Source organism: Oryx dammah, unplaced genomic scaffold (assembly GCF_014754425.2).
Source record: "Oryx dammah isolate SB20612 unplaced genomic scaffold, SCBI_Odam_1.1 HiC_scaffold_2, whole genome shotgun sequence".
Classification (NCBI taxonomy): Eukaryota; Metazoa; Chordata; class Mammalia; order Artiodactyla; family Bovidae; genus Oryx; species Oryx dammah.
Genome location: NW_024070186.1, coordinates 114,439,035 through 114,509,771, shown reverse-complemented (window position 1 = coordinate 114,509,771; position 70,737 = coordinate 114,439,035). Strand labels below are relative to the sequence as shown.

Sequence of the window (70,737 nt, the reverse complement as noted above, 5' to 3'; positions counted from 1 at the left end):
TCCCTCTCAGCATCAGAGTCTTTTCTAATGAGTCAACTCTTCGCATGAGGTGGCCAAAGTATTGGAGTTTCAGCCTCAGCATCAGTCCTTCCAATGAACACTCAGGACTGGTCTCCTTTAGGATGGACTGGTTGGATCTCCTTGCAGTCCAAGGGCCTCTCAAGAATCTTCTCCAACAACACAGTTCAAAAGCATCAATTCTTCGGCACTCAGCTTTCTTCACAGTCCAACTCTCACATCCATACATGACCACTGGGAAAACCATAGCCTTGACTAGATGGACCTTTGTTGTCCACTTAGGAGATTGTAAATTCAAATACTATTTCTATATCAGGAATACAATAGTTAAACTACCTTTCTTGACACTAGTATGGCATTTCCACATCTTTCCTCACCATTTCTGATAATCATTCTAGTGAAAGTTGGGCATTACACTTTTAACTATTTTCCTTTGAAAGAATATATTTAATTCAAATAATTATTTAAAGATTTTAAATGCTATCTAAAATGCATATTATCCTTGTTCACATCATAGACTTTGCATCAATATAGCTTTACCTCAGCAAATTATTTACAATTCATATACACTAAATCAATTACTATTACTTTCATCAAATATTATAATTGTAATAATATATTATGTTTTCTCAGAGTTTTGTCTCTATATTACAATGGTCTGGCATTTTTCCACTTTCTCAAAGACTATCGTTTCCTGAGTGCAGTGAAAATACTCAACATATGTTTAAAAGACAGATAACTAAGACTAGTAGGTTGACCATGTGAAATTGCCATTGTTTTAAAATATTAATAGTAATAGCAATTTCATACTGTTCAACATAATACAATGGCATTTTTTCAGATTATTGAAAGACCAAGACCATGGCAATTCAAATGGAGTTCACATTATATTTTTTATCCTGCATGCTGACTATTTTGCTAATATTGTTAAAAATTTATATAATTACATAAAACCCCTGGGCTTATGAAATGTCTGAACATGACGTCGGTACCTGAATTCTTTGTACTTTTAAACTTGAGGTTGACTTGACACAGTCTCTGGCACCAGTGTAAAGAATAAAGTAACAAATTCCTATTGTCCATTTATATCTCTGCTTCAACACTCATTTTACCAGATATGAAATTTGTGGCAAATATGACATGTGTTTGTTTCCCTTATCTAAATGTGTCTTTCCTCTCTGCCGTACTTACCAGATCTAAATGTTCATATTCTCTCTGTCTCTCAATCTCTCACAGTGATATTAGAAGAATTGGAGTCATACTCATTGGACACCAGAGACGAATAGTCAGCAGTATACAGACTTTACGTTTACACATGCTGCACGTACAGGAGAAGGGATTTCATGTATAAAAGTACTACAAGCACCTGTGTTTTGTGCCTCAGTATTTCTAAAATGAAAGATATCCTCTCTACTACCCTCTCTTCTGATTCTCCAAACATCACCTCACAAACTGCAGTCTCCTCTTCAGGCTACAGGCACACATACCTTTTGTTTATACTTCCAACCTGGATTTAAAAATCACTCTTCATAGCTCCTCTCTGAATAACCTGCAAATAAAACCCTGGCGCACTGCAGATTATCACTACACGTGGTAAATAACTCAGCATGGATGTGTAACTTTGTATAACTGTATCTCAGAAGTGTTCAAGGACTTAATCCAAAGGAATTTGGGGTTAATGACGTATTTAGAGTTTGATGGTAGATGAAAAAGAAATAGTTAACCTTTCTTTCATGTTTTGTGATCAAGTATTTTCCAAACTAACATGAATAATTATTTTTTAGATAATTATATTCAACTCTGTGGGTCATATTGTTACTTTATTCTACAATTCTTTACCTGTCAGTGCCTGATAGTGTTAGAATTGTTTGTAGAAAAGATAATGATTTCATGTAGTGAATTCTTTTCGCGTGCGACTATGGTGAGAAGGGAGTCATCAAGGGAGAGAGAGGGAGAAACATACTGTGCTTCTAAAACTTGGAAGTCTTGGTTTGTCTTTTTTTTATTATTATTATTATTAACTTGATAGTGTCTTTCATATGTCATAGTATGTGGTAGTTTACAGGCTTTTCCATGTAATTTTTTTTTTTTTTTACTATCAATATGTTTCTCAACATTATAAAGATCATGCCTGGAAAGACCAAGAGTGAGTCCATTGCTCTAGAGGCTTTAAATAGAGGGAAGCATGGAATAAATCCATGACTGTTCCCTTGGTTTATCTTCATAAATTTGCAAGAGTAATAAAGCATTGAGAAAATTAATAATTCTCAGCAGAATTGCTTTGAATAGAATATCTAAGAGTATAGCCTTAGATAAAATGTAGAAAGATTTAATTTAAACAGAATTTTATGATAGTTATATGGTGGCCTAAGAAAATAAACACATAGAGCTAGTCTAATACTGGTACATTTTGCAAGTTTAAGAATTTTTGTTTTGTTCCTGAAAATAAGTTACATGAACATGCTGAGATGTTTTCCAAACCTTCCAAGGTACAAGTAGGCCATTGTATACACCAAAGAAGGTATAAAAAGATCATAAATGAATTGTGTGCAACCTGAATCCTTGCTACAGTAACATAAAAATATAAACACAGCTAAGATGCGTTGTTGCCATAATCTTCTGGAGGCTGCAAAAACAGGCAAATATAATTTTCATTGAACTAAGTTGAGTCAGCTTACCAAAACAGTACTGTATTATGAATAAATTCAACTATAAAATCAGCTGTTCCCTGTGAAACTAAAAAAAAAAAAAAATGACTACTGTGCTAGGTGGAAGAGTAGCAAGAATGTATTAAGAAGGGGGAAAAAAAAAAGAGCAGGTTGTCTAAAGATACTGGTTTAATATAAAAATTAGGTTTTATTTGATCTTGGAGCTGAAGGTGCCCTACCCACATTCTCAAATTCCTACCTAAATTACATTTTTTGGTCATAGTAGTTTTCTTGCCATAAAGGAGTCCCTGTTTTTCCTTATTTTAAGATTTGTGGATTGTCCCATTAGACTAGGCCCTTCCATATACTTCTTTTGCTCTGATTTTTGTCAACCACAGCTAAATTTTTCTCATTTAAAAAAAAAAAAGAGAGAGAGAGAGATAGAAGGAAGAGTCTTTAAAATATCCATTATAGTACACTGAAAAAGAAAAAAAATGGGCAATCCATCCCTTTTTAAGTGTGTCAGAAATAGCTAGCAACATTTTCTAACCGCCACCCACACAGTCATGCATCACTTGCAGGCTGTCTGTGGGTTGCTGATACATTTACACAGATCTGGATACTTTTAGAGAAAATGCAAAATTTCCATATTTACCTATCTTCAAATATATATTGAATAAGAACAGATGTAAAACAGATAAAATTTATTAATCATATATATTTATTTTTATAATGCAACAAAAACATATTTAGAAAGATAAGGAATAGAATAATTATGGTCTTCCATAGGACTCTGTCAGCAACATCTGTATACTTTGATTAAATAAATTCTATAAAGTATTGAAATGTCTATGGGGTGGGCATTCAGTGCTTGCAAGATTAAAGATCTCTGTTAAGAATTGCTTTTCTTTAAAACTCCAACGATCCTATTCTATATCTGGTTAACTTGTGCTTTTTTTCCCTTCCTAAACATCTTTCTGTGATATTAGAAAAATGCCTTTTCACTTTCTCTCTAACCCCAAATCCTCTTTAAAATTTACATTTATGTTATATTTATATTTTTTAGAACTGTAAGCATGGTGATCTTTAGTATAAATTTGAACTTCATCATGGTCAGAGCAAGATGTTCAAAATTAAACAGAAACATTAAAAAATAAATATATCTATTTCTTTATTGCATACCAATCACAGATTTGAAAATTTTACCTGAAATATTTTGATATTTACTAGTGCATATATTCATTAATTAAAGCTGTTTAATATTCATAAGCATATAATTTAATTATATGAGTAACTCCCATAAGTCACAGCCTTCAGAAATAATCTTTAATAACTAAAATATGCATATATACTCATATACCTGCTTTATATTAAATTTCCTAGTCTTTGTTACTGAGGGGCTTTTTAGATTTTGAAAATTAGTTGAAGGAACCATTATTATTTTATTTTCTATGCAGTTAGTTTCCAGTCTGTAGTTCATTATCTCATAGGATAAGACATAATTGAGAAAAAAATGTAAAAACAATGAAGAGATTTAGTATATAAATCATTACACTAAAAAAGCCATCAGAAGTTGCAAAGCTCTTGGCTTAACATGAATCAAGAATTATAGCACATTTTCACTGAATTATGACTGTTGATAAATATTATGAATGTCATAATAAAAAAAAGATTTCTCTTCCTTCACCCTGAATTACTCTTAAAATCTATCCAACTAACACCTGAACAGCTTTAAGGCCCATCTCAGCCCATGAATGGAAAACAAATCCAAATTCAGTCCTTGAAAAGCAGTCTTTACAGAAAGTCTTCTGTAATAGGTCTTCTGACGTGATAAAGAATGAATTGCATTACCTATCTCCCAACCACAGTTTTCTTAAAAATCCATTTTTATATTTTCTTACCAAATTTCTACTCTGTAAAGAAAGTTAAATCTTTAAGTTAAATCTTTTACTTCAAAATGTTCACCAATACTAGGTCTTATTTTTCTATTCCTTTTTTAAACATTCTTCCCCACCCCCTTGGTTCTTTTCTCTTTATTCTTCCATCCCATCTTTTTTCTTTTCTCAGCTTCTGCCACTCCACCCCATATCCCTATCAACAAAAGAAAAGGAATGCAGGAAATCCAAAAATATCTTACAGACCTCCCTAGAAGAGGCTGAAGGTGGAGGAAAAACAGGAATGTTGCAAAAGTCATACTTTAATATTTTGGGTCCTACTGCATAAATGGGAGCATTTGCACATACAGAGTGTATGAGTTCTGGCTTTTCAATAACTGAAAATTAAGTGCTTTGGAAAGTTATTTCAAAACAGATGAAGATGATCCTTTTCTACTGTTTTAGCTAAGGAAATGTATTACATTTTAAAGAAAATATTTTAAGAATTAGAAACTGTTATCAACTCACAGTTGGTATATATCTTTATATAATAAAGATATTAGAAGCAGATGTAATCACTTCTCTTAGTATCATCACTTCAACTTTTCCAAGCTCAAATTCCGTTAAGTAGAAAAGACTCATATTCACATTCAATCTGAAAATATTTTAATTCTTTTTGTATGAAGACTCCAAAAGGTAGATTGATGGTGTTCTTCCATTAGAATACAGGGCACTGAAGTCATCCAACTTTTTGTTTTCATGATCAGCATTTTCAAAAGATTTTCACTTTTGATAATAATGTTCAATAAAGGCAGTGTAGGCTGCAGTCCATGGGATCGCTAAAGTCGGACACGACTGAGCAACTTCACTTTCACTTTTCACTTTCATGCATTGGAGAAGGAAATGGCAACCCACTCCAGTGTTCTTGTCTGAAGAATCCCAGGGACGGGGGAGCCTGGTGGGCTGCTATCTATGGGGTCGCACAGAGTCGGACACGACTGAAGCAACTTAGCAGCAGCAGCAGCAGCAAACTGTAGTTCAGTTTAACAAATATCTACAAGGTGTCCCTTACATGCATAAAATTTTATGGCAAAGATGAGTTTGACTGTACTGTCCTTACCTCTAAGTATCTCTTAAGCTTAAAACTTAGAGCCTATCTGCCGTGTTTGCTGTAATTTCCATGTCACTTAGTTCTTTCTATAGAACAAAAATGCATTAAATAAATAAAACCTTGTTTATTTGCAATTGGATTTGCAGTCCCTATGAAAGGAGATATTTTGGACCTCAAATTTTTTCATAAACGCCTCCACACTTCTTCTGACAGAAGGGAACACACTTGTTTGATTCTCTAAGACAATCTCGTTACCTACCATTTTGACTCTCCTCAGGAGTCACATACTGCCACTGTCCTGTGGCAGACTGTTCAGTTCATGTGTAGACTCACTACCTCAAAGGTGCCTTCAGTTAGAAAACATCAACCATTTCTCAAAACAATGCTGGGGTACTCTCCTGCGCAAGCCAACTCACTGGCCCTAGGAAATGTAACGATGAGTATATGACTGCAATGGTTGCATAAAATTCTTTCCAACATGATATGTTTAACAAAGGGCTTCCCTAGTGGCTCAGCTGGTAAAGAATCTGCCTGCAATGCGGGAAACCTGGGTTTGATCCCTGGGTTGGGAAGACCCCGTGGAGAAGGGAATGGCAACCCACTCCAGTATTTTTGCCTGGGAAATCCCATGGACAGAGGAACCTGGCAGGCTGCAGTCCATGGGGTCTCAAAGATTCGGACATGACTGAGCAACCTAGCACAGCCCAGCACATATTTAACAAAGGAAAGAAATGATTACTCACAACCAGAGCTGACATATTACTAGATGAAATAAAGGAAAAGAAAAGTCTTACATTTCAGAAGAGTAAATGCCCCATCTTTCTCTTACTATTCCCTTAAAAAGGCAAGTATTAGGCAAGTGTTTCAAAGATTTCTTAGGATAAAATATACTTTTTGTATGTTATAAGAGGATGTGACATGATATACCTGTATTCTGAGAGAAAAGACAAAATATCCAGAGGAAGATGCGGGTCATCAGAATGTAGTTTTAACGAAGCCTCTTTCTTCTGATTAATAATTAGAATTTCAAATTAATGATGGATTTATAAAAGGATATTTATATTGGAAGACTTAGGTTATTTGCTCTTAATTCAAAAGAGGCAACAAAATCCTGTTGACATTGGCAACTTAGAAGCCAGAATTAATTATATTACTTCACTTTTCATATAAAGTATAATTGTTGCTCTCTTTAAAATTATTACCTCAGTAATATTTTTTAAGTTGTAATGAAGTTTTTATTTAACAGTACATGAATAGATTTGAAGGTTAATCTTAGCCTATCAATGTTGATTCAAAATTACTTTAAAAGTGAAACAAAAAATGAAAAGTAAGGTACAATTACTACAGGCAGCAAAGCACTACTAAAAACTAAATTTCATCTTTTAGAAAAGAAAAATAAATTTCATCTTTTAAAAACACAGTGTTGGGTTTATCTTAATAGTACCAAGGCACCTCCATTTTGTTATATTTTTGCACTTGTGCATTGAAAGCAAAGTTTCTTTCTAAACAAAATAAAGAAGGTTTTTGCTTGAATTTCCACACTGGTTTATTAGAATTACCAAGTCTCTGTATTCTTAAAAGAAATTTTGATTTGTTTCTTTTAAAGAGGAACGTCTCAAAGAAGAATTCAACTATCTTTTAGAGCTAATTAATCCTTAAGAATACAAAAGCATTAAAGGAAAATTACCTAACAGATGAGAATGAAAGATCGCTTTTAAATGTATTATATATAAAGATGTAGTATCTACTTTCAATTAGAAAATAAAATACAGATTAACACAATTTCCTGGGAGTTGTAAATTAGAAAAGTATCAGAATTATTGAAATTTTTCTCTCAAGTAAAGCTTTGTTTTCATCCATATTTCTTCACTATTTGTAACGTCAGTCTTATCTTTAATTTTTCATGATAAACTTACTTTTGGTTAAGATAATAACTCAAACTGTAAATCAGAACAACTGAGATATGACTTTAAGGTGTTCAACAAAATAATAAAAGGAGGACAACACTACTTCTGGATTCTCATTTAGTTAGCATCAGAATCTCCATGTCATTAGCCCTCACTGAAGAGAGAAATGTCCATATTCCAAAATAATACCTTATTATAAAGAAAACTCCAAGGACATGAGAATCTTCATTTTTCATATATCTAAATCAAATTTTATGTTTAGGCATTATTAACTTTGTAGATAGATGTCATTGTTTTCATGAGTTAAATATGACAAGCAGTATCCATGTAAACATTTCTAAACTAGTTTTTCTACATTTATAGATTATTGTCCTTGGAACAGTCTTAATTTACCTTTGTTCTAAAAAGACCAAATATCATTTAATTTTTTGAAATCATGATAGATGGAGTGAAGAGTGCTAAATCATAAAAATAAATAAACAATACACTTTTAAGGTTTTTACCCAACTTAGAATGTCATCTTCTGTTGTCTTGATAATAATTTAGGTCTCTCTTCCACATTTAGTAATTTGTAGAATGAAATATATGCATTTAAATAGAAATCGCTTTTGTTAAATTTTCCCTTAAACACATTTTCATTCAGTCAGAGAGAAGCCAGAATTAATTACCATCACTTCATTTGTCATATAAAGTATAACTGTTATGCTCTTTAGAATTATTTACTCAGTATTATTATTAAAGTTGTAATGAAGTTTTTATTTAACAGTACATGTTTTATTTATTGCCACATTATACTACTCAAATAAATCTGCTTAAATGTGTGGTCTTTAGAAGCTCTATGACAAAATCAATGACCACTCTTTTGCTAACAGACTTGTAACTTAACAAGCTATTTTTTGTCAGTGTGACTAATGTGAGCATTGTTAAAACCAATTTGTTTGAAAATCCATTGGTATTTTATCTAGAGTTACTATTACAGTATATTCAAAAGTATCTTTAAAACAGCACTGAATTTTCATGGACAATATAAAAATAAAGACTGAGGCGTTTTAAGACGTACTGCTTGGAAAATAAGGTTTAACATGCATAAATGTTCATTATTGAAATGTTTAATTTGCTTTAATTTGATGTTGTTCTTCCTATGCCATATATATGTATTTAAAGAAATTGTATTAATATATTTATACAATGCAAAAATCTCATTTTCTTCTTACAGAAATGGAGTTTTGACATAATTTTAAGTGTTTTAGGTCTCCAAGGGAACAAAAATCTAAATATGAAATGGGAGCATTTGTTTCTTGGAAAGGCACAATACCTGAGCATTCCTAACATGAATATGAGTGAGAGTAGATTTTAAAGATAACTATATGTGCTTTATTTATGATATATTATTAATCATTTTGTTAATCATACTTTTTCTTTAGAGTGTATTATTGGAAATTTAAATAGCTTTGCACATTTTTCACAAACTATACTTAGGTTTAATTTTATATGCAGTATAAGCTTTGACAGCTTAATTTTGACTTTTGATGGAATAATTGTTAATTAACAGTCCATGTTTCCTAAAATGTTAGTTATACCTTCTATAATAACCTTAATTTTTTAAAAATCAGAGACAGAGCATGAATTCTGAATATGAAAATGGACCAAATTCCAAAACTGAGGAAAAGACAAAAAGACAATACAAAGAGGAGTTTCTGATATAACTATTAATTATCCCATTTAAAAGGCAAACAAAAAATTAATACAAAACAGTGAATGAAAAGTATTGTCATGTTACTCTTACTGGTAATTTTGAAATTAAAATACATTTTGAGGATGAGACTCTAATATAAATATATTCACTGATAATTGTTAAAATATGTAATGCTATATACAGTTAGAAATCTTTCCCAAATATCAAAAATTTAAATTTATGTTTAAGTTTATTAATAGACCAAATGATCACAATTATTAGCATTTCCATATTAATAGTCCTTTTGATTTCTAAAGAACTATTTCATATATAATTAAAGAATTTACCCTGCAAAATTGAATATCAGACTGTCAAATACTTTATAGTTATTAATGTTTCACTCCTATTAATAATGAGATTTTTCTTGTGCTTTATTAAATGTAAAACAGCATATATAAGATGCAGGTAAAAACTGATTGAAAGGGTAGCCTTTTAGAATCAATTTATACCTTTATACAGATACATATAAATGTATAAGATTATGTGTAAAATGTAAATAAGTACTTTTTACACTAGTCTTAAATGTTTAAAAAATATGATACCTATGTATTAGTTGTACATTAAATCTTATGACCTCTAAATGCTTATATTCTTTCAAGGAGATTGCCTTCTCTTTTCAGTTATTTTAAGTATTAAAAAAAAAGAATTGCTTTGTATATTTCCACTCAATCTCTCTAATATTGATTTTAATTTCCCAATTCTCAGAGAAGTTGAAGTCAAAAACATAACATAGTGGCTGCTACGGCTAAGTCACTTCAGTCGTGTCCGACTCTGTGCGACCCCATAGACAGCAGCCCACCAGGCTCCCCCATCCCTGAGATTCTCCAGGCAAGAACATGGGAGTGAGTTGCCATTTCCTTCTCCAATGCATGAAAGTGAAAGTGAAAGTGAAGTTGCTCAGGCGTGTCCGACTCTTAGCGACCCCATGGACTGCAGCCCACCAGGCTCCTCTATCCATGGGATTTTTCAGGCAAGAGTACTGGAGTGGGGTGCCATTGCCTTCTCCAAGATAGTGGCTAGAAGTTATTATTTTTTAAGTTCTACTCTTCTTTTTTATAAATTTGGTCATATATTCCATAAAGTCTGCTGAAGAAAGCAAACACTTTTATTTTCTCATAAATGGAAATACAAAAAGAAAATCTTCCATTAGAGTTTATATATTCAAAATAGTTAGCATATATTTTGTAGTTATTTCCCACTGTTTACTTTTATTCAGTTTTTAAAATTTCACTAAATGGAATACTACAAAAAAAAAAAAAGAGGTAAAACCCTTCCAATTTTGCATCAGTTGCTTATTTTCTTCAGAGCCTCCAAAAATTCCTTTGAGAAAGCAAAACATTTCATTCCTCATCTTACAATCTTGATCAATCTACCATTAAATGAAATAGATATCTGTAGTGTAATATAAGGAGAAGGCAATGGCAACCCACTCCAGTACTCTTGCCTGGAAAATCCCATGGATAGAGGAGCCTGGTGGGCTGCAGTCAAAGAGGTCACTAAGAGCCAGACACAACTGAGTGACTTCACTTTCACTTTTCACTGTCATGCATTGGAGAAGGAAATGGCAACCCACTCCAGTATTCTTGCCTGGGGAATCCCAGGGACAGGGGAGCCTGGTGGGCTGCTGTCTATGGGGTCGCACAGAGTCGGACATGACTGAAGTGACTTAGCGGCAGCATCAGTGTAATATAAAGAATAGCAAAAAATAATGATTTGTCCAATTAAAGCTATTTATACCATGGAGAACAGATATAACAAACAAATGAACAAAATTAAAGTAAATCATGTCTGTTTGCTAGTCCAAAACTGTATAATTCTTCATTTAAAAATATACTGATGTACTTTAAATATATATTTATCCATAAGTCCATTCCTTCATTAACTAACATTTATTAAACACTATCTTGTACCAATGTCCTATTCTAAACATGGAGGACACAAAGTGACCAAGACAAGCAAAAGCCCCTGTCTCATGCGATTGACCTAGTGGTAAAGATATACAGTGAAGAAGTACTGATAAGTGCTGTGCTGAAAATTAAATTAATATTGTTACATAGCATGACTGTGGCTTCTTCTATTAAGAGGTAAGGGAAATCTTCTCTGAATGTGAATGTGATATTTAAACCAATATCTGAAAATCATGAAGAAACAAGTCGTGAAAAAATCTGGGGAAATTCCAAGCAGAAGGAACAATTTAATATGTGAGTTTGGAATGTTTGAGGGTAGAGAGAACAGTGTGCTTGGTATACAGTTTATGAGCCAAAGAGAGGCAAAAACAAGACGGAGGTCAAAGAACATTTATGAGGCTACTGAAATAGTTTAAGCAAAAAAGGAAAAAACGGTAACTTTTGTTAGAGTTGAAGTAGTGAATATGGGGTCGCACAGAGTCGGACATGATTGAAGCGACTTAGCAGCAGCAGCAGCAGCAGCAGTGAATATGGAGAGAGGCAGATGGATATTGGTATTTTAAAGACAGAGCATGCTAATAGACTGGGCCGAGAGATGAAGAGAGAAAAATCAAAGATAAACTCTACGTTTGGAAAATAAGAAACATAGTGGTGGTGCAAGAGAAGCAGGTTTGGAGGGAAAAAATCAGGAGTTTAGTTTTAGCCATGTAATGCCTGAGATGTCTGTTAAGTAATCAAATGGAGATATCAAACAGACAGTTGTACATAAGAGTTCTAAGGAGCAATCAGGGCTCGACATCAAGATTTAATAGTCATCAGTATATACATGGGCTTCCCTGTGGCTTAGACGGTAAAGCGTCTGCCTGCAGTGCGGGAGACCCAGGTTCGATCCCTGGGTTGGGAAGATCCCCTGGAGAAGGAAATGGCAACCCACTCCAGTACTCTTGCCTGGAAGATTCCATGGACTGAGGAGCCTGGTCAGTCCATGGGGTCGCAAAGAGTCGGACACCACGGAGCAACTTCACTTTCACTTTCAGTATATACATAGTATTTAAGATTTTCAAATCACCTTAGAAAAGCCTTAAGATAGACAAGTAGGCCTTGATTGAGATCCAGGTAGTATCAATGTAAAAGTTAAGTGGAGAATTAGAAACCAGCAGAGGACCCTGAGGAGTGTGAGGTAAGGTAGAGAACAAAAAATGCAATGGCCATATGGATTAAATGCTTTAAGAAGTCAAGTTTACAATAAAGAAATGGCCATGGGGCTTAGGAACATGGAAGTTACTAATGATTTTGACGAGGACAGTCTCTTTGAAGTAGTGAAATTAAAGCCTGATTGAAGTGGATTAGAAGATACTTTAGGAAAGAAGGTGGAGTCAATATCTATAAACAACTCTTTCAAGGAATTTTACCCTAAGAAAGCAACAGAAATAGGCAGTAGCTGAGTAACTGCAAGTAGATGTAGGGTCAAGAGTAGTGTGTGTGTGTGTGTGTGTGTGTGTGTGTGTGTTTAGAGAAAGAATACATATTTATACACTAATGAGAGTGATCTGGTAGAAAGGGGGAAACTGATTATGCAAGAGAGAATTTAATTAGAACTGGCTTTGAGAGGTGGATTCGGATTCGTGGCATAAGTAGGAAGGTTAGTTTTTGATATGAGGAGCCACAAAGAACTAAAATGAGAGGGAAGGAAGACTGCGTGATATGCAGATAGATTGGTAGATTTGTGATAGAAAGGTAAGTATGTTACTATGTGAGTAGCTGCATTTTACCAAGAGGAGATAAAATTCAATATGGGGAGTGGGAAAGGAGTAAAGGCTGAAGGAGAGATGTGTTAGGAGTTCTAAAGGGGAAATGCACACACCCATCTATATACCTATATCCATGCATATATAAACATAGGCGATGGGTATTTGTACATAATACACCACAGGAAAAAGACCTATTGAATAAAATATTTTAAAGCCATTTTTACTAAATATTTTTGAGACATATTACTTGGAAGACTTGAAACTGAATTCTGAGTTTTCCAAAGAAGCTGGTAACAGAGTCCTTTTTCCATAATGTAGAAATTGAGGACTTGTCAATGTCATAGACACTTTTCATGATTTATTTTTGTTTATTACAGTAAAAGACAGATCATGTAGCTATTCTAATTTAAAGTCTATAAAAATTAGTTTAATCCTAAACGATGCGTATTGTACATTCACACAGTCAATTTTCTCAAAACACTATTTTGAGAGGGTTTGACACACCATCTGAATTTTTTTTAAGAAAGGTAGTTAGGCTGTAATCTTTTGGTGAAACAATACTTTTATTTTGCTGTTTTCACATAAAAACATCTATCATTTAGGAGAAACACATGGGCTATATGGTTATTTTTTCATTGCGCCCTCTCTCTGATCCTACAGCAGGGGTGTGATTTTTTTCATTATGCTTGCAGCTTTATTTCTGGATAGACGTTATGTGTTTTATACGTGCATAATAATTCTTTGGATTTTATGTAAAATTAGATTGTGAATAATGGAATAAGATTATCTATTTTTTCTCTTTCAGCATAGCCAAAAATATATATGTGTACTTACAAATATGTATTTGCTTAAACATGTAATATTTAAATGGTCATGTCTAATATAAAATGGTAGATTTGACAGTTTCAGTGTATTCAAAATTTTAAAAGTTATAAAAATCTTTGTAACAAAAATCCTAAAAAGTTTATTAAATACTAAATAGTACATTTATATTAAATGCCTAGATAACATCTGTCTAGGTTGAGACATTTAATCCCTCATAGAGTAATATTTGACTAATGAAAAACTGGAGCTGAAAACATTTTTCTTTCCTGTAAGCATGAATGATTTTTAAAATGTATTTCTTTGTAACTTGTCATAAAGTTATCTAGCATTAATTGTGGATTTAGGACTGTACCCATCTACTCTTGCAAAAAGGGAGAAAAGATCTATTTGTGGGAATAAGGAAGTGCAGCCCCACTGCATCATTTTTCTCCTTGGTATTATATGACTGTTTAGAGCTTCAGTATATGCCTTCCACTCAGGTTCTCTTTACTGGTTGCATCACAACATGGTAGAAAGATTAAACACAGTAAGAGGGAGTTAACTACAGAACTTCGATCCTACCTATTATCTACTTCACTATGACAGTGAAGAAATCCAAACTTACTTGAAGGTGGTATTGTTTTCATCTTATAAAAATCTACTGTAATATGATGTTTCATGTAAATTTTTCATGTGCTGGCATGCTTACAAGTTATAGTGTTTTAGAATGCTCAGCTCTCAATGAGGGATGTTTGTGGTGAGCTGCATTACATATGTCATCTATCAATTTGCTGAAAGAATATGGTGTTTAGCAAACCTATCTGCTGAGCAACATAATAAGATTTTTGTACAAAGTACAAGTTACTAATTACTGTATTTTATTTTTCTATGATTTCCTAAGAGGTATTATCAGGGTCTTACAGATGGAGTAAGCCTGTATATTAAAATATCTATTAGCAAATAAAAGTTACAGTTCTGGTGGTTGACTTTGTGGCTTTTGTATTATTGTATCGATCATTATTTAATATAACTTATCTTTTAGTCTATTAAATCTAGATGCTCTTTAGATATATTAGTAATTTTGAAGACAAAATCACAGCTGTAATCTTTCAAAATAATATTAAGATCAAGACATAAATTCACGTGTGTGTGTTAGTTGCTCAATTGTGTCTACCCTTTGCGACCCCATGGACTGTATAGCCTGCCAGGCTCCTCTGTCTTAGGATTTCCCAGGCAAGAATACTGGAGTGGGTTGCCATTTCCCTTCTCCAGGTTATCTTCCCAACCCAGGGATTGAACCTGGGTCTCATGCATTGCAGGTGGATTCTTTACCATCTGAGCCACCAGGGAAGAAAATCATATAAATCACTATAAATAATTAGTACATATTTTTGTAGTGATTTTATATCAGCAAAATATTTTGTGAGATTCAAATAAATGCTCATTGCATAGGTAATATTGTACACAAATTGCAGATGACCAAAAGATACAAATAATGTACAACTGTTCCAACAGCTTTAGACCACCAACATTTCATTCCAAAAACTTCCAGTGTATTACAAATCATGGATTTTCTGTAGTTTTTTAAAATTCTTCGTAAGAAAAGACATTAAAACTATCATGAATTAGTCAGAATAGAGCTGTATTCATCATATCTCACTCTTCTCTCACTTAGAATTCTTCTGTACAGTTCCAAAAGCCAGTATGAAATTTATCTGGTAATAGAGTACTTGAAATTTTATTTCCTTAAACAGGTATCTTAAGTAGCCCTCATAAAATTAAATATGACTGTTAAAGCTTCTCATTCTCATAATGAGGAGAGCCAAACTAACTTCTTAAATCAAGTGAAACCAATTTGTATACTGAACTATGAGTGCATTGTTGAGATCTGTTTGGGTTGGCAAAGCACCAAAACAGCAGATTCTACCATATGGAATATTTACTTTTTTTAAGGTTGTTATTTTCAAAACTGGCATTTTCCAGATTAGTGACTAGGCTGTGGGTTTCATACCACTATTTCAACTCTAATAATAAGAAGCCAACACAGCAACTACAAATATCTAAGATAACTATTTACCTAGCTAAATTTTTGTGAGAGAATTATGTACCCTAAAAATTCACTTAGCTAATTTTTCAGATGAATTATATCATCTGCTTAAATTGACTGAAAAGTTGGATATCCCATCTCTCCATTTTGTTTCCAGTTTTCAGGAAATGTTTTGTACTAATCAAAAACAGAACTCAATCCAGAGGCAGAAAATATCGATTCCAAAAAGAAAATTAAGTCTGTCCACTATAGTTTCCTGAAACATAAGATTTCTGCTTAGCTCTAAGAAAAAAAAAAAGGTAAGCACTTCACTTCAACTTTTTTCAAAGTGAGTTGCAAAATCCAGATACACATAAAAATAATCAACACCTTGCTGTAAATTTTATTTAGTCAGAAGTTAAAGGACCACATTTAAAAATCTTATCCATATAATAAAAATTTCAGGACAAAGGTGGACAGGAAATTATTTATTGAACACCTACTATGTGTCAAACATACATACTTCTATTACCTGTTTATTCCTCAAAACCACCCAATGAGCTATATAATGTTTTTGAAGGTGAGGAAGCTGAACAATAGAGCAGGGTTATTTGGCCTAAGGCCACACAATAAGGAAGAATTTATTTCCATATTCCATTTTTTCCAAAGACTTGGTCAATAAGTTCTTTTGGATATGCAGCTATAGGTTTTTGGGGGTTTGTGTTTTACTAGTTTTTGTCTTTTAACAGAGTCGCTAGCCCAGAACCACGTTTTTTTTCCATTGTAAAAAATAAGAGAGTCACATTTGAAATTTGGGAAAAAAAAGCACCTCATGATCATGCAAATACAACCTTTCTCCCATTATTACTTTTATTAACATATAATTCCTTCTAGTCTCTTTTTCATTCTCAATCCACTTAATTGGAGAAGGAAATGGCAACCCACTCGAGTATTCCTGCCTGGAGAATCCCATGGACAGAGGAGCCTGGCAGGTTATGGTCCATAGGGTCTCACAGTGGGACACGACTGAAGCGACTTAGCACGTCCGCACGCACGCAATCCATTTAATAGGCCAAAATACTGAAAAGCCAAAGAACAGGTCAGGTAGTAAACATAACACCAGGTAGTTGGAGGGGGTAAATAATCTCATATTCATGGCTAACAAAGGAGATGAATCCCTTTGCTAAAGTGAAAGTGAAAGTCGTGTCCGACTCTTTGCGACCCCCATGGATCTATGGAATTCTTCAGGCCAGAATACTGGAGTGGGTAGCCTTTCCCTTCTCCAGGGATCTTCCCAACCCAGGGATCAAACCAGGTCTCTCGCATTGCAGGTAGATTCTTTACCAGTTGAGCCACAAGGGAAGTCCATTACTATAAAACCCCAGAGCATTTTACTGCTGCTGCTGCTGAAGTCACTTCAGTCGTGTCCGACTCTGTGTGACCCCATAGACGCCAGCCCACCAGGCTCCCCCGTCCCTGGGATTCTCCAGGCAAGAACACTGGAGTGGGTTGCCATTTCCTTCTCCAATGCATGAAAGTGAAAAGTGAAAGGGAAGTCGCTCAGTCGTGTCCGGCTCTTCGCGACCCCATGGACCGCAGCCTACCAGGCTCCTCCATCCATGGGATTTTCCAGGCAAGAGTACTGGAGTGGGGTGCCATCGCCTTCTCAGAGCATCTTAAGAAGGTAGCTAACTTGAAGCATTCAAACTACTGATTTCCCTTCCAGACCAGCTGCCGATTTCCTTCTGGGGACTGTAATCTAATCATAAGAGATTATGCCTCATGGAAATCTCTAGAGATCAGACAGCTCAGTAGCCCGGTTACAGGCAGACTTCCTTTGCCGAAAAATGCCTGTGAGTTTATCTCCTCTCCCTGCTCACATGAACAGTTTTGCTTCCCTAGGACTCTTGGACCTCAGGCCTCGCAGAGCCTGGAAGAGGGTGGATGCGATAGGCAACAAGGCAATTCCCCCGCACTCCTCGCCCTAGAGCGCACAGTCGGGTCCTGCAGTTGTCGTCACCACACTGCGCCCGTGCTCGACGGAAATCCACACTCCTCTGTGCCCCCGACGCCGCAGGGAGCGCTGATCCCTGAGACTGACATTCCCGAAAGGGTAGGGAGAGCGCACCGAGAGAAGAGCCCTTGGCCCACGCGGACACCAAGCACCTCCCAGCAGGCTATGCGCGCGCCTACAACTCCCATCATGCTCCACAGCGGGGCTGCGCGGTTCCTGGCTAGGAGGCGGCAGTTCAACCGGTCTCCCTTGCTCACACTTCTTTAATACTCCTCACTGTTCCTCAGGCATTTTGGGAAGCTCTTCAATCTCTTTAACAGGAGCAAGGCGGCAGACGCGCTAAGACCTCTGAGGAGGCGTGGCCCCGGACCGGAAGAACCTCCGGTTGCCGGGGGAACGCCACGCATCGAGGCGCCTGCCCAGCCGCTGATACTTGGGCTGACGAAGAGACTACCCCTATACCGAACTTGTGGAGGCGGCTTTGCTCTGGTCCAGGCATCCTTTCTGTGGAGGCCTAGAGAGAAAGGTACCCAGAACGCCCGCCCCACATTCCCATCCCCGAGACGGAGACGAGCGAGTGCGTTCATTCCTGTTCTTCAGCAGCTCCCGGGCCCACAAGACTAACCGCAAAGAGCAGGTATCTCCTCAACCCCAATGTTTGTATCCAGAGCCGCCCGCAGCCCCCGCCGCCACCAGTTTTAGAATTGCTCTTCCTCATGTTTTTCACTCCGTGTAGTTGTTTCTAATGTGTGAGGACAAAAAAAAGTGGGCTGGTGGCTCAGAAAACTCATTGAACTGCTTTGGGTGAATTTTTGTTTTATTGGATGGTTTTAACACTGCCCAATTGGGGCCTTTTCGTTTGCTGTGTAGAAAGTGTAATTGAAATTTCACCATCAAAAACTGAAAGCTGAATAAAAATGTTTATCGGGGGTAGGAAGAGTGTTCTGTAATTCTCCCTGAAAACATTTTTATAGAGTTACAAAGTACCTCTCATGGTGTTTCCTCTGCTCGACTCCTCTCTCCCTTTAGCCTACCTTCCAATCTCTTAACTGTGGATAACATCCAAATTCTTCAGGATTTTCTGAAAACAAGTTTAAAAGGCCCTTTAGAAAGCAGTTTCTGTGACTTGCCTGGCGGTTCAGTAGTTGAGCCTCCGGCGCTTCCACTGCAGGGGGTACAGCTTCCATCCCTGGTTGGGGAGCTAATATCGTCACATGCCCCGCGCGCGACCAAAAAAAAAAAAAAAAGAAAGCGGTTTCTCAGATAACAGCTAAGGGAATTTGATTGTCTGGTGTGCAGAGAGAGGAAACAGTTAAGAAGAAACTGGAAAGGTAGATTGGCGCCAAGTTGTGTACAAGTTTAAAAGTTATGCATGAAATTTTAGACTTTATTCTAAAAGTCTCAAATTCTCAATAGTGACTCTACGTGAGAAACAGTGTGGTACTTTAAAATACAGATGCCCTGATTCCATCTTCAGAAATACTAATCCAATTACCTGACTCCAGTGTGCAACCAGGATTGAGAATCGTGGCTATAGGATTTTAATTGCATCTCCTCCTGTGCACCCAGGACATGGCTAATGAATACTGAGTGACTTAAACTGTTATCTTTTATTTCCTTATTTCATACATGCAAAAAGTAAATTTATAAAAATGTATAATTACTAAAAAATAGAAGCATATATAAGGTGATGTGATACTTGTTTACAAAGCAACTTCAATAAATGTAATGATATCTTTTAGAACAGCTGACTTCTCTTTTCAATTGTGTGTCCCAAAGCATTTCAGTGACAAGCATCAGGTGTTTGATAATCCAGGAAAAGGGAACGGAAAATCAAAATCCAAGGTTCTGTGAAAAAACAAATATTCAGATACCAGGCTTTTAACAATCAATGCCCTGCTCAGAGGGGGATGATACAAGAAGTGGTCATATTTTTAAAATAGTCAAAATCCTATCAGAAATAAAAAACAAGATACAAGACTGTATCAGTATGCTTAGTATAATTAATAGCAAAGTGAGTAATGGCAAATTTAAATTAAAATGATTTGTATGAATTGTTTCATGATATCAAAAGGCTAACTTAAAGTAGATTCTACAAATGCCTGTCCGTAAGCTGAGATTTAAAGGAATGGATTGAGTGAGATTTGAATCCCTACCACAAGGAGAAAAGTCGATTCAAGCAGCACAAGCAGAGTATCTCAAATGAAACCCATCCCTTGGGTAAGACAACCACGGCCCTGTGTTTGGTTAGGGCACTGCACCTTCCCTTCTGCGCATCATTTTCCAATTTCAGTTTTGAAATTTCTGTTCATAATGATCCCTGAAGGGGCCTAACCGAAACTGATGATGCAGCCTCCTTTCAGATGTAGCTGTCTTGGAAACTTCTTATTTCAAGTTGCTGCATCCTCACATCCTTCAAGGTATGGTCTTGCCTTTTTGGTATGGAATAAACAATACTGAAGGAGCTGTAAGATGGCAAGTTTCTAGATAGAGAGGAGACTAGTATTTAGAGAACTTTGAAAATGGTGGTTTGAAGAGTAATAGGAAATGTTTGGAATACAGGTATATGGTGGTTACTGCTGTAGCAGTCCCTGTCACAGTTGAGGGCTGCCAAAAGGGGTATGTATCTCTCTTTTCCCACCACATTTTAATGTTTTGAGGGACTGGGATGGTGGTTTCCCCAAAGGAAGTACCTTTGGGAATTTTCATTTGGAGATTTGAAGTCTACATCTAACAGTACCTTGGAAGGGTATGAATAGCCATAAAGTTATCACATAGCCAGCCATATGTCATCAGTAATTTTACTTGACATCAAAATACTTACACATTTGCATTGCTGATGGAGTTTTTCTGAAAGTTTGCATTTGAATGATTTTTTTCAAAGAATTAATAAACAAATGAATAGGGACTTCAGGAACAGATTAACAAGGAAATTTTTATAGTATTTGAGAAAAGGAGATTAAAAGGTAAGATGGGTATTTACGCTCATATTCTTCACTAGTACACTAGTTAAAATTCTTTTAAAAAATACTTAACAGAATATTTCATATAAGTTATAATTTCAAAGAAACAAAAATGTATTAAGGTTCAGTTTGTGTGTATGTGTTTTATACATAACCTTCCCAAATGGATTTGTGTTGACTTACAAAAATACCAAGATATGTGAGGACAAAGGAAAAGTTAAGATGAAGATAGATCAGTTAGGATTTTTTGTTTCTGTCTGAATTGAATATAATCAGCAAACAAAAATGGTGAATTTAATATTTATTACTTCATATTATTGCAAAATGCAACAATGGGGTTAGCTTTAGAAAAAGATTTAACCAGTGAACTCAAATGAGGCAGCCTAAAATTTCAGTTTTTTTGTTATTCTGGTCTGCTTTCTACTTTCTAATTTAGCAGCAGGCTCCATATGAACATCACTACCCATACATTTCCAGATATCCAGAAAAGGCTGCAGATATTCTCAAGTATCACAAATGGTAGACTCCATAGGATACTAAGTAAACCACATTTTGTTTTTAAGTATTATAAGTTACAAGAAGAAATGTACAGTTATTTCAAGGGCATTATTCTGTGTTGCTGGGGGTTATTAGCTGCCAATCTGCATTTCAGTTAAGACTCCTTTCTGGTAATCAGCTTAAACTCTGTTTACTAAATGCAAAGCTACACTGACATGGTTTTCACAATATCACTGACTTTAAATTCTGAAAATTTGGGGTACATATGCATGTATTCTCCATATTTAAGATGCCTGTGTTAATTTTTTTTCCCCCTGACTTGCAGCTGATTTGTGAATCCTTGCCTCACATTATGGGATTGCTAGACAGACTTTCAGGCTTGCTTGGCCTCAAAAAGAAGGAGGTTCATGTTTTGTGCCTTGGGCTGGATAATAGTGGCAAAACAACAATCATTAATAAACTTAAACCTACAAATGTAAGTATATTTATTGGATACATTATATATTTTCTGCTAAAGAAAGCTAATGGAGGATTATTTTGTCTGCCATTGTAACTTCATTGTCACATTATGAAATCTTATTAAATTTGTGATACCTTTAGTAAAGTAATAAGTATCAGCCAGCCATAACATGAAGCGTATTTTATGCTGATATGTAGGTAAATCTAGACTATTTAAACTGGAATATTTTCCAAATGCCTTTTCTTCTCAAAAGCTCTTCAAAAATTTGTGGAGTTTACTTTCAGGTAGCATTGCCTTCGTTTTGACTTTCTCTTTACAAGAGGAGCAAAACAAAGGGAAAGGTGGATCATTTTTACAGATTCTGTGGATAATTAGCCAGTTTCCCAAGAGTGTTACATGCATATCGGTAGTAGCAAGCAAGATGACTTTAAGTCATGTAAGTCATAAGTACATGAATGTATTATTTAAATAAGTGAAATATATATAGAAGCTAGCACATTCACCACATAATGTATGAGTTATGTTGTGCTGTGTGCCCAGTTGTGCTGTGTGCCCAGTCTTGTCCAACTCTTTGCAACCCCATGGAGTATAGCCTGACAGACTCCTCTGTCCATGGAATTTTCCAAGCAAGAATACTGGAGTTGGTTGCCATTTCCTACTCCAGGGGATCTTCCCCACCCAGGGATCAAACGTCTTGTACCTCCTGCATTGGAAGGCCAATTCTTTACTACTGTGCCATCTGGGAAGTATAAGCTACAATTAGGTTCTGCTGTATATAAAGAAAACCCACATAATAGTGGACTGAAGATGGAGGCTTCTTTTTCTGTCATCTCAGTGAGTCCAGAAGAAATATTCCAGGGCTGGTGTGGCAGCTGCATGGTCCAGGCACCTTCCATCTTTTCTCTCTGCTATCCTTAGTGCCTGATTTTCTTCAGGGTCTTCAGAATCGCCACATGGCCATCTTAGTTAACTATCCTCAGTTCAGTTCAGTTGCTCAGTCGTGTCTGACTCTTTGCGACCCCATGTACTGCAGCACACCAGGCCTCCCTGTCCATCACCAACTCCTGGAGCCTACCCAAAGTCATGTCCATTGAGTTGGTGATGCCATCCAACCATCTCATCCTCTGTCATCCCCTTTTCCTCCTGCCTTCAATCTTTCCCAGCATCAGGGTCTTTTCTAGTGAGTCAGTTCTTTGCATCAAGTGGCCAAAGTATTGGAATTTCAGCTTTAGCATTAGACCTTCCAATGAACACCCAGGACTGATCTCCTTTAGGATGGACTGGTTGGATCTCCTTGCAGTCCAAGGGACTCTTGAGAGTCTTCTCCAACACCACAGTTCAAAAGCATCAATTCCTCAGCACTCAGCTTTCTTCACAGTCCAACTCTCACATCCATACGTGACTACTGGAAAAACCATAGCCTTGACTAGATAGACCTTTGTTGGCAAAATAATGTCTCTGCTTTTTAATATGCTATCTATATCCTAAGTTGCAGAGATGGGAAAAGAACAAGCAAAAGAATAAGTCTTCCTGCCAAATAAGTCCTCTTTAAAGAGCTTACTCAGAAGCCTCAACTAATGACTCTTTCACTTCACTGGCTACCTTATCTGTAAATGAGACTGGTTTGTTTTTTTTTTTTAAAGCAGGACATATTGCTGCTTCCATTAGTAATAGGGGTCCTGTAAGTACGAAAGAGGGGCTTCCCTGGTGGCTCAGTGGTAAAGAACCCACTTGCCAGTGCAGGAGAAGTGAATTTGATCCCTGGGTTGTAAAGGTCCTATGGAGAAGGAAATGGCAACCCCCTCCAGTATTTTTGCCTGGGAAATCCCATGGACAGAGGAGCCTGGCAGACTATAGTTCATAGGGTTGCAAAGAGTCGGATATGACTTAGTGACTAAACAACAATAAAGTATGAAAGAATAGGAGAGTAGATAGAGGTAAAAAGTTAACATTGACAGTTGTAAATACTTTTATCTAGATAAAAACCATTAGTCAATCAATGGAAAATGTTGATGAAAAAATATATAGCCTGCATATAAACTGAGCTGCTACTGCTGCTAAGTCACTTCAGTCGTGTCCACCTCTGTGCGACCCCATAAACAGCAGCCCACCATAAATCGAGCAGATGGTTCAAAATTAGGAAACTAGTGCTGTTAGTGACTGAGGCTGGATAGTAGGAAGCATTGCTCCTAAATATGGTAATTGAAAGTGGACTTCATTGCCTCCAAATAGTGCTTCAGGTTGGGCAGAATAAGAACTCCTACTGTCCCCCACCACCTTTTACCCAACAGCTTCATTTTTACTTCTGTTTAGTTTGAGATTGCTCTCAAATTACAAAAATGCCTTCATTTCTTTTCTTGCGGTCATCATTCCCTTCTTCCACATGGGAGAGTTTGCCATGTGAAACAACTAACTACTGGTGTATTTTCAGATGGCAGTTAGTTTGAGGCAGCTGGGATAAGAAGTTGAAAATGGAGTTAGAAGGTAATTTAGGTTTTTTAAGGGGCCCTCCAATCAAGTTGGAAATTAGCTGAAATAGATGTGCTAAAATCAGAGATTAAAAAAAAATTCCAGTTTTATTGAAATACTAATTTTGGAGGGCAAGGTTTAGGTCTGGCCAGAGGACTTCCTAACACTCTCTTGAGTTATGATTCATGTCCCAGAATTCAAGCTTTCCTCCTCAGGGAGAGATCCTGCTTGTCTAGGTTTGCTGCTGCTGCTAAGTAGCTTCAGTCGTGTCCAACTCTGTGCGACCCCATAGACAGAAGCCCACCAGGCTCCCCCATCCATGAGATTCTCCAGGCAAGAACACTGGAGTGGGTTGCCATTTCCTTCTCCAGTGCATGAAAGTGAAAAGTGAAAGGGAAGTCGCTCAGTCGTGTCCAACTCTTAGCAACCCCATGGACTGCAGCCCACCAGGCTCCTCCAGCCATGGGATTTTCCAGGCAAGAGTACTGGAGTGGGGTGCCATTGCCTTCTCTGTGTCTAGGTTTACTGCATGGTTAAGAACAGCTGAGAATGCATGGTTTCAAGAAGCATGTGGTTCTCAATGAGAGAGAGGCAGAACCAAGAATGTTGTTTCCATTTCACAAACTGAGACATCAAAGAAGTCCTCCCCACCCATGAAGAGGAATAAATTTAGAGAGGAGAGATAGAGTAGCTAGAAGTGTCTTTTAATGGAGTCTTCTCTATATGAAAGCAGGAAAAAGAGATTTCACCGATAAGGAAAGGAACAGGTTAAAAAGTCTGTCTCCTAACCGAGGTGATTGTAATAAATTTCTTTAACAGTCTTTAAGAAGAAGATATAGCAACCTACCCACTTGCTGCTGTAGCTGCTGCTAAGTCACTTCAGTCATGTCTGACTCTGTGCGACCCCATAGATGGCAGCCCCATAGATGGATTCTCCAGGCAAGAACACTGGAGTGGGTTGCCATTTCCTTCTCCAGTGCATGAAAGTGAAAAGTGAAAGTGAAGTCGCTCAGTTGTGTCCAACTCTTAGTGACCCCATGGACTGCAGCCTACCAGGCTTCTCCGTCCATGAGATTTTCCAGGCAAGAGTACTGGAGTGGGGTGCCATTGCCTTCTCCCCTACCCACTTGAATGGGGTCCAAATTGAATTTAGAGAACCATACCCAGCTGTGGTTGGGTCCATAATTAGTTCCACGGATGGTTTGGCTGTCAGTAGATCAACCTGGGCTAATAAGAAATTTAGTGGTTGGTGATGTGCAGCACTTCTGCAGGTAAGCCTAGTAGCATAATGGAGCAAGATTATAAGGAAGTTCTTCAGGTAAGGTCCTATTCTATAGGAGATATTTCCATTTTTTTCTACATCAAGGAATATTTTCAAAAGAAATTTTTTGTAAAAGTTGTGTCAAATAAGTACAAAATTATTGAAACCAGAGCCACAGTTAATAGTACCAAAGTGTGTCAGCCCCCTGGTGCCTACTGTACTCAGATTGGCAGAAATGACATCAAAGAACAAAATGGAAATTACGTTATCTCTTTCCATCTTCCCCAACAGTATAGTGATCTTCTGTCCCAAGACATGGTTATTACTGTAGGAATAATCTTTGACATGGATGGGAACAGCTTTCTTCTCTAAACATTATTGATCATTTGGGGCAGCAGGGGAAGGAGGCATCTTGAGCTCAGTCTACCATCTTAAAATATCTAATATCCCAATTTCAGACTAGTCCTGTGCAAGACCTGCCGACCTTGCCTAACACATTATACTAGTCAGGGAGAGTCCTCAGGAACATCTGGGCATGCAGCCAATTACTGAGGCTTGTTAATTAATCTTTTGTTTTCCAGCATATGCATCTCTCTGCTACCACTGGTGAATTATGGAACTAGCCTAGACTAACTCCAGGGCTATTTTTAAGGGTATCATCTAATTTCTGACACCACTTTCTGAGCGTTAATCTTTAGGCAACTATCCTGTCTCCTCAGAGTAATTGACCTCTACCATCTGAGAGCAGAGTAAGTTGTTTTACTTAAAAAAAAAATTAAAAAACAACTTCATGATCATAGCCAAGAGGACACTTGAAATGGGACTTCTTAAAAGCCCTATAACCTGTCACCCAGACACAGATAAAATACTTGCTTCCTCCCTACCTTTGAACCCAAGAACAGTCTCTTGTGAGCTTATATCCACTATGAGAAATATTATTTTTAATGAATTAAGGTGAGTAATAGAAATCAAAAAGCAGAGACATTACTTTGCCAACAAAGGTCCATCTAGTCAAGGCTATGGTTTTTCCAGTAGTCACGTATGGATGTGAGAGTTGGACTATAAAAAAAGTATAGCGCCAAAGAATTGATGCTTTTGAATTGTGGTGTTGGAGAAGACTCTCAAGAGTCCCTTGGACTGCAAGGAGATCCAACTAGTCCATCCTAAAGATCAGTCCTGAGTGTTCATTGGAAGGACTGATGCTGAAGCTGAAATTCCAATACTTTGGCCACATCATGCAAAGAACTGACTCATTGGAAAAAAACCCTGATGCTGGGAAAGATTGAAGGCAGGAGGAGAAGGGGACAACAGAGGATGAGATGACTGGATGGCATCACCGACTCAATGGACATGAGTTTGGGTAAACGCTGGGAGTTGGTGATGGACAGGGAGACCTGGTGTGCTGCAGTCCATGGGGTCGCAAAGAGTCAGATGCCAGTGAGCGACTAAACTGAACTGAATAGAAATATATGAACCTCTATTAGGAAATGTCTTGAAAGAAATTACAAGTCTCATTTTATAGTAAAATAGTCTCATATGTTTTTGCAGAGGGATAAAGTCAGTTTCTAGATAACTAGATACTTCCTGAGCCCAGACTGGTTTTTGATATTAAGCTCTCGTAATGTTCATTTGTTGTTAATATGTTAAGGTTGCTGATCTTTTCTAAACTGATAAGGAGAGAAAAGAGGTAATTTTAACCTGATAACTTTTCAAGAATCTAGTCTTAGTGTCATACTAAGAGATGTGCTCTATTAACACCTTTCTTCTAAAATTCTAACTTTTGCCCCATTCCCTAACATAAACGCTCTCATTCTATTGTGTCATCCAGTTTTATATTCTTAACATTTAAAACAATCTGAAATTGCTTCATATATTCAGTTGATCAGTTGTTTATTACATTTTCTTCATCATAAAATTAAATTCATAAGAGCATAGATCTTACATTGTTCAATAATGTTGTTTTAGTCACTAAGGCAAGTCTGACTCTTAGCAGCCCTATGGACTGTAGACTTCCAGGCTCCTCTCCGTGGGATTTCCCAAATACCTAGAATATTTCTTAGTAGTTAAACGTAATTTTGTACAAATGGACTGATGGGTGATTTTTTAATTTTCATTTTTGGGCAGGGAATGATTATTGATCATACCAAGGATATCATTTTCAACAGATTTAGTAAAACTTACCAAATAGGGTCTCTCTTGGAAACCTTGTTCTAGTCTTACTGATATTGGTCTATTACTGGGTTGTCTCAGATGGCCTAATCCACTTAGGTAATAATTCCTGCGTTCTTTCCTTGGTTTGTAAACATCCCCTGTCCAACTTAGAGAATCATCAAATGTATTTGTTCCTGAATAGAGAAGGGGGAAATTAATCAGTGAAGACTATTTCAGAATTCTTTAGAGGAAAATGAATCACACTTGAATCTGAAAGTACCAGCTCACATATCTTGTCCTGTCCTAATTAATTAGTGGAGTTTCTTCTTTCTAATTATCTTCCACTAGAACTTTAGAAGTGAAGAAAAGAAAAGAAAGTTGATTAATTTTATCCCTGTTAAAACAGAAAATTAAAGGGTAGCTTCTCTGGAAACAAAAAGAGTTTGTAAAGAAACTGGGTGGTTATGGACAGGCTAGCCAATTTCTAATTACAGTTCAGTGATTAGAATTATAGTTCAAGGCTACTCATTTGAGCTATATGTTCTGTGATTTCTTTAAACGTTCAACTAACTATTTATTATTATTGTTGCTGCTGCTGCTAAGTCGCTTCAGTCGTGTCTGACTCTGTGCAACCCCATAGACGGCAGCCTACCAGGCTCCCCCGTCCGTGGGATTCTCCAGGCAAGACACTGGAGTGGGTTTTATTATTGTTATTTTTTCTAATAATAATAGCTAATGGTTTTATCACTTTGGCACATGAAAATTCATAAAATCAAAACAGTATTGTATTTTAGGACAACAAAAATTAGGAAACTCTTTATTTCAAAGTTTGTTGTACAATGAAGGACCCCTAAGATATGAAGTAAGAATCTGAGTAACAGGAAATAAATTCTGTCTAACATAAAGAGATAGATTTTTGGAAGAATACTAGGCAGCTCACAGAATAGAAGGGAAAGCTGAGTAAACAAATTTCAGAAAGCCAAAGTCAGGGCAGCTCTGGGAAGTCTTTTCACTAGCACATTACTATTAAGGTGACCAAGCTCCAGGGACCTTTCACCTTATGTCTTTCCATTTGAATTTTAAATTTTCAGGAGTAAACTACCAAAGTGAACATACTGATGTGAGGCAGCGATTTTCCCTCTACTCTTCCTCTTTTTACATAAAGGCAACGTGATGAACTCAAAGGGGAATTTTTTTTTAGGTTACACTTTTGGCAGTATGAAGAGGACTGGGGTATGAAACTGAAATCAGTAAGAGAGTAATTCTTAATGATAACAACCATTTGTTGAGTGTTTACTATGGACCAGACACTGGTATTTTGCATCGATTGGCTTACTTAATTCTCATGAGAACATTAAGAGTTAAGGGTAGTAATGATATATTTTACATTTAAGAAAACTCAGGCTTAGAGAAATAACTTGTTTAGATGTTGTATTAGCAGTTAGGAGTAATCAGGAGGCTGTTGTAATTATTTGAAGCAAGAAATGATGAGGACCTAAGCTAAGTTAGTGAGGCAGAATCAATACAGCTTAGAGAATTGTTGTATAGGGGATGTAAAATAAGGAAGGAGTCAAGAATAACTCTTAGGCATCTGGGTCAGAAAGTGAATGGACTTCTATTCAAAAGGAGAAAGTTTTGATGGTACAATTAAGTTAACTTAATTGACAAGTTAACTTGTCAATTTAAGGTCTTTTACTTGCCTGTGGATCATGTCAGCAGGTCTCCCATTATACTCTTGCCCTCTTGCAGTCTCTTTTCCTCTCAAATCTCCACCATGGCCCCACCTCTCTCACTTGGTTACATACAGTCTTTCCCTTAATAAATATATTTTAGACATACAGGCCTTCAGTTTTTCCTGAGTGGTGAGTTCCTCCCTTCCTTTCAGTTATTGCCCTGGCTATTTCCTTTGACTGGATTGTTCTTTGCCCAGATCTTGTCATAGCTTTTTTCCTTCTTAACATTTACTGGGTGAGATGTCATCTCTCTCAGACAGGCTTATTGCTAAACTAACCCTCCTCCACCCCATTGCCTCCCACCCTCAATCACCTTTCATTGCACTTAGCAATGTTCAAAATTGGTATCTTAGTTGTTTATTGCTGTTTACCTTCTCTAGATTATAAATTCCATGAAAGCAGAGACCACGTATATTCACCATCTAGACATGAAGACAATCCTCTGTAGCATGCGTCCTGCTTGCTAAGTCATTTCAGTCGTGTCTGACTCTCTGCAACCCCATGGACAGTATCCTGCCAGGCTCCTCTATCCATGGGATTCTCCAGGCAAGAATACTGGAGTGGATTGCCATGCCCGCCTCCAGGAGATCTTCCCGACCCAGGGTTCAAACCCACCTCTCTTATGTCTCCTACATTGGCAGACAGGTTCTTTACCAGTAGTGCCACCTGGGAAGCCCCTCTGTAGCATTTGCAAACTCAATAAGTATGGAAGATTAGGAAGTCCTATATGTGAGCTAAAAGAGACTTGTGAAACTATTTTAAGTTGGTGGTAACTTTCAGCAAGCCTCAAAATGTGAATTAAGACACACATTATGCAGATTTATAATTAGTAAACCTTAAACTTCTATAAAGAATTCACACACAATGATCTCCTTGCAAAAATTATGACTTTGTTTAATCCTTTCATCTTCTTAGTGGCAGATTTTAGAATTGGAAAAACTGGGTGCTTTTCTTTTAACCTGAGGAAAAATGCATCTTCGGTAATTGCAAATTTCTAAACTTTGTCTCTTTTCTTAAAGGCTCAGTCTCAAGATATAGTTCCAACAATAGGATTCAGCATACAGAAATTCAAATCGTCTAGGTAATTCATTTTATTAAACTTGTGATTAAGAAGTTGTGGGTGAAAAATGGTATTAGATCTATCTAGTTATTCCTGCTACTCTTAGAAAAAGGAATCTGTTGTTTCAGAAGCCCACTGACATTAAAATATTTATACTACTATCTCTGGATTATTCTTCAGAATTTAGAGTTTAGATAAACTTTTTTAAAAATTGTTTTTAATAAAAATTTATTTTAATCGGAGGCTAATTACTTTACAATATTGTATTGGTTTTGCCATACATTGACATGAATCCGCCACGAGTGTACATGTGTTCCCCATCCTGAACACCCCTCCCACATCCCTCCCCATCCTATCCCTCTGGGTCATCCCAGTGTACCAGCCCCGAACCCCCTGTCTCATGCATCAAAGCTGGACTGGCGATTCATTTCACATATGATAATATACATGTTTCAGTGCCATTCTCCCAAATCATCCCACCCTCGCCCTCTCCCACAGAGTCCAAAAGACTGTTCTATACATCTGTGTCTCTTTTGCTGTCTCGTATATAGGGTTATTGTTCAGTTCAGTTCAGTCGCTCAGTCATGTCCGACTCTTTGCAAACCCATGAACTGCAGCATGCCAGGCCGCCCTGTCCATCACCAACTCCCAGAGTTTACTCAAACTCATGTTCATTGAGTCAGTGATGCCATCCAGCCATCTCATGCTCTGTCGTCCCCTTCTCCTCCTGCCCCCAATCCCTCCCAGCATCAGAGTCTTTTCCAATGAGTCAACTCTTCGCATGAGGTAGCCAAAGTATTGGAGTTTCATCTTTCTAAATTCCATATATATGCGTTATTATACTGTATTGGTGTTTTTTCTTTCTGGCTTACTTCACTCTGTATAATAGGTTCCAGTTTCATCCACCTCATTAGAACTGATTCAAATGTATTCTTTTTAATGGCTGAGTAATACTCCATTGTGTATATGTACCACAGCTTTCCTAGCCATTCATCTGCTGATGGACATCTAGGTTGCTTCCATGTTCTGACTATTATAATTTCACTAGCAAAGAAAAATATATTTTTATATGTTACTATTATAAAATCATATTTATATTAAAAAAATTTATTCTGTGGCACTTGTACTTGGAAGCTGGCACAAGTTGAACACTATATTCAAGGGTGGTTTCTTTGATTGATAATAATTTAAAGTTTTAGTAGCTTATAATGTAATAATTTTTTGTTGTTGTTTGTTTTGTTTTATAGTTTGTCTTTTACAGTGTTTGACATGTCAGGTCAAGGAAGATACAGAAATCTCTGGGAACACTATTATAAGTAAGTATGTTTGCAAATGTTGGTTAACTAGATGGTTATAGTTTAACAACAAGTAGTGATTAGAAATCCAAGTGATTACATGGGCTAGATTGCAATGTTTATTTTTATGTAATTTAAGTATACATTCTAAGTTTTTAAAAAATATATCATCATACTTGACATTATTTGTCAAATGCTTCAGATTCTTCTTAACCTTGGGCCTTGCATGTTCTGTTGTCTCTGTTTTTAATGTCTGTTCTACTCTACTTCTCTGCAGCTTAAGGTTGATATATTCATTCTTTAAGGACTAGCTCAAAAGTCACCTCCTCTGTGGAGATTCCATTTATTGTGGAGATGCCCAATTATTCTGGCCCCAGTGTTGACACAGCACTTAACCATTCATATTTCTCTAATCTTGTACCCATATAATCAAGGGGGTTGGATTTTTTCCTATTCAGATTATTTCTTCAAGATCAAGTATGATTCTGGGCACACAGATCAGTAAATAATTACTGAATAAATTTAGTTAAAATAGCAGCACCAACAGTTGATCCACTCTTTCAACAAGCAGTTATAAACAAGATGTTTTGCTGCGTGTGCAAATCAGGTGCTCACCAGTTACTTCAGATTAACAGCTATCAAGTTGCTAGGATCCAAATATGCTATGTTTATGGTATCCTGCATTAAATTCTCTGGGGGAAATGTGAGGCATTTTTGTTTTTAAGGCAACTTGAGTTTTCAGTATAGGGTTTTTAAAATTCCTCTTCCAATTATTTGGTAAACAACTTAAAAAAATGTATTTAATACTTTAAAAAAATTTTATTATAGAAAATGTAATACTACATAAAAAGTAGTACTTAAAGGAAATTTTTTTTCTGATTTTAACATTCTTTTTCTTTAAAATCTTTTTGGAAGAAGTTAGTGAATTCAGGAATATTTTAGATACACTGTAGGTGGAATGCTGAATATGGTTACTGTTCAGAAATCTACAATAATAGTAAATTTCCTGTAGGTATATTTTTCTGATTGTGAAAGAACAAGTGCATTTTAATCTATTAGACTGAAAAAAAGGTTTAAAATATTAAGTCTACTGTTAGCAAAACAAGCTACTCTTACAGATAATGTAATATCTTTTTTAGGGTAATTTTTCAATATCTGTTAAAATGAAAAATGTTCATACCCTCCAGCCATAATTTTTGCTTTCAGAAAAGTACAGATGACTGGGACTGCTGGGCAAACATATACATAAAGAATGTGTGTTGAGAATTATTTATGATGATGTTTTTGTCATATCTCAGTTATATAAAGAAAATCATTCTTAATGAGAATGTATGTCTAATATACACTGAGAGAGAAGACTCTTAGTGTAATATGTCCTGCATCGTTCATAGCATTTGTTTGGGTGCTACTGAGATTATAAAGGAAGTTTCCTTTGCCATTTATTTGACTGTGTAATGTTAATTATTGTATAGTTCTTGCATATTTCTCTTTGAATATAAAAAGGTAATAAAGCCTAAGATATAAAAATACTGGGAAAGGAGTTAATGTTTAGAAAATATGTCTTTTGAGTATGTTTCTTCTGTTTTGAAATAGCATTTAACATAACCGAGAAAGGAGCCTTGGTAACATTCTCTAATAAGTTAGGAAAACATAAAAAGAATGTAACCTAATATTCATGGCAACCTAATATTTTCTTATATTCCTTCCTATGCCAAAATTTGCTTAATCATTTCTCTGTTTTTGGACATAAAGATTACTCTCAGTTTTGAAAGATTATAAACAATTCTTCAGTTAACATATTACTGTATAAATCTTTGTCATACTTCAACTTTCCTTAGTATAAATTTCAGAAATGAAATTACTGGCTCAAAGTGACTGAGTGTTTTTAAAGCTCTTGATATATATTTTCAATTGTATCCGTTTCTATATCCACTGATAATGTATGACTGTAATAAAATGCATTCATCTTTTTAAATGATAACAAACAACAGTATTAAAAAGTTGTTTTATTTTTTATATGCTTGTGAGTACTAATGACATTGAACTTTAAAAATCTTGATTTATGACTGGAATAAGTGAGTCACAAAAAATACATAAATATCTAATAAATATATGAAAATATATTGAACTTAACAGGAAATTAATAAAATGCAAAGTAAAATAATATGCTGTTGCTGCTGCTGCTAAGTCGCTTCAGTCATGTCCAACTCTGTGCAACCCCATAGACGGCAGCCCACCAGGCTCCCCTGTCCCTGGGATTCTCCAGGCAAGAACACTGGAGTGGGTTGCCATTGCCTTCTCCAATGCATGAAAGTGAAAAGTGAAAGTGAAGTTGCTTGGTCGTGTCTGACTCTTAGCCATCCAATGAACTGCTGCCTACCAGGCTCCTCTGCCCATGGGAGTTTCCAAGCAAGAGTACTGGAGTGGGTTGCCATTGCCTTCTCCGAATATGCTGTTAGGATGGTAAAAAATTGAAAAGAATAAGAGCCATGCTGGCCAGGCAGTGGGAAAAGTGCTGATAGTATTATAAAACTGATACAGCATTTCTAATTTGTCATTGTTTATCTAAAACTTTATGTATGTATTCCTAGGCATTCTGTTTCTAAGAAGAGGCCTTAAAGTATCAAGAAATTTTTAAAATGTATTTGGGAGGATGTTTATCCCAAAGTTTTCCATAGTAATGAAAATTGGAAGAATTCTGTGAAGCCCAACAATAGAAGTTTGATACAATATTTAATGACATACTCATTATACTTTACAGTATAATGAAAGATGTTATTGAAAGACATCTTTCAACAAAAACTTTATTGAAAGCTTCTTTATGCTTTAATGCTTCATATAAAAGTAGTTCAAACTACAAAAAAGATCAAGGAAGTGTACATATATATCAGAAAGGCAGAATAAAACGCAAGATTCCATTTAAATACAAATGTAGATATTTGTGTATGAATATTCTTGCTTGGAAATTACATGTACAGAGGAGCCTGGCAGGCTGCTGTCTATGGGGTTGCAAAGAGTTGGACAGGACTGAGTGCACATGCATACACACATGTACAAAGAAAATGCTGAAAACGATTTATTTGCAAATATTAACGATTGTGCCTGTGTAATAGGATTATGTTTTTACCTTTTTTTAAAAAATTTAATTTGTGACCATGCTGAGTTTGTTGCTGCACACGGGCTTTCTCTAGTTGCGGTGATCGGGGGCTACTTTCCAGTTGCAGGATGCAGGCTTCTCATTGTGGTGGCTTCTCTTATTGCAGAGCATGGGCTCTAGGTTTCAGAAGTTGAGTCGCTTTGGCTCAGTAGTTGTGATTCACAGGCTCTAGAGTGTGGGTTCAGTAATTGTAGTGCATGGGCTTAGTTACTCTGCATAATGTGGGATCTTCCTGGATCAGGGAATCGAACCCGTATCCCCTGCATTGGCAGGTGGATTCTTAACCACCAGGAAAGCCCAACTTGTTATTTTTTAAAATTATGAGTCATTAAATTTACCACATTATGATCCAAATGAATAAAAATTACTTTACATGAAATGTGACTAATTTGGTTAATATATTAACTGAAATATGGCAGTATTAATTACTCATATAAACTAATAAGGAACAGCAACAATGCCTGTAATGATAAATCATCATAGGACATGAAGACATAATAAATGGTTTAAGATATGCAAATGAATAGTTAATGTAGAAAACTGTTTGTTTATCATTAATTTTTCTCATTCTTTGTATTACACAGAGAAGGACAAGCCATTATTTTTGTCATTGATAGTAGTGATAAATTAAGAATGGTTGTGGCCAAAGAAGAACTTCGTACTCTTCTGAATCATCCAGGTAGATGTGTGTGTCTTTCAGTCTGTGATGTCTATGCTTTGGGGTCATGTATGATGTTTTGTTCTTTGATTCAGCAAAACATGTTGTTTACACTGTATAAACTTATTTAAAATTTTTTTATTTTAAAGCATATTAATTATGTGGAATTTGTAATACCATATATATTTTTTTAAATTTCAAAGCCATTTGCAGTGTTTTCCAGGTGTTTGATCTTTATTTCCTGAAATTAAAAGTGCCGTTTTTTCCTGATCATGTAAATAATGTATCAGTAGCAAAGTGGATGAACAGAAAAAGAATAACAGTGAAAGTAAAAATTGATGTTTCAACACATTAAAAATTTTTTGGTTGCCATCTTTACGTAGGTGTGAATGTGTAATCACAGTATTTCTGAGATATTTATTGTGAGAATTCTTTTAAAACAGATCTTTTCTATTTTTAAATTACTGCCAGCCCTCCAGTTCCCTTTTAAGATAACAGAATTAACAATTTGGTACTTTTTCTTTCGTACCTTTGCTTATAATTTCATATCACATATATATATGCACAGATACACCAACACATATACACACACACCAGCATATACAGGTACCAAAGATATATACAGTTATCCCTTGGTGTCTATGGGGGATTTGTTCTAGGATCCCTAAGGATACCAAAAGCTGTAGTTGCTCAAGTCCCTTATATAAAATAGTAGTATTGCATAGAAGCTATGCACATCCTCCCATGTATTTTAAACCATCTCTAGATTGCTTATAATACTTAACAAAATGTAAATACTGTGGCTCAGATGGTAAAGAATCTGCCTGCAACGTAGATCAGACTCGGGTTTGATTCCTGAGTTTGGAAGATCCCCTGGAGAAGGGGTCTACAGTCCATGGGCTCACAAAAAGTCAGACTTGGCTGAGCAACTAATACAATGCCAACGCACGGTAAATTCAAGTTTTGTTTTCAGGAACTTTCTGTAATTTTTTTCCCTGAGTGTTTTCCATCCATGGTTGGTTGAATCTGTGGGTGTGGAGTCCACAGATACAGAAAGCCAACCATATAGGGTTGGGGGCTATGAGGACTGTCATCATTACTTACTAGAACAGGATCATATTCTGTATACTCTTCTGCATCTTCCTATTCTCAAATATCACTGCATGGTGGAAATCCTTTCAAGTCAAATTGCGTGTATACAATTATTCTTTTAATGATTCCTAGTCCATGGGGTCGCTAAGAGTCGGATACTACTGAGCAACTTCACTTTCACTTTTCATTTTCATGCATTGGAGAAGGTAATGGCAACCCACTCCAGTATTCTTGCCTGGAGAATCCCAGGGACGGGGGAGCCTGGTGGGCTGCTGTCTGTGGGGTTGCACAGAGTCGGACACAACTGAAGCGACTTAGCAGCAGCAACATGCATACCAGACCACCTGACCTGCCTCTTGAGAAATCTGTATGCAGGTCAGGAAACAACAGTTCGAACTGGACATGGAACAACAGACTGGTTCCAAATAGGAAAAGGAGTACGTCAAGGCTGTATATTGTCACCCTGCTTATTTAACTTATATGCAGCATACATCATGAGAAACGTTGGGCTAGGAAAAGGAGTACGTCAAGGCTGTATATTGTCACCCTGCTTATTTAACTTATATGCAGCATACATCATGAGAAACGTTGGGCTGGAAAAAGCACAAGCTGGAATCAAGATTGCTGGGAGAAATATCAATAACCTCAGATATGCAGATGACACCACCCTTATAGCAGAAAGTGAAGAGGAGCTAAAGAGACTTTTGATGAAAGTGAAAGAAGAGAGTGAAAAGGTTGGCTTAAAGCTCAACATTCAGAAAACGAAGATCATGTCATCTGGTCCCATCACTTTGTGGGAAGTAGATGGGGAAACAGTGGAAACAGTGTCAGACTTTATTTTTCTGGGCCCCAGAATCACTGCAGATGGTGACTGCAGCCATGAAATTGAAAGACGCTTACTCCTTGGAAGAAAAGTTATGACCAACCTAGATAGCATGTTGAAAAGCAGAGACATTACTTTGCCGACTAATGTCCGTCTAGTCAAGGCTATGATTTTTCCTGTGGTCATGTATGAATGTGAGAGTTGGACTGTGAAGAAAGCTGAGTGCCGAAGATTTGATGCTTTTGAACAGTGGTGTTAGAGAAGACTCTTGAGAGTCCCTTGGACTGCAAGGAGATCTAACCAGTCCATCCTAAATGAGACCAGTCCTGGGTGTTCATTGGAAGGACTGATGCTGAAGCTGAAACTCCAGTACTTTGGCCACCTCATGCGAAGAATTAACTCATTGGAGAAGACTCTGATGCTGGGAGGGATGGGGGCAGGAGGAGAAGGGGACAACAGAGGATGAGATGGCTGGATGGCATCACCCACTCGATGGACATGAGTTTGAGTAGACTTTGGGAGTTGGTGATGGACAAGGAGGCCTGGCGTGCTGCGGTTAATGGGGTCGCAAAGAGTTGGACACGACTGAGCGGCTGAACTGACTGACTAACTAACATGCCATACTATGAATGTATCGTGGTTTATTCAGTCATTCACTTGTTGCTAGATATTCCTTCCCTCCCACCCACCAGGAATTCTCAGTACTGTTGTGGAATTCTGCATTTCTATCCTTGCTCATGCAGAAAGATTTAAGTGAGCTTTGTACCAGTACTTTTAGAAGAGTACTTTTAGAAAATGGTTTAAAAGAAACGCGGATTTGTTAGAATAAAAACAGAAATAGTATGTGGCCTTCTAAGAATTCTTTCTGTTTAACCACAATATCTTTGGTATGTTTATTGGACAACCTCAAGTTTATTCAGATATGTGGAGGGAAAACTATCCAACTTGTGCTTTTTCTGTGACTTTTTCACTTTTAAAAACTTATCTTTTTTCTGCGTTGAGAAGGCATTTTTGATTCTACATCCCCTTTTTGTTAATCTTTCCCCTTTCTCCCCCAAAAAAGTCATGACATTGACCAAAACATGAAATATGTCTTACAACATCTGCTTTAAATAAATACAATGGGAACCTTAATTTCCTCAACTAAAGCCTTGTCCATGTATCTATATATACTTATGCATTTATTTTATAGGTTAAATTCCCAAAAAAGGGATTTCTGAGCTGAAATATATATTGAACTTTTAAAAAATTTGTATATAATATGTATTACAGAGAAATGCTCCAATCTTAAGTATACAGTTCTGTAATTTTGACAAATGCATATATTCATGTAACTGTTCTTGTCTATATGCTCCCAGACAAGAAACAGAACATTTTCATCACCCTGTAAGTTCTTTCATGCCCCTTTCCAATCAGCACCCCTACAAGGGGCCAGAAGAGCTACTAATCTGATTTCAATCTCCAAAATGTTGCCTTTTTTACAATTTCATATAAATGGTGGGAAGAGGTACATACATTTTTGTGCCTAGGTTTTTACATTCAGTGTAATGTTTTGGGGAGTCGCCCATGTTTTGTATGTATCACATGTTTACTCCTTTTATTTGCTTTGTAATATTTTATTATATGACTGTAACACAGTTTGTTTATCCAGTGTTTATTAATTGATACCTGAACTGTTCGTAGTTTAGGGCAATTATGAATAAAGTTGGTGTGAACATTTTTTGAAATATAATTGACATATAATTTTATATCAGCTTCAGGTATTCAGCATAGTGATTTGATATTTGTATATACAGTTAGCCTTTGAACAACTGGGATTTGAACTGCACGGGTCTACTTACATGTGGATTTTTTTCAAATAATGCAACAGTAGTATTATATGATCCAAAGTTGACTGAATCTACAAATGTGAAACTGCAGATGCAGAGGGCCAGCCATGAAGTTATTCACAGATTTTTGAATGTGCAGAGGTCAGAACTCCAACCCCCACATTGTGCAAAGGTCAACTGTACTGTGAAATGATCACCACAAGTCTAGTTAACATCCATCAGGACACATAGTTAGAATTTTTTTTTTCATGTGATGAGAACTTTTAAGATACACTCTTAGCAACTTTCAAATACCCAATACAGTATTCCTATCTGTAGTCACCATGGTGTACATTACATCTCATAAATTATTTCATGACTCGAAGTTTGTACTTTTTGACCCCTTTCATCCATTTCAGGCTCTCTCCACTCCAACCACCTCTGGCAACAACCAGTTTCTTCTCTGCGTCCATCAGTTTGTTTTCTTTCGATATTTTTTGTCTTCTTTAGCTTTCACATGTGAGATCATATGGTATTTGTCTTTTTCTGACTTATTTCACTTAGCATAATGGATTTCATTTTGTCATTTTCTATCTTGTAATGGCCCCTTCTGATTTTGTATTAGGGCTATAGAGACCTCGTAAAATGACTTGAAGAGCAGTTACTCCTCCTCTTTTTATTTTTTTTAATGTTTTGGATTTGTTTAGAATTGGTATTATTTCTTAAGCATTAAATAAAATCTACTAATGAAGCCATCTGGTTCAGGATTTTGTGTGTATGTTGGGGGCATGAACTGTAAATTCAATTTCTTTAAATGAGGTAGGGCTATTAAAGTTCTGTATTTCTTCTTGGGTCACTTCTAGTAATATATAACCAAATCTGTTAATTTGTTAATTTATATAAGTTGTGAAATTTATTGGCATAAAATTGTATCATCCTCTCATTATCCTTTTAATGTCTTTAAGACCTGTATGATATTGCACTCATCTCACATGCTAGTAAAGTAATGCTCAAAATTCTCCAAGCCAGGCTTCAGCAATACGTGAACCATGAACTTCCTGATGTTCAAGCTGGTTTTAGAAAAGGCAGAAGAACCAGAGATCAAATTGCCAACATCCACTGGATCATGGAAAAAGCAAGAGAGTTCCAGAAAAACATCTATTTCTACTTTATTGACTATGCCAAAGCCTTTGACTCTGTGGATCACAGTAAACTGTGGAAAATTCTGAAAGAGATGGGAATACCAGACCACCTGACCTGCCTCTTGAGAAATCTGTATGCAGGTCAGGAAGCAACAGTTAGAACTGGACATGGAACGACAGACTGGTTTCAAATAGGAAAAGGAGTATGTCAAGGCTGCATTTTGTCACCCTGCTTATTTAACTTCTATGCAGAGTACATCATGAGAACCGCTGGACTGGAAGAAACACAAGCTGGAATCAAGATTGCTGGGAGAAATATCAATAACCTCAGATATGCAGATGACACCACCCTTATGGCAGAAAGTGAAGAGGAACTAAAAAGCCTCTTGATGAAATTGAAAGAAGAGAGTGAAAAGGTTGGCTTAAAGCTCAACATTCAGAAAACGAAGATCATGGCATCCAGTCCCATCACTTCATGGGAAATAGATGGGAAACAGTGGAAACAGTGTCAGACTTTATTTTTTTGGGCTCCAAAATCACTGCAGATGGTGATTGCAGCCATGAAATTAAAAGACACTTACTCCTTGGAGGAAAAGTTATGACCAACCTAGATAACATGTTGAAAAGCAGAGACATTACTTTGCCGACTAATGTCCGTCTAGTCAAGGCTATGGTTTTTCCTGTGGTCATGTATGGATGTGAGAGTTGGACTGTGAAGAAAGCTGAGCACCAAAGAATTGATGCTTTTGAACAGTGGTGTTAGAGAAGACTCTTGAGAGTCCCTTGGACTGCAAGGAGATCTAACCAGTCCATCCTAAAGGAGATCAGTCCTTGGTGTTCATTGGAAGGACTGATGCTGAAGCTGAAACTCCAATACTTTGGCTACCTCATGCAAAGAGTTGACTCATTGGAAAAGACCCTGATGCTGGGAGGGATGGGGGCAGGAGGAGTAGGGGACAACAGAGGATGAGATGGCTGGATGGCATCACCGACTCGATGGATATGAGTTTGGATGAACTCCGGGAGTTGGTGATGGACAGGGAGGCCTGGCGTGCTGTTCATGGGGTCTCAGAGAGTCAGACTGACTGAGCAGCTGAACTGAACTGAATGTGTCTTTTAAGGCTACTGTTTCCTTATTGACTTTCTATGTGAATGATCTGTCCATTGATGGAAGGGGGTAGTTAAAGACCCCTTACTATTCTTGTGTTGCTGTCAATTTCTACATCTGTTAATATTTGCCTTATATATTTAACCTCTCCTATGTTGGGTACATACATATTTACAACTGTCTTTGTCTGCTTGAATTGATCCCGTGAGCACTTTCCTTTAATGTCCTTCTTTGCCTCTTTTTATAATTTTGTTTTAAAGTCTGTTTTGTCTGATACATGCATTGCTGCCCCACCATCTTTTTCGTTTCCGTTTGCATGAAATATCTTTTTCCATCCTTTCACTTTCAGTTTGTTTCTTTGTATTTGAAGTGAATCTCTTATAGGCAACTTATGTATGGGTCTTTTAAAAAAAATCCATTCAGCCACCCTATGTCTTTTGACTAGTCCATTTACATTCTTATTCTCCTTCTATAATATTTCTGTTTGAAGTTTTCTTCCTTTGTGTTGACAGTAAAAATGAAACAAAATATTGACTCTTTGCTAGGTGCTGTTCAGTAACTGTTTAATGAGCCCTCCACTCCCACCCTCATCCATCTTTGGTTTACAGTTCCAACAAGAGGGCAGATAATCTTACTTCACCTGTAGCTCATCTGGTAAATACTCCACCTGCAATGAGGGAAACTTGGGTTCAATCCCTGGGTTGGGAAGATCCCATGGAAAACGGAAAGGCTATCCACTCCAGTATTCTGGCCTGTAGAATTCCATGAACTTTGCAGATAACCTTAGGAAGAAGTGTATTTTAAATTCTATTGTCACTTAAATATATGCTTGACAGTATATGCCTTTAAATGTTTATGTATGTATGATATGGGAAGAAGTGATTCGAAGACAATTTTAGTGGATTTCAGTTTTAAGGATTTTGGAGAAGATAACTCAGAAAGCTAGAAGTGTGATGATAGTCTTATTTTCTCTTTTAGATATTAAGCACCGTCGAATACCAATCTTATTCTTTGCAAACAAAATGGATCTTAGAGATGCATTGACATCTGTAAAAGTATCTCAGTTGCTGTGTTTAGAGGACATCAAAGATAAACCATGGCATATTTGGTAAAGTCTTTTATTGACATTTCATTTTGTCATTCTGAAAAAATTTCTACCTTCAGGGTTTTTTTACAAGCTCACTATATAAGTGACTTAACATGGTAGGGTGAAAGGTAAAGATTATGTTTTATAAAATTGTAGTGTTGTAGGTATTCAGTAATATATTATTGTTAAAACCTTTTCAAATCTTTTCAGGGATGGAAAAACTAAAACAACTCTCTAAAAGAATTAACTTAACCAATCTGCTTACTTAACCAGCTTCAACCACATTAACTTCTTTCTGCACATTGAATCAACCAACCACAGTTCCATCTCAAGGCATTTGCACTTTCCCTTTGTCTGAATCATTCTTTAAAATAATTTTCCTGCTTACTATTGCACTTTCTTTAAGAAAGAGACCTCTCTTGATAATTCTCTGAAATATCACATACATTACCCCCATCTCTTGTGTTTTTTTTCCTTACTTTGCTTTATTCGTCTATTGCCATATGACCTCTTCTTTCTTTTTCTTTTCTCTTGTATAGTCTGTCTTCCTATACTAGTCCATTAGTACCATGAGACCTGGGATTTCATTGATTTTTTTCACTCTGTAACCCCCAGAATAATAACAATGCCTGTTTACTAGGTACCTAGTCATAGGTACTTAGGAGATACACAATAAATACTTGTTGATATGAATACACAGAAATATAAAAATCTATCTTATTTGGACAATGTACCCTTAAATAATTAGAGTCTGATATTATTATACATTTTTATTTGGAAAGCAGTTTCTTACTATATATTTATTTCTGGTGTGTTTTTCTGCCAAAATATTCTGATGAGGATAACCAGAAGTTATATATTAGATAGTATTTTAATGCCTACTGCTACCTTATGTTACCCTATGAGAGCTTCCCTCATAGCTCAGTTGGTAAAGAATCTGCCTGCAGTGCAGGAGACCCAGGTTCGATTCCTGGGTCAGAAAGATCCCCTGGAGAAGGAAATGGCAACCCACTCCAGTATTCTTGCCTGGAGAATCCCATGGGCAGGGGAGCCTGGCAGGCTACACTCCATGGGGTCACAAGAGTCAGACACAACTTAGCAACTACACCACCACCTTATGTTACATTAAGCTTCCCTCTGTTCACCTCCGCCCCCACCTCTCCCTGGCCCCCACCTTCTCCTCTATAGAGAAAGGCTGAACACAGAGGCAAAGACAGCAAGGAAAGAAGGAAGTGGTAGAACTCAGAGGAAAACTTTAAGAGCTAACCATGGTGCTGAAAGAGTAATACTATAGCACTTGAGAAATCCCTTGAAATAACCCCACTCCAGTACTCTTGCCTGGAAAATCCCATGGATGGAGGAGCTTGGTAGGCTGCAGTCCATGGGGTCGCTCAGAGTCAGACATGACTGAGCGACTTCACTTTCACTTTTCACTTTCATGCATTGGAGAAGGAAATGGCAACCCACTCCAGTGTTCTTGCCTGGAGAATCCCAGGGACGGGGGATCCTGGTGGGCTGCCATCTATGGGGTCACACAGAGTCAGACACGACTGAAGTGACTTAGCAGTAGCAGTAGCAAGGCCACATATCATGAGTAAAACCCTCCTTACTTTGGAAATCAGAGGAAAAATTAGTGTTTACTAAATTATTCTTTAGTTGGAATTTGAGGTTCTGTGGTATTTTGTTGGTAAAGCAAGGAGGGATTTGGTGTAGAGAACTATCTTAAGATAGAACCTTTCTATTTTTGTAAATCATACTTAAAATGATAATATCTAAAGTAGAATAATTTAATATTTGCCCTAAGTGTGCTGACTACATTAATGGAAAGTACAACATTCAAAATACGGGTCAGTTCTAATTAGTAAAAGAAGTAGTTTTCCTCTTAATTTTGAAGTAGAAATTAATTTTGCAAATGGAAAATGTCTTTCTCCTTAATAATTAGCTATTGAATTCTATTAGTTTTATTTATTTAATTGTGACACCTTAACTTTTTTAATAAGAGAAAAAATAATATCTGATGCTATAAGTATATGGACTTAGAGCATATTGCCAGTTTCTTTATTTTCTGTACAACTTGTAGAATAATGCTAAGTTTTTCTTTTAAGTTTGTCTAAAATTTTGACTTCTTAATTCAAACTGGACATTGTTTTACTTGTTAAGGTTTTTATTTGAACTAAAAATAAATTTCTCCTTTAATTTTGGAGAAAAAATGTAATGCTGAGTGGTGCAGAGATAAAATATTGCATCTCTCTTGCCTTAGGTACAAATAAATTTGGATAGTAAAGGAGAGATTATAGAGACATATAGTCTGGAAATTTTTTTTTGGTTTATTTTTGACCATTTTACTAAATATATAGTCAACTCTGATTTTCAAGTCTGATCCTGTTTTAATTCTTCCCATGTGTTCTTTGACTAAGTCCCTGGAGTGATACATGTTTGCCTTTGCATTTTTACTATCTTGAGAGGGGGACAGATAATAAAAACATCAGTTGGGAGGGTGAAAAAAAAAACTAGAATAGTAAGAGAAAGAATAATGAATGTGCTCTTCCTCTGAGTATAATTGAAGTGAAGAAGCAATTCACACAAAGGTTTGGAGGAATAACTTTTCCAGATAGGCCAGCAAATGAAAAGGCTCTTGGATGAGAATGTGCCTGATGTTGTCTGGAAACAGCAAGAAGTCCTTGCTGGCTGGAACAGAGAGGCAGGGGGAAATTGTAGATGAGGCCCCTGAGAAATAACCAGGGGCTATGTCACATAGTGCCTTGCAGAAAATGGTGAAGACTCTGTCTTTTATTCCAGTTATGAGTCTTATGATTTATTTGAAATGAAAGATAAAATTTAAATATTTGGAAATTATTAGGAAAGATGCAAGGTTTTTAGAAATGTAGTGACACGTCCACCAAAGGAGAAGGGTTTCTTCATGGCACTGTGCTCTTATATGGGACTAGAAGTTTGTGATAAAAGTCAGTACGTTGATCATTCTTGATAGAAGTATTTCAGTTAGTGATGTTTTGCTATTAATAAAGGTAATCCATAGTTTGCTTTAACTAATTGCATCTCTCATGCTATTTATTTCTGTCTTCCTATTTTAAAATAATTCTATGATGAGTCATGTTCTTGGTCCAATAAATAATTCCTTGAAAGTAATTTCTCTTTTGATTAGAATCAAATTAACTGTTTTAAGATAATTTAGTACATTTTAAAATCATGCTTTAGCACACTAAAAGCAATGTTAATCATACAGAAAATCTAATTATGTATACTAATTGTTATTAGTAATTATATCAGTAACATGTTATGAGAAACTGTCAGTCTGAGTCTTAGAAAAAGATTATTTCATACTCAAAAAATCCTCTACATTTTATTGTTTTAGTTTATATAATTTAATTTTTATTATTTATAAAATAATGTCACAATAAGGATTTAGGCTTACTTACTTTCAAGAATGGAACGACAGTGAAAAGACTCTGTATTCAATGTTTTATATGCATATCTCAAATATTTAATTCTTATAATAATCACATGAGGCCAGTGGTAATATTTCCCCATTTTCCAGAAGCAAAAACTGAAGGCCAAAGAGTTAAACAACCTATCGAGGTTTGTAAAACCAATAAATATAAAACTATGGTTGAAGTCTACTGGGATTTTTTTATTTTGCCAGTTTACCAGAGTTACAGTTACAGATTTATACCTTTTAGATATCAATTTTCATTTCAAATACAGTCACTCCATCCTGTGGTTAAATTACAACCCAAGTAAAGCATTTCTAATAAATAAATGTTATTGAATCATTGAGGCTGATAGGGGAAAGTAGGATGGTGTGCCCTATAATCCCATTACTGAGAGAATAGCTCAAAGTATATGTTTTGTTAATGCCAGTCCAAGTCATATTCCTAGAATAGTAAGATTTTAATGATATATTTTTATAAATGTCCATATAAATTAATGACGTTTTCTCATATCTTGATCCTAAACACTCAGACTTTTATATCCTATGTATATTCAGTTTCAGTACTTAACCAGTTTTGCTCAGATATGTTGTTAAATATATTAATTTGCCATATGGCACAATTGTAATTATTTATTCTTACAGTTTTTTGATGAAATGGATATTTTTCTGTTGGTTTTATTTCAGTGCTAGTGATGCCATAAAAGGAGAAGGATTGCAAGAAGGTGTAGACTGGCTTCAAGGTACATCATAAAAAACTGCATCTTCAGCCTTTATTTTCTTTCCAGTCGCATTTCTGTCCTTTTTTACATTTTATTTTTATTATATCACTGCCTTTTTCCCTCTTGTTTCCATCTATTTCTGCTATCAGAAAATACAATACAGTAAGTATCCAATACCTTGCTCCATTTACTTCAATTACATTTTTATAAAGGATTTATTTAAATAAAAAGTACTTATATCAATATACATGACAACTCTAGAATATAATTTTAATTTATAGCAATAAGTTTCTGTCAGATCTAGTAATAGAAGCACATTTGAATTTTGGGATAAATTTTAGACCTACTGTCAATAAATTCTTTGTGGCATGTGTCTTTCAAGAGTCATGCTGTACTCCACATGTAGCTTCATTTATACATGGCATGTTTCTACAAATTTTAGTACTCATATTAGTACTGTATATACTGGTATTCTGTTAGTGTTTCTGTATATCACAGTGCTATATGTTATTCATCAAAATAGCTATCACAGTTGGTACAGGCTTACTATACCAGATCTATCATTTTCCCTAAGGTTACATTGTCTATAAGACACAGGAATGGCCTGAAGCACTGTGACCCACACAGAGAAATAAAACGTGAATGTGCATGAAACCAAGTTCTATAAGTCCTTCTTATTATAGGACCCTGAAGGTCAAGCAAAAAAATTTCCATTTTTGAGCAGGACAGGGGATGATTTCTTTTAGGAACCTCCCTGCCCTGAATAAGGGTGAATAATGAGATTAACTTGTTAATCCATGAGCTGTGGTCTTGTGGCTATAAATTTAATTTCTTCTAGACATCCTTTTTATTCCAGGTATATGTGATTTTTTTTTTCTCTACTGTATGTCATGGTGGATCTAAGAGTAGCCTGCTTACCATACATAAAGAGACATAATATTTCTTTAGTTCAACGTACTAAATGTATATCTAATAAATATTTGTGTTATTAGTAAAATGTGGTGTTCTGGTTAACTACACAGGCTTGTATTTTTGTTTCTCTCTTTTGTCATATAGTCATCATGCCATTTACCATTACACTGTAAAGAACCTTCTAGTTACATTTTACAATTAAGTGAAACTTAACTGAGAACCTCTAAAAGTTCTCAGAATCACTAGTGGGATTTTTCTTTGAACACAACAATTTAGTTTTTCAGACTGTGTAAAGAAGTGATCAAAGTGACCATTATATGGGACTGATTCCACATAAAACAAATAGATTACAAAGGAACATTCTAGAGAAGACACTAGAAACATATTTTCAACCTTTATTTCTTATTTTAAGTACTTATTATTGCTCACAGCAGAGATATAGTGTGAATGGAAACCCACAATTGTTCATAATAAAAAATACAAAGCACAGTACTTAAGTGAAAATAAGTGATGGTCATCTGGATTTTAAATTGTACATCTTTTTATTTTGTCTGTAACAATAAGGCCACTAGGTGTCAGTAGTGATCCAACATCACAATGCCACTTGCCAACTCTAATCTTTGTCATTGATATTTCTTTGTATCTTAACTCCCAAATCTTTATAAGAAGGATACATTATTGAAAAAACAAGTTGTGCCCTTGTGTTGCCATAGTATTTTATGTAAACTTTACAATTCTCTGCAAGGTAAGTAGTAGTATCCCTATTTTATGTGGGCAGCATGATGTAGCAGTAAAAAACACTTGGACTTCTGAGTCTGTCAGATATATTCCACTACTTGTTAATTATTAACTAATGTCTTTATATTATACAGATAATTTTCCTCATCTATAAAATTAAAAAATAAAATATCCAAAATTGCCATACAGATTAAATGAAATGCTCTATGTATTAAAGTGCCTAGCTTAAGAAAGCACTCAAAAAATGTTCAGTTTATCCTTTTATGTAACTTCTCTATTTAACAGAAGAGGAAACTTAGTATGCAGATTTAAAACTATATCAGTTTGGTTTTGAGTAGGAGATCCTTTGTTCACAATTTCTATGTTATAATAAATAGTTTATATTTTTGATGTTCCTGTCTTTGGATTTGAAAACAGGTAAAAACCTACTTTGCAAAATAAGTGGCAGTAAATTTAGGAAACTAGTCTGTGCCTCTTCTTGTTAACTTACTATCAAGAAGTTTTTCTGTAAATCTTTGAAAGATGTTCTGAACTTAAATCTCTTCATTTTCCTTGCAAAATTCTGAAATTTCCTAACATCATAAACAAGGCTCTGGTTCATTTTGGACCAATTTAATTTTATTATTTTAAATTTAAGGTTGAAAAACTGAGGATAAAGTATTAAATGACACATTTTGTGCCATGATTCTATTCTCTTTTGGAGGGATTGTCAATTCCGTCCCAAAGACAAGATTGCATAAGTAGACTATTAAGTATTTTTAAAAACCATCAGAGGATATATAGAAACTATCGCAGAAGTGTAAGTTGTTTTCTAGCTCCGAAACTTAAATATTTATGAAAAAACAAAACATCATTCCACATGACTCATGAAACTTATTCACTGAGTCACTTTGTCTTATGGGAAAAGTTTATAATGCTTCCAGTTTTTATATAAGAATTTTATAAACTATGTATAGGGACATTCCATTGAAAAGCCAAGGACTGGACACACAGTTTCATCCCCTCTTCAAATCTCACTAAGAGTGAAGAGACTGAGGACAAAAAGAATGGGAGTGGCAAAAATGGTAACCAAATTTTGAAGCCAAATATGTGATGAATATTGAATAACTTAACAGACTTGAGAGAGTGCAATTCTAAGCTAGCACTGGCTCCTGCTGCTGCTAAGTCGCTTCATTCGTGTCCGACTCTGTGCGATCCCACAGATAGCAGCTCACCAGGCTCCCCCGTCCCTGGGATTCTCCAGGCAAGAACACTGGAGTGGGTTGCCATTTCCTTCTCCAATGCATGAAAATGAAAAGTGAAAGGGAAGTCACTCAGTCGTGTCCGACTCTTAGCGACCCACGGACTACAGCCTACCAGGCTCCTGCGTCCATGGGATTCTCCAGGCAAGAGTACTGGAGTGGGTTGCCATTGCCTTCTCCAAAGCTAGCACTGGAGAAAGCTGGAAACTATCCTAATTTACATTGCAGATCTCTTCAAAGGCTCAGGACTTGATGGAAATTAGAAATAAGGATGAGGTGAGACTGAAAGGAGATGCACAGGTATACATCCGTGCCCCAGAAGAAGACTGAAGGTTCATTCTTTGCAGAGAGTCGCATAGTATCTCTGGAGTGGAGAACACTGAGCACAACTGTGTGTTGGAATGCTAAACTGAAAATGAGGAGTAAATGAAAGTTTCATATTGAAGATTATAACCATGTTCTGCTTTCTCCTGATTCTCCTAGAAGACACTGGCAATAGGTAGAAGATAGAAAGCCAGCTTTGAGGAGTCAGACCAGCTAAGAGAAAAGTTCTAACGGTGTTAAACATTAGAAATTCTCAAGGAAATGGCCTAGCTGTACACTAGGATGAAGATTACTTTTGACAAGCCTCACACATGTAATGAAATTCCAGTCAACTTTATAGTGTTCACTTATACATATGAGAAGATAGCACAGTATTGCCAAGTATTTGAAGACAAAACATTAGGAATTATGGAGCAAAATAAAAAGTTTACAAAAAGACTATTTAGGGAGAACATTTCAAAACACTATTCGAGTAGCCTCAAAGAGATAAAAGAATATTACTTTCATGAATATGACAGGAATACTAATTGAGAAAGAATATGAGTTCTTGGAAAATAATAATAGAATAGTAGAAATGGTTGGATGACATTACCAACTCAATGGACATGAGTTTGAGCAAGCTATAGATGGTGAAGGACAGGGAAACCTGGCATGCTGCAGTCCATAGGGTCGCAAAAAGTCGAACACGATTGAGCGACTGAACAACAAGTAGAAATGGAAAACTCAATCAAAAGAAGATAAAATAGAGACATTCTCTAAGAAAGTACGAAAAAGACAATGGGGGGAGAAAAGATAAAGTAAGGAGTCATTTATGAGGCCCAAAATCCTAGTAAGAATTTCTGAAAGAGAACAGAGAAAATAGTGGAAAGTCATCAAATCATAAAACATTATTTTCCAGAACTGAATGATGAGTTTTTAGTTATAAGACCCCTTTAGAGCCCAAGGCGGTGGATGAAAATATTCCCACACCAAAGTGCATCATTAAACACTGAAGAGGGTGGAAAATTCACCATATTTCCTGAGAAGAAAATAAGAGATTTCATCGGAAGATTTCCTTAGATAAGGAAACAAAGTAGCATCAGACTTCTCACCAGCAACACTTGGAAGCAGTGCTTGGAAAAATCTAAGGAGAAAATAATATTCTCAGGCAGTATCAGTGTATTGTAACTGTAGAGAATTAAGACATCTTCAGCCATGTAAAGTCTCACGAGTTCACTTTCTATACAGTTTATTAATACTAAAGTAGCCACAGAGGTATACTTGTCAAAAACAAAGGAATAAAGCAGGAAAAATAAGGTACCATGAGATAGGGAAGTCTGCACAAGAAAGTTGGGAAGGAACGCCTAGCTTGATAATAGAGATCCTAGAGTTATAATGAAAGATCCCGTATGAAAATACCTGGACGAGCATGGAGAACAGCTCGTCAGATTAAAGAGTCTGCACAAGACTATAATGGAGAGTTCTTCAAGAAAGTGAAGATGATAGACCAGTTTTATTCCTCATACTAGTAAAGCCTGAAGCGGTGTGAGAGTAGGGGATTGAAGTATAATGTTAGTTACCTTTAAAAAAAGGCAGAGTTGGGGATGAAAAGCAATGATTCACTGCAGGGAAAACAAAATATAGTAGAAGAAAGGAAAAGTAACTGAAGTGTATCCCTTGTCCCAGCTGTGAGTAGCATTCACATAAAACATTACTGTTTTAGGAAAATGGGAGTATTGGAAGCATCATGAGGGTGGCAGAAGACGGTGTTACAAATGTGTGAGAGCTGAAGCCCTGTGTTACATTGAATTCAAGACGTAATGATAAAAGCATATTTAGAGATACAGAGGTAATCACCTAAAAAGGAGTTGGAAGTAGTTGCCTGTGAAGGGAGAAAGAAGGGATGAGGCAAGGGACTGATTTTTTAATACAAGCCTCGTAGAACTAGTTGAGTCTAATTGGGTGCATGTACAGTGACAAAAAGAAAAACTATAATACGAAGTGTGCTTTTTAAAAAAAAGCAGTTGTATGCATGGATTTGTCTTTGATTAATTTAGAAAATAGATTTTTGCCCTGTACAGACTAATAATTTTTTGTTTGGTTTTTGTTATCAGATCAGATCCAGGCTGTGAAGACATGAAAAAATAGTATTTGGAAACCTCAACAGTTTTCAATTGAAGAAATATATATTAAGGCAAACTGAATACTTTACATTTTTGAAAGGTGTCTTTACACCTAAGGATACTTCATAATCTTCTACTTGCATTTATGGACTCTTAATGAGGTTTTTAAGAAGATAGGACTTCAGGTATGCTAATCTGGCCATTAATTATATCAAAACTAAATCTTCCCCCCCAAAGAGCTCCCTCCCTAGATTTATCAACTTCTTGGTAAAGGTCTACATTTGGTTGTAATTAGAATGTTTATAAAGTCAGAGTTATCTCAGTACCCCATCATGATTAATGATATCTTTAATGCATTTTAGTTTTTAATTGTCCAAAAGTATAGTTTATGATATGACTTTGTAGTATGATGTGCTTGTGAAAAAGAACTTTATTTATAAGGGTCCTTGGGTAAATTAATATATATTAAAGCTTTACTATATGTCACCATCAACATAACCTAAAATGTAATGTATCAACTAGTGTGCTTTGTATGCCAAAAAGAATAATGCTGTGTTAATATGGCCTTTGGTGTTTTACTGTCAAACATTTGCAAATTATCTGAGACCAAGTTAAACAGAATTCATTTATTCAGTGAGTACATGTGAAATATCTCTGTATCTGTACTAGTTTGGCATTGTCCTAGGCAATGGTGATATAAGGTAAATAAAACATGTTGTTTATCCTCAGAGAACTTAAAAGATAATGAGGGGAAATTTGAGAATCTTTTCATACATAGTGTCTAATTTATTTCATTGGCTGAATGAAAATATTGCATTTTAAGATTAATTATTACAGTTGATTTTTTTCTTTCTTCCTTTAAATTGTGTCCAGTTTACTGTGGTACTTTGTTAAAATAGACTGTGACTCATAAACTATGATTTTCTTGTGCATGAACTGTTGCAAAAATATTCTTTAGAATTTTAAACATACTTCTGCCATCTACTGTTTGCAAATTGTGTTGCTTCTCACAACTTAGAGACTACTTGAAATTGTAAACACTAAATAGAAGCATTTGTTTTTAATCAATCACTGGGGAACTGTGGATAGAGCAGTAGTGTAACTCCTGAAAAATATTCCATATAAAGGAAAACTGTAATATACAGTACATAGCATCTTAAATATCCTGAGCTGTGAAAATGAAAGAAACAGAAGGCAAAAGGTAAGTGAATAATAAAGGTGTATTACAGTAACTACAGTAGTGGCATGTTTCACAGAGATTTGAATATAATAATTTTAAAACTATAGTAAAAATTCTATAATCCAGTTTCTCTTAGTCCAGAAGTCCCAGTGATTTGAAATTTGGCAAATTGAAAATTACCCAGACTATTCCCGTTGGAAAGCCAGCATTTTAGCTAGCTTGCCAACTTCTCATAAATGGTTTTGATGAGGATACAAGGTGAGTCTCATTAATCTAGAGTTGCTTCAAATATAAAAAAGATGTGAAGATGAAAACACTGCAATTCAACAAAAAAACTGATATGCTATAACTATTTTAGGAGGATGGAAAAAGTGGTGGTGCAAGAGAATTCAAATCCTTACCTACCATAAGGTAACAATAATAATAGCTATCATTGTATTTTGAGCAAAATATTATTACATGTATGGTATTTTGCATCCTATAATCCTGACAATAACCTTATGTACTAGATTCTAGTATTTGTTTTATAGACAAGGAAAGGACCTAAAAATGTTACTTGTTTAAGGTCACAGAGCTAAATGGTGGTTCTGGGATTCAGAACAAAACAATCTGTTTAAAATAGATGATTCAAGAGCTAAGAGTAATAGTGATTTTAGAAATATAGAGATATCTGTCATAAGAATAGCTAAAAGGATAGAAAAGTCTTTGCTGGGGTGGGAGAATAGGATGGGTGTGGAGGAGGTCATGGACAAGGGACTACTCCTTTATTTATTTTTGCTTTTTGTTTAAGTCTGTTTAACACTTCAAATTTTAAACTGGGCAGAAATGACTATGATAATAATTCTTAAAACTATGTTAATACTGAGCTAATTGGTATTCCACAAACTACAGTAGTTCATACCTATGCAAATACATGGAAGAGGGTACTGACTATTTCCTTTGTTTCCATAATCTCCAAATCTAGTTTATATGCATCCTTTCATACTCTATTTTCATTTAAAGATTATGTAGAAGCAAGTTGGGCTTTAGTGGTCACAGCATGCCATATAAGTGTATATACACTGAGGGTATTGCATTTGTATTTAACATATGCAATTAAAATGTATTTAGGCTAAAGCAAGGTTTTTTTATGATTAGACATCATTATGTTACAAAAATTAATTCATTATGCTCTACATTTCAATATGACACCTCATAAAATGTTGAAAAGTTAGCCTATTGTATATTTTGCATTTAAATGTTTGTAATGTGGCCCTATTCAGCCTGTGCCTTATAAATCACAAAAGAGCTGAGTTGTGTATATTTTTCATTTGTAGGTTGTCTGCTAAAAATTATGAATTCTGATTATTTTTTTCCTTTGAAATTTTCAGCCCACCATGTTGTAATTTCTATAAATATATGCAGTTACCCTTGAGAAAACTTAAGGCAAATACATCCTGCATGTAACTCTGGTAAATTAAAATACTGTGCATTTTAACTGACTCAGTGCATATTTTCTGCTTTCTGATTATTCCTTCTTTGTTGTTGGTCAGTTGCTAAGTGGTGCCTGACTCTTTTCGACCCCATGGACTGCAGCATGCCAGGCTTCCCTGTCCTTCACCGTCTCCTGGAATTTGCTCAGACTCATGTCCATTGAGTCGGAGATGCCATCTAACTGTCTCATCCTCTACCGCCCCCTTTTTTTCTTGCCCTCAGTCTTTCCTAGCATCAGGTTCTTTTCTAATGAGTCAGCTCCTCGCATCAGATGGTCATTCGATTTTAATGCCACACTTGGCTGCTTCATGGACACAGAGTGTTAAGCTTTTTTTCTGATGATTTGGAATAAACCACAAAGAACAAATTAAATTCTTTTCCAAATTTCAATTTAGCATGTGATGCTAGAAGTCATAGAGGAACAGTAGGTACTTTGAAAATAAAATTTGGTTAGAACTATAGTAGTAATAATAAACATTTTATATGTTTTTTAATATTTTATATGTGTGCCAGGCACTAAGCACTTTACATATATGTATTAATTCATATTTAATCCTCATAACAACTCTGTAAGGTAAATGCATTTACTTCTGTTATGTTGATCACAGATGAACAAACTACTGTTCTATTTTTGTATGGCTCTTGAGCTAATAATGGTTTTACATATTTTTTAAATATAAATTTTACACTTACATTTTTAAAAAGTTGTTTTTTAAAGAGCAACATATTTTTTATTTAAGAAGCAAAATTTTATGTTTTGTGACCCGCAAAACATAAAATTATTTACTGTCTGGGGCCTTGCATAAAATCTTTGCCGACTCCTATTGTAGATGACGAAGATGAGGCAGAGGAAGTTAAGTAGCTTGCCTATGATCCCACTGCAAATAAAGAGAGGACTCCAGATTTTGAGTCTAGACTAAATTGTCCCCATAATTTGTGTTCTTAATCTCTGCAAGCCTTCTCAGAAAGCTAAAAATCATTCTAAAATGAAATGAAGCAACTTAAAATTACTTCTTTTTTAAAAGAATTATTTTGGGGTGTGCTGGGCGCTGCGCTTGGGTTCTCTCTAGTTGTGGTGTGTGGGCTTCTCACTACAGCAGCTTCACTTGTTGCAGAGCATGGGCTGTAGACCTTGCTGTAGACCTTCAGTGATTGTGAGGCTTGTGCTTAGTTGTCCCACCTGTTCTCTGCCTTGGCAGGCATATTCTCAACCACTGGACCATCAGGGAAGTCCTACTTCTTAAATAATTTTACTAAAGGTGAACAATTAGATGCAAATGGCTGAAAAGTAATGCCCTTTTAAAATTTTTAAGTTAATTATTTGTTGTTTATCAGCAGGCAGATTCTTTACCACTGAACCACCAGAGAAGTTCTGAAAGTGATGCTCTTTGAAACCCCTCTGTGGCCCCCCGACCAGTTATATTGATGTCCTGATCCTCTGAAGTCTTTTTTCCTTCCTTTTATTTAAAAGGGTGGCAAACAGATGGGGCAGATTCTGAAATATCAGGCATGTTAAAGTTGCAAAGTTTAATCACACAGATTATCCCCAAGCATCTGATTTGGACTCCTTGATTTCTCAAGTTTACCAACATTTTGAGGTAAATGATAACTAGTGGAACCTGGCAAGTTACAGTCCGTGGGGTCACACAGTTGGACACTACTGAACAACTTTCATTTCATGTATTAAAATATTAATGAGATAGAGTTATGTTTCCAATTAAGGGTAATCATTAATGTTGGAGTTAAAGCCAACTTCACATTTAAGCTCTATTTTCTTAGGCTCAGTGTAATGTGTGTGCATGTGTATGTATCAGAATGCATATCTAAAGGTCATAGGAAGCTCTCAGTTCACTCACAGTAGTGATCATTAACTTTTTCCCCAAGGCTTTCTGGGGCAGGTTTAACATCTTACAGATATGTTATCCTTTCTGTGTTGTGGGTTTGTGTGTGTTTTTTTTTTTCTTTGTTGTTTTTTGATACTGTTAAATTTGATACACCAGCTCTTGCCATTTCTGGAAACTTTTACTGCATTTTTTTAGTTACTGGATTGTAAGTATCTTAAATACTGTCCACTCATTCAGTGAGTTTAATTTCTAGGTTCACATAATATCTCTGATTATCCCTTTTTACATTGTTAAACCCTCATACTGTAAATAATTTTATTTCATTTATGCATAGGAGGCAATATTTTTCTATCAATCAGACTTGCAAATATAACAAGCAGAGCCATCAATAGTTACCACAAAATTTGTCTGTGTGGGAAGTGGGTATAAACTTAAGAAATAGACTGCAGTTCTTTCTTAAATCAGGACAGTTCTGAGGCATCCCCTCCATAGCAAGCAGGCACTAAGTCTTTTTTGTGAATAGGGTTTGCTCTACAGTAGAATAGGATTCAAGGAACAACTATATCTAAGAAGTCTACAAGTGTATTTTTTAAGTTATTTTTATTCATTAATTTATTGCCTGTGCTGGGTCTTCAATGTTGCATGCAGGCTCTCTCTAGTTGCAGCAAGTGGGGGCTACTCTTTGGTTACAATGCATGGGCTTCGCATTGCAGCGGCTTCATTGTTGTGGAGCATGGACTCTAGAGGGCATGGGCTGCAGTAGTTGTGGTGCATGGTCTTAGTTGCCCTGTGACATGTGGAATCATCCTGGACCAGGGATTGAACCCATGTCCCCTGCATTGGCAGGCAGATTCTTAGCACTGGACTACAAGGAAGTCTGGTATTTCCTTTTAATGTAAGAGAATTACTAGTGCCACAAAGAACACTTTATTTACATTTAAACATTTTATAGTACTCTGCATTTAACTTAATAGATCCATTAGATTTATTTAAATATCTGTCTTACGTATCCTACCTTCCAGAAGCAAACTGAGGAAGAGTTTCTACATCCTATGGTCACTTCATAAGAAAATGAAAAACCAAAATGCTAAGGTCTTTTTCTAAGGAAACCTTGAAATTATGCAGTTAACTCAAGGTTTTTTTCCATCTTTTTTCCTTTAGCTTTGCTTCAAGTTGTTCTTCAGAAAGCATAAGTTAATATTGATATATATGCATTTATTAAGATAATCCTCTAATCAACTGCAATCAGAAAAAAATAGTATAACTGCAAGGGTAAACTCTCTAATTATAAAGGAGGAATCCAAATTCATACCTGTTCTTCCTCCTTACCGAATATTGTATGGTATTGGAGGTGGCAGTGGTGTCCTCATTAAAACTTAGATCTGGGCTAACTCTCAGGAAAATCATGATCAGATTGCTTCCAAGTCCTCGTAGCTCTCATGGAATAGATAGCTCTCTAATAGTACATTTGCTGATTTCAGTAAACCAGGGTCACACTCTGGAAGCCAGAATGTGAACACATTAGGGATTGACACGATTCTGCCTAATAATGTCTTTTCAGACATACATACCCAGGTCAGTAGGTGCCCAATATGCTACAGGAGACCAGTGGAGAAATAACTCCAGAAAGAATGAAGGGATGGAGCCAAAGCAAAAACAATACCCAGTTGTGGATGTGATTGGTGATAGAAGCAAGGTCCGATGCTGTAAAGAGCAATATTGCATCAGAACCTGGAAGGTCAGGTCCATGAATCAAGGCAAATTGGAAGTGGTCAAACAGGAAATGGCAAGAGTGAACGTTGACATTCTAGGAATTGGCAAACTAAAATGGACGGGAATGGGTGAATTTAACTCAGATGACCATTATATCTACTACTGTGGGCAGGAATCCCTTAGAAGAAATGGAGTAGCCATCATGGTCAACAAGAGAGTCTGAAATGTGGTACTTAGATGCAGTCTCAAAAATGACAGAATGATCTCTGTTTGTTTCCAAGGCAAACCATTCAATATCATGGTAATCCAAGTCTATGCCCCAACCAGTAACGCTGAAGAAGCTGAAGTTGAACGGTTTTATGAAGACCTACAAGACCTTTTAGAACTCACACCCAAAAAAAGATATCCTTTTCATTATAGGAGACTGGTATGTAAAAGTAGGAAGTCAAGAAACACCTGGAGTAACAGGAAATTTGGCCTTGGAAAACGGAATGAAGCAGGGCAAAGACTAATAGAGTTTTGCCAAGAAAATGCACTGGTCATAGCAAACACTCTCTTCCAACAACACAAGAGAAGACTCTACACATGGATATCACCAGATGGTCAACACTGAAATCAGATTGATTATATTCTTTGCAGCCGAAGATGGAGAAGCTCTATACAGTCAACAAAAACAAGACCAGGAGATGACTGTGGCTCAGATCATGAACTCCTTATTGCCAAATTCAGACTGAAATTGAAGAAAGCAGGGAAAACCACTAGACCATTCAGGTATGACCTAAATCAAATCCCTTATGATTATACAGTGGAAGTGAGAAATAGGTTTAAGGGCCTAGATCTGATAGATAGAGTGCCTGATGAATTATGGACGGAGGTTCATGACATTGTACAGGAGACAGGGATCAAGACCATCCCAATGGAAAAGAAATGCAAAAAAGCAAAATGGCTATCTGAGGAGGCCTTACAAATAGCTGTGAAAAGAAGAGAAGCAAAAAGCAAAGGAGAAAAGGAAAGATACAAGCATCTGAATGCAGAGTTCCAAAGAATAGCAAGAAGAGATAAGAAAGCCTTCTTCAGTGATCAATGCAAAGAAATAGAGGCAAACAACAGAATGGGAAAGACTAGAGATCTCTTCAAGTAAATTAGAGATACCAAGGGAATATTTCATGCAAAGATGGGCTCGATAAAGGACAGAAATGTTATGGACCTAACAGAAGCAGAAGATATTAAGAAGAGGTGGCAAGAATACACAGAAGAACTGTACAAAAAAGATCTTCATGACCCAGATAATCACGATGGTGTGATCACTCACCTAGAGCCAGACATCCTGGAATGTGAAGTCAAGTGGGCCTTAGGAAGTACCACTATGAACAAAGCTAGTGGAGGTGATGGAATTCCAGTTGAGCTATTTCAAATCCTGAAAGATGATGCTGTGATGGTGCTACGCTCAATATGCCAGCAAATTTGGAAAACTCAGCAGTGGCCACAGGACTGGAAAAGGTCAGTTTTCATTCCAATCCAAAGAAAGGCAATGCCAAAGAATGCTCAAACTACCGCACAATTGCACTTATCTCACACACTAGTAAAGTAATGCTCAAAATTCTCCAAGCCAGGCTTCAGCAGTGTGAACCAAGAACTTCCAGATGTTCAAGCTGGTTTTAGAAAAGGCAGAGGAACCAGAGATCAAATTACCAACATCTGCTGGATCATGGAAAAAGCAAGAGAGTTCCAGAAAAACATCTATTTCTGCTTTATTGACTATGCCAAAGCCTTTGACTGTGTGGATCACAGTAAACTGTGGGAAATTTCGAAAGAGATGGGAATACCAGAGGATCTGACCTGCCTCTTGAGAAACCTATATGCAGGCCAGGAAGCAACAGTTAGAACTGGACATGGACCAACAGACTGGTTCCAAATAGGAAAAGGAGTACGTCAAGGCTGTATATTGTCACCCTGCTTATTTAACTTCTATGCAGAGTACATCATGAGAAACGCTGGGCTGGAAGAAACACAAGCTGGAATCAAGATTGCTGGGAGAAATATCAATAACCTCAGATATGCAGATGACACCACCCTTATGGCAGAAAGTGAAGAGGAACTAAAAAGCCTCTTGATGAAAGTGAAAGTGGAGAGTGAAAAAGTTGGCTTAAAGCTCAACATTCAGAAAACGAAGATCATGGCATCTGGTCCCATCACTTCATGGGAAATAGATGGGGAAACAGTGGAAATAGTGTCAGACTGTATTTGTTTGGGCTCCAAAATCACTGCTGATGGTGACTGCAGCCATGAAATTAAAAGATGCATACTCCTTGGAAGAAAAGTTATGACCAACCTAGATAGCATGTTGAAAAGCAGAGACATTACTTTGCTGACTAAGGTCCATCTAGTCAAGGCCATGGTTTTTCCTGTGGTCACGTGTGGATGTGAGAGTTGGACTGTGAAGAAAGCTGAGCGCCGAAGAATTGATGCTTTTGAACTGTGGTGTTGGAGAAGACTCTTGAGAGTCCCTTGGACTGCAAGGAGATCCAACCAGTCCATTCTGAAGGAGATCAGCCCTGGGATTTCTTTGGAAGGAATGATGCTAAAGCTGAAACTCCATTACTTTGGCCACCTCATGCGAAGAGTTGACTCATTGGAAAAGACTCTGATGCTGGGAGGGGTTGGGAGCAGGAGGAGAAGGGGACGAGAGGATGAGATGGCTGGATGGTATCACTGACTCGATGGACGTGAGTCTGAGTGAACTCCAGGAGTTGGCGATGGACAGGGAGGCCTGGCATGCTGCGATTCATGGGATCGCAAAGAGTCAGACACGACTGAGCGACTGAATTGAACTGAACTGCCTAATAATGTAAATCAGACTATTATGTTTAGAAAAGTTGTTTCATTTTCTTCAAAATTATTCTAGAATTTGACTCAGTACTTATTTTAGAAACGTGTGCATGAGCTTGATTTCAAAGACAACAGTTGTGTTTGAATATTTGAGTATTCTGTAATCCTTTTTTGAGGAAGCTGATGCATTTCATCTTCCCTTTTTTATACTTCCTAGTCACTCTTATTTTGAATATCTACTTACTATCTAAGATCCTTTTCTCTACTGTTTTCTAAAGTGTTTTCTGAGCAAGTATATAAGTTTCTAGGGTTCTCTATGGAAAGTCTTAACATTTTCTATTTAATTGAACCATATGGCATTGCCATTTTGTCGGCCCAAAGCAGCTGAATGAAAGCTTAGCCTTAACCAGAGGTCACCTGGAAACTTCTAAGTGGCTTAATTCTTTACTAAGTGTCAAAGCAGACACAACCTAGCCTGCCCCAAAAGGGACCTATGGTTAAACATAGGGCCATAGTACTTCATAGTTCTATGCCTCAAACCAAGCCAGTAATCAAAGATGTCTTTTAAGATATATCACTTCATACACATTTTATGAGCCATTTCAGAATCTCTCAGACTCACCATCTCATTTTAGCTGCCACTGCTTATAGGATCTAACCAGCTCTATGTAGGTGCAGAGGGCCTATTTTTGTTCCCATGTCCCCACCACTACCATTCTAAAACATATATAGCCCAGTAGGGGAACCATTGACAAGTGGCAGACAGAACTAGTGGATAAATTCTTCCCTTTTTCTGTTTTTCCCTTTAATCTTGGACTGTCTTGAGACTCACTATATATAGCTTCTGGGATGAGTCCTCTGACTCTAACAATTAGTCATATTTAGTAGCATCCAGCTCAGTAATATCTCTTTGTATTGCCACTCCCCTAACTGGCTTAATCTCCTTTCCCATAACTCTACTTCTTAATAAAATAATGTAAAATCTCTTTACTTCAGCAGTGCCTTCTGAGGAACCCAGGCTATATCCAACGATGTTCTCAAATTTTCATCAGTCACCTATGATAAAATACATGCTGAAGCTTGAGAAGTATTCCTCTAGGACTTTTTTCTTTTTCCTTTTTTTATTTTATACTGGAAGAGAATTGATTAATAATGTTGTGTTAGTGTCAGGTGTAAAGCAAAGTGATGCAGTTATATAAGTATCTATTCTTTTTCAAATTCTTTCCCCTTTAGGTTATTACAGAATATTGAGCAGAGTTCCCTGTGTAATGATAGGTCCTTGTTGGTTGTCTTTTAAATATAGCAGTGTATACAGGTTAGTCCCAAACTCATAATCTATCCCTCCCCCACTCCCTTCCCCTGTGGTAAACATAAGTGTGTTCTTTAAGTCTGTGAGTCTCTTTTCTGTTTTGTAAATAAGTTCATTTGTATCATTTTTTTTTAGATTCTGCATATAACTAATATCACATGATACTCATTTTTCTCTAACTGACTTCACTTAGTATGACAATCTCCAGTTCCGTCCATGTTGCTGCAAATAGCACTATTTCATTCTTTTTAATGGCTGAGTAATATCCCAATATATATACAGACCACATCTTTTTTTTTTCTGTCTCTTTTCAGTCTTTTTTTTACTTTCACATTAAACATGGTTCTTGTACATGGTAGAGGAAACGATTTACAAGCCTTCCAATCATTTTTAGTCGAGTGTTCTTTGGGATATATATGAAATATGTGTTTCCTTCTCCCCAACACTCCATGCTAAAAATCGGTTGCTGTTCTGCATTCACCCTAATATACTTTGAAAGGAGATAGGCCTAGTTTTGACATCTTTCCAGCCTTCCCCAAGTTTTATCTCCAGACTTTACCCAAATTTTATCTGTCTTTATTTTTAACTTGATTACTTATGTTGCTTTCATTTTAAGTTGGACTACATCTTTATCCAGTCATCTGTCAATAGACAAGTAGGCTGTTTTCAAAGTCTTGGCTATTGTAAACAGCACTGCAGTTTAATATTGGGGTGCACATATCCTTTCAAACCATGTTTTTCTCCAGATACATGCCCAGGAGTGGGATTGCTGAGCCACATAGTAGCTCTATTTTTAGTTTTTTAAGAGACCTCCATTCTATTCTCATAGTGGTTGTACCAATTTACATTCCCACCAACAGGATAAGAGAATTCTCTTTTCTCCATACTTTCTCCAACACTTATGGTTTGTAGACTTTTTGATACAGAAATTATTTCTGCCCTCATGAAGTTTTTAAATTTATTTTTATTGGAGTATAATTGCTTTACAATAATGTGTTAGTTGCTACTGTACAGCAAAGTGAATTAGGTATATGTATACCTGTATCCCCTCTTTTTTGGATTCTTCCCATTTAGGTTACTACAGAGCATTGAGTAGAATTCTCTGTGCTATACAGTAGGTTCTCATTAGTTATCTGTTTTATACATAGTAGTGTATATATATTATCCCATTCTCCCAGTTCATCCCACATACCCCTAGTATCCATGTATACATTCTCTACATCTATGTTTCTATTTCTGCTTTGCAGGAAAGTTCATTGATATAATTTTTCAGGATTCCACATATAAGCAATATTATATGATATTTGTTGTTCTCTTTCTTGTTCACTGCACTCTGTATGACAGTCTCTAGGTCCATCCACATCTCTGCAAATAAGTGCAGGGAATTTATTTGCACCTGCATGGTATATATTGTGTCCACATTTCTTGAATGGATGGATATGTAAGCCAGTGTGCTGTGTTCAGTCACTCAGTTGTATCCGACTCTTTGCAACCCCATGAACTGTAGCCTGCCAGACTTCTCTGTCCATGGAATTTTCCAGGCAAGAATACTGGAATGGGTTGCCATGCCCTCCTCCAGGGGATCTTCGTGACCAAAGGATCAAACCTGCATCTCCTGCATTGGCAGATGGATTCTTTACCTCTGGGCCACCTGGGAAGCCCCATGTAAGCCAACATTATATGTAATTTTTATCTTGGTCCACAGATTTTGGGGGCATATTAAATTCGGAATGTTAATGAAGGTTAATTTTGATTATGTTAATCTAAATAAAATATTAAATTATTCAGTGATTAACTATTTTTATATGTTTATTCAGGCTTCCCAAGTGGTATGTGAGCACACACACATAAGTTCATTCAACTTCTATTCTTAAAGATATTCTTAAGCTTCTAACCATGAGGTCCTGGGCCAGCAGTAAGTGATCATTTAGGTTCCTAGTAAACCAGCCTTCCTACAGTTAACTATAAATTCTGGCCAACAACAAAAATTCCAACTAAAAAAGTTATAGAGAATGAACAGAAGTAGGCATGTTTCAGAGGGGAGTTGAAACTTAGAACAAGGCACTGGTATGGGGTGAATTTCACTTTTTGAGCCTTTTAGCCTGAGGACAGGCCACAGTCACAGCATGGGGTGGCTAAACAGACAAAACTGGCCATGTTTTTGGCCTGAGAAAGAGTACAGACCATGAGACAACTGAAGCCACTGCAAAACGAAGGGAGGAGCATTCAGTAAAGGAGCGATCCAGACAATGGGGGTCTAAAATTCTGAGCATAAACTTTCCCAAGTCTCCAGCTAAGCTTCAGTGCATGAACAAATGGCAAATTCAAAGCAGCTTTCAGTTCAATTCAATTCAGTCGCTCAGTCCTGTCCGACTCTGCGACCCCATGGACTGCAGCATGCCAGACTTCCCTGTCCATCACCAACTCCCGGAGTTTTCAGCTAAACTGAGATTTTATCTGGTGTCCTCAATGAGCAAAATCAAGTTTGAAGTTTGAGTTTAACCAATTTAATGTTTCTACAAAATGAAAATTTCAACACTTTTAGGAATTATTTAATAGAATCCACAATCTCCACAACATATAACATTCAAAATAGCTAAGAGACAATCTAAAATTACTTGTTTTTTAAAATTAACTTTTATTGAAGTAGTTGAAATGCAGTGATGTATTAATGACTGAAAGCGAAAGTTAGCTGTACAGTTGTGTCCGACTCTGTGATCCCATGGACTATATAGCCTGCCAGGCTCCTCTGTCCATGGAATTCTCCAGGCAAGAATACTGGAGTGGGTTGTCATTTCCTTCTCCAGGGTATTTTCCCAACCCAGGGATCAAACCCGGGTCTCCTGCATTGCAGGCAGATTCTTTACCAACTGAGCTACTGCTGCTGCTAAGTCGCTTCAGTCATGTCCCACTCTGTGCAACCCCATAGACGGCAGCCCACCAGGCTCCCCTGTCCCTGGGATTCTCCAGGCAAGACCACTGGAGTGGATTGCCATTTCCTTCTCCAGTGCATGAAAGTGAAAAGTGAAAGGGAAGTCGCTCAGTCGTTTCCAAATCTTAGCAACCCCATGGACTGAAGCCTACCAGGCTCCTCCATCCATGGATTTTCCAGGCGAGAGTACTGGAGTGGGGTGCCATTGTCTTCTCTGAGCCACTAGGGAAGCCCATATTAATTATTGCTATACAGCAAAGTGACTCAGTAATACATATATATACATTTTTTCATATTATTTTCCTTTATGGTTTATCACAGGGTATTGGATACTGTTCCCTGTGTTACAGAGTAGAACCTTGTTTATCCATTATATATGAAATTTGTAGATATAATATTAGACAGTACAGCACTACTGCCATTTTTAGGGGTGAAAATCACTTAAATCACTAATCATAAACATGGACTTGGTGACTTCTTAGATTTCACAATAGACATAATATCAACCTTGTAAGTTAGAGTGAATTAAAGGTAATAGCCATGAAAAAGGCAATTTATACAAGATGCCAAACAAATGTCAAACTGTTTGATTCTTGTATACCCTGTATTTTTGCCCTAAATTAGATATCTGGTTATAGTAAGACTTCCCCTGCCTGATTTGCTGGTCTAACCTGTCTCAGTCAATAATTGGCAGATGTAAACTCAGATTATGTAAGTCAAGTTAGTATCAGTGCAGCAGTTTCTCTACTTGCCTGTTTCTCATACTTTGTCATCTAGTTTTTAATTTTGTGATTATTTTAAAGGATAAAGCCAATGGTTCACTTAAATGTACTTTCATATTAACATATCAAAGCCCTTGAATACCTATGTTACACACAATATTTATACATTCACAATGTAGTTGTACCCACTGACTATAGTATCTCCTCACCAGATCAGATGCCAAATATCAATTATATGTCTATTGGTAGCCCAATGTTGAGCTCCTACTGAGCTCTGATACGGCTTTCTGACAAGTGTGACATTTGTAATGTAAATATGTTTCAGCAGGTGTTTTAAATGGTTATGAGTGCAGAACTTTCTGATCCATGTTTCTGGAGCTTGATTTGTGAAATCTGTCCCTGACCTCAAGTATGGTCTGCCCAAGTGAACAGTTAGGCACTTTCTTCTTCCTTTTTCCCATGTATGTCCCACTTTTCATGTTTATCATACTGTCCTGTAGTTTGTAACTGTCACTTCTCTTTCTTTCTTTGAGACTGAGTTTCTTGAGGGTGGATCACATTGTGTATTCTAATCACCAAACACAGGACCTAGAAGTATTCAGTAAATGTTCTTTGAGCAGGTAGAAGGCTATAAAATACTTCTGTAGATGGGATATTGTTCAGGGCTTAAAAAAATTTTTTTTAAATATATATTCCTCCCACCAACTTTCCTAATCCGGTTTGAGGCAGCTAGTACTAGAAGAATGACTACTAGGTCAGTGATCTTGATTTAGACTTTATCTAGATCTTTATTTCAGAATTTTCCATTTTCTTGTCTTGTTTTTCTGAAATATAGACTGATTAATAAACTTTTCAGTAAATACATATTGTTTAAAAGTTTCTGACTTTCCAGTAGCTACTTCTTAAATTTTATTAAAAGATTTTACCAAATTTTACTAAAAAATTTCTTTCTAATCTAGATTGTGTTTTATTTAAGCCACAGAGACTAAATATACCTATGCATGCACGCTCAGTTGCTTCACTCATGTACAACTTTGTGACCCTATGGACTATAGTCCACTTAAGTGATAGGCAAAATCAGAGTGGCAAATAGATGGAGAAACAGTGGCTGACTTTATTTTTTTGGCTCCAAAATCACTGCAAATGGTGATTGCAGCCATGAAATTAAAAGTCACTTACTCCTTGGAAGGAAAGTTATGACCAACCTAGACAGCAAATTAAAGCAGAGACATTACTTTGTCAACAAAGGTCCATCTAGTCAAGGCTGTGGTTTTTCCAGTAGTCATGTATGGATGTGAGAGTTGGACTATAAAGAAAACTGAGCACCAGAGAATTGATGCTTTTGAAATGTGGTGTTGGAGAAGACTCTTGAGAGTCCCTTGTCCTGCAAGGAGATCCAACCAGTCCATCCTAAAGGAGATCAGTCCTGGGTGTTCATTGGAAGGACTGATGTTGAAGCTGAAACTCCAGTACTTTGGCTATCTGATGCAAAGAACTGACTCATTTGAAATGACCCTGATACTGGGAAAGATTGAGGGCAGGAGGAGAAGGGGACGACAGAGGATAAGATGGTTGGATGGCATCACTGACTCAATGGACATGAGTTTGGGTAGGCTCCAGGAGTTGGTGATGGACAGGGAGGCCTGGCATGCTGCAGTTCATGGGGTCACAAAGAGTTGGACAGGACTGAGTGGCTGAACTGAACTGATGGATTTTTTGCGGGGGGGCTGGCTTCCCTCATAGCTCAGTCAGTAAAGAATCTGCCTACAATGCAGGAGTCCCAGGTTCGATTCCTGTGTTGGAAAGATGCCCTGGAGAAGGAAATGGCTACCCACTCCAGTATTCTTGCCTGGAGAATCCCATGGGCAGAGCAGCCTGACAGGCTACAGTCCATGGGTTCGCAAGAGTCAGACATGACTTAGCAACTAAAACACCACCACCATGGATTTTTTGTTACTACATTTAGCAATATTTTGTAAGGAAATTTTATGAAAACTTGTTAATGGTATTGTTTTCTAGTAGACTATGGAAGGTTTCTATAGGTAAGAATTGGCACTTTATCACGCCAGAATATAAACAAAGTGGATCGATGTCAACTCCATCTATACAAAGAAAGTTCCTGTGAAGGAAATAATGGTAATCTCAATTTTAGATTAGGTAGAGTTCCCATGTGAAAACTGTGGTTCATCTTATATGACAGCATGTAGCATTTCCAGCTGCTTTCTCTTTCTAATCAAAACATTTGCTTGCAATAACAGCTGCCTCTCTGCCTTGTTTTTAAACCATTTGCAGCAAATCAAACTGGGAACAGCGTGTCCACAGTAAGAGAACTCAGGATTCTGGGACATGTCTTTTCTAAAATTTCAAAATAAGAAAAAAGAAATGCCAATTCACAAACCAGTTGTCTTTTTCCTCTAAAGCTTTGTTTCATGAGCCCTAAGAAGCAAAATTTACAATCAATACTAGTATACTAAAGTCCAGAAATTTATAAACAATTTTCTTTTCAAAATTTGTTGTTGTTCAGTCACTAAGTCATGTCCAATTCTTTGCAACCCCATGGACTGCAGCACCCCAGGCTCCTCTATCCTTCACCCTGGGTTTGGTCAAATTCATGTCCATTAAGTCAGTGGTGCTATCTAACCATCTCATCCTCTGATCCCCCCTTTTCCTTTTGCTTTCAATCTTTCCCAGCATCAGGGTTTTTTCAAGTGAGTCAGTTTCTCACATCAGGTGGCCAAAGTATTGGATCTTCTTTGGCAGCAGTCCTTCCAATGAATATTCAGGGTTGATTTCCTTTAAGATTGACTGGTTTGATGTCCTTGCAGTCCAAGGGGCTCTCAAGAGTCTTCTCCAGCACAATTCAAAAGCATTTAAAATTGTATATCAGATATGTCCAATACAGTGCATAACTTCTGTACTCATCAATCATTTTGGAAAAACACAATACAGGAACTGAGTTTTTCATATAATGGTAAATTATTCTTCTGAGCCATTATCTGTGTCATGTTTATGAAACTGCATTTCTAAAAGTTAATACAACTACTACATATGACTATATTATAGGTAGCATTTGACTCAAACACAAGACACATCAAACTGAATTAGTATGAATTAGTATGAATAACTTTTATACATTTTATAATCAATGGTTTGGTATAAGCAAATTTTGCAGTTTTTGAAGAAAATATTTGATTGTTAATGTCATAATTTAGTAAAGCATTCATTTATAAGTATCATCATCATATCAAGGGAAGAAAAGAGGATATGTAATTTAGGTCAGACCAACGCATCTTAAGTATTAAAAGATGGGTGTTTGAAAGATGTCAGTCTCCGCATGTTCTGGAAATAAAAACCAGACAAACAATACAACAGAACTTCATGCATCCCCATAGAAGTCTGAATAACCAATCACTTAAAATTTCACCATCTGCTCTTACTGAAGCAGCAAGATTGAGGCGTTTTCTGGCCATGATGATCAGAATGTAACAGAATGAGAAACACTAACAGGATTCCCCCCACACATCCTTTCTTATTTACTGTTGTGGTTCTTAATGAAAACCTGGGCTATACAAAGAAAAGGGGAGGATGTCCCCCGCCCCATCTCCTAATTGAGTGCTTATACCCAGTAATAGCTTTTCACTGCCCTGGGCAGCATGATATTGCCTCATTTGGCCTCGCACAGCTATTATTCCAGGAGGCAGCTAGTGAAGTGCCCCAGTCCATCTGCTTGCTTTTCATGGGCTGGTGCTTTCCTTGATGTTGACAGCTGTCTTAATATTCCTGGGCCACCTGCCACATAGCAAATACTGTGCCGTAATGCATACACAGAAATGTATCCCCCTGGTGGACTTTTTAGAACAAAAAGCATTTCTAAACCATGCTTGCATCCTTGTTGAAAGGCTTCAGGGTCAGCACTTTGTTCTCATACTTTTGAGGAGTAATGTGCTTATGCTTTCGGAATGGTAGTTCAGTTACAGTGTGATGAACTTGAGCTTATCTCACATATCAAATAAGCTATTGAATTGTACTCTTTTTGTAGAAGTCATGGTCACAGGAAGCAGAGGAAGAGAACAAACTGACAGTTATTTCCTCTAGTGAGTCTTCATGGAAGTTTCTAGACTAAGTTCACATGTGTGCATGGTAAGTTGCCTCAGTTGTGTCCGACTCTGTGAGACTCCCTGTACTGTAGCCCACCAGGCTCCACTGTCCATGGAATTCCCCAGGCAAGAATACTGGGTGTAAGTTGCCATTTCCTCCTCCAGGAGATCTTCCCAACCCAGGGATCGAACCCATGTCTTATATGTCTCCTGCATTGGAGACTAAGTTGGGGTTCATCCTAGGTATGCTCATAGAAGGACTTTCTCTTTTCCTATCTGCTTTGCTCATCTGTTCACCCCATCAGACTTGCGTCTTGAGGGAAAGCTCTTGGTCTTATCACTGTATCTCTAAGAATGAGTGTGTTTCTGATCCATAGTCAGCACTCAAGGACAAATCCAGGTTTTAAGGTACCTGAAGATTTTTGCAATTTCTCTTTAAAGAAAAATATTTAAAAGTAAAAATAAAAATTAGATATAAAAGTGGGTAAAAAAATAAATCATACACATGACCAGTTTTAAATGATTGATTAATATTACAAATGTCACAGAGTCTAGAAAAACAGCATTTTTTCCATTATCTGCCTATTCTAT

General features: G+C 36.6%; 2 protein-coding genes across 3 annotated transcripts in view; both read left to right on the top strand.

The window, feature by feature from the left end:
• The window catches only part of LOC120853062 (ephrin type-A receptor 6), a 287,861-nt gene extending 284,778 nt beyond the window's left edge, over nt 1-3,083 (top strand). Inside the window, exon 12 of the mRNA XM_040226667.1 lies at nt 1,255-3,083. Within this exon, the coding sequence (XP_040082601.1) occupies nt 1,255-1,369 (115 nt within the window). The 3' untranslated portion in view covers nt 1,370-3,083. The remainder of the gene's footprint in view (nt 1-1,254) is intronic.
• A 14,913-nt stretch (nt 3,084-17,996) lies between these two features.
• ARL6 (ADP ribosylation factor like GTPase 6) lies at nt 17,997-54,708 on the top strand. 2 transcript variants are annotated; one of them, XM_040226647.1, is made up of 9 exons: nt 17,997-18,432; nt 21,582-21,731; nt 30,350-30,411; nt 31,638-31,706; nt 35,427-35,521; nt 42,452-42,581; nt 46,696-46,751; nt 46,880-46,892; nt 52,039-54,708. In XM_040226647.1, exons 2-9 carry the CDS (start codon nt 21,609-21,611, stop codon nt 52,070-52,072), a joined length of 582 nt encoding a protein of 193 aa, XP_040082581.1. In that variant the 5' UTR covers nt 17,997-18,432; nt 21,582-21,608; the 3' UTR covers nt 52,073-54,708. The 2 variants fall into 2 exon arrangements, with proteins under 2 accessions (XP_040082581.1, XP_040082590.1); XM_040226656.1 differs by lacking the exon at nt 46,880-46,892.
• The last annotated feature ends 16,029 nt before the right edge of the window (nt 54,709-70,737 follow it).

Coding starts and splice junctions, on each gene's coding strand:
- ARL6 (XM_040226647.1), top strand. CDS start 21,609: ATGGGATTGCTAGACAGACTTTCAGGCTTGCTTGGCCTCAAAAAGAAG. Junction 21,732..30,349: donor ATAAACTTAAACCTACAAAT/GTAAGTATATTT, acceptor CTTTTCTTAAAG/GCTCAGTCTCAAGATATAGT. Junction 42,582..46,695: donor GATAAACCATGGCATATTTG/GTAAAGTCTTTT, acceptor GTTTTATTTCAG/TGCTAGTGATGCCATAAAAG.